Below are 72,089 nucleotides of genomic sequence, written 5' to 3' on the forward strand. Positions count from 1 at the left end.
AGAGAGAACAAAGGGATACGGAATGTGAGCATGATCTGAATGGGTGCTGTTAGGTAAGGAAGCCAAATTTTGAAGGGCAAAAGGGACAAAGATGAAATAAAGAAAAGACCTTTCCTGTAAAAATTATTGTGTAAGCCAAAGCAGAGCCTGATATACTATAGAAATGGAAAGAATGGTTGGTGGTTAAGAACACCAGCTCTGGAGAGCCGCTGACCTAAGCTTCAATTCTGGTTCTGCCACCTTTTGGTATGTAGTATGGTAACTTTGGGTGAGTAACATTACCTCCCTCTGCCTCAGTTTTCCCAGCCATAAAATCGGTATAATAATAGTACCTAATGCATAGGGCGGTCGTGAGGATTCATGTGACAATGGATGTCAAATACATGGCAGACTGTCTAACCACATGGCAGCCTCTCAATAGGCACTTGCTGGTAGCAGTGGTCGTAGCAGGGAGTGGAAGAGGACAAAGAAGTTGAAGCAGGATCTGACAAAGTGAAGCAGCTGAGTTGGAATGAAAAGGGCTCCCAGAGTATCGAGAGACGGGGAAGAGGTGGAGGAGCAGGTTAAGGAGAACTCGGAGTGCCTGGTCCAGAGTTGGATTAAATATATTACACAGAAATCAGTCACTGAGAGATCCTGGCCAGGAGAGTGAAGTGATTTTTTAAAAAAAAAAAAATACAGTATTTGAGGAAAGCTTACACTGACCCGGTGTCAGTCCGTCTTCTGCTCACTCTCTACCTGTCAGCTCACCTGTCTGCTCCAGCCCAGCCCCACCCCTTCCCCATGCTGAAGTGTCTTCCTTCTTTCCTGTCGCCAACAGAGCTCTGTAGGCTACCTCTGCTGTGACCTTGTCCTCCCAGAATGGACCCAGCATTGCTCGCGAGCACGCCAGGAATGTAGAAGCTTGGGCCCCATTCCAGACCTGCCAACTCAAAATCTTCATTTTAAGGCATCCCAAGGCAATTCCTAGCACGCTAGGATATGAGAAGCACAACATGAGAGAGTTCGGGCAACTCATGTGTGACATTTGCTTATTTGCATATCATTCTCCCTGAGGACACACATTTGTTTGTTTATTTCTAGTGGAATACCTCGCTGAGGGCCTGCTACATAGTAGGTGTTCAATAAAATGCTTGCTGGATCTGTGAAGGAATAATAAATGAACACAGTGAATGTGATCTGTTCTCACACATTTAGGAATAATTTCTAAATAAGGATTCAAATAGTTATATAGCAGAGGATGCATTCAACTTTGTCAGTGGCAGAAATATTTAAACATACAGATAATAAATTTATTTTAAGGTGCTTATTTTTAAATGCCTATTTATTTATGTCAGCCACAACTATCCCTTTACTGAGAACTCCTCTTTGGTTTTACACAGAAATTAAAATATCCCAATAGTAAGAAAATGCATATGCTTTAGGAAAAAAACCCACCAAAAATATGTATGTGTATACATATATACATAAACATATATTTAGTTAGGCCTTAAATGTTAACCAATGAATCTTTATGACAATTATTGACTTTGTAAAGCTCCCCCTAGATTAATGTGTAGTAGAATCTATGCATCTAAATTTTTTTCAATCAATGTTTTTCGTTTGTTTTTTTCCCCCCTATTTTATCTTTTCAACAAACAGACGCGGTGGTAAGAGCAGTTTGTCATTTTTAAGTCACGAGGATTAGGCTCTGACTAATTGGAAGATTTGCCCGTTATTTAAATGAAACTTGTTTGCAGTTTCATCATCCGTGTGGATCCAGCAAGGCGGCCGACTGGCCCATCAATTTGGTTGGAAAAGAATAAATGATAAGGAGACTGACAGTGTTCTCTTGAGGGAGACTCTGTCACTGTACCGTTTCTCCAGTATTAATTATCCATGTAAAAATACTTCACTGGGCTGCACCGTCATCCGCCCCACTCTAAGCCCAGCCTGCAGCCTCCTGGCCTTCCTCTCCTGCATTTGCATCCCCCGTGTCAGCAAGTGCTGTGCGCTGCTGTGTTCGCTGTCAACAACACACCAGGAACTCTCGCTCTGGGCGCCCACGACTTATTTCAGCTTTAGGCTGCCTCTGAAAGGGAGGTTAGCTCTCAGCCACATTGTAGGAAAGACGCATTTGCAATCCTGGCACCCCTTCCTGGTTAGGGTTTTAAAAGATGCTGCCAGCACTTTGTGCATGAGCTTTGAGACAGGATGTGCAGGGAGGTGTCACTGGCAGGTCGCTCAGGAGTTCAGACCACCGAAGCCACAGCAGTGACGGGAAGGGAGGGGGCAGGGAGGATGAAAGAGGAGGAGAGAGGATGAGACCCCACTGGCCATCTAAGGAAGAGTTCTAAACCATTAGCATTAAAGATTCTACCTCCCCTTCCACGTGCTGTTCAAACAGTGAAGGCAAGAGTGGATTCTAAGGACAGGCAGTACAGGGCAGGGCGGATGAGACTGGAAATGTCAGATGAGGCCTGAAGACAGAGGGTCTCCGTACTGTGGATATTAAGGGGCTATTTCTTCCTGCCCACTTGCATTGTCAAGTACGACTAGCGCTCTACATTACACCCAATTCACCAACACTGGTGCAAGCCTGCCTACCACTAAGTGATATACTACTAACAGAAGAGATTTTTTTTTTAACCCTAAACCAAAGTCATTCTCTGGATACTTCGCATAGTCACCTGTGGACAAGAGAGCATGGAGCTCCACCCTTCTGAGACGCTGCCCAGGCCCCCTCCCGCCTTGGTGCTCCGCCTGCCAAGGGGCCCTCTCCCACCTGGGGGGTTGCTCCTCCATCCTGCAATGCCCCTCTGAAGGTTGCTTCCCAGCACAAAGCACAGTGCCTGGCCCTCGACAGCCTTCGAAACAGTTTTATTTCATGAAATAATCATGGTCACCTCCTGAAACCCAGCTATAACAGATGAAAGAAAAGGTGAAGGAGTCAGTGTCATGGGTCTCTCTCTCTCTCTCTCTCTCTCTGTCTCTCTCTGGAAGGGAGAGCAGAATGGGGACAAGCAGACAGAAAGGGCAGGTCCCAATCTTGGTCCTCCTCCCCTACCCTCGCCTTCCCCCCAGGGCCCAGCTGAGGGAAGGAGGGAGACCTTTCTCTGCAGGGATCCCCTCCTCCCTGTTCCCTTGCCCCCCACCCCCATGGGGGCAGGATGTCCCCTTTCCTCCTCCTGCCTTCCTCGCAGGCACACTTGCATGTCTCCCTGGCCTGGGAGAAGCCCCAACTACAGGAGAAAAGCTTCGCAAGCTGCAGAGAAGGTTTTCAAAAAACTTTCCCTGCCTTCAGCATCTGCGCTACTGAGAGTCAGCCCCTCTGCTCTCGTAAATGTGTTTCAACTTCTATTTCTGCTAATGTTTCTTTTTCAATCTCCAGATGAGTGTGCTTTCTCGCCCAATCTCCAGTTTTCAGAATATTCACCCCAAAATGAAGTAGCATTGTCTGGCGCAGTTGGCGCATTGGTGTCTTGAGCATGTTTTTGGTGCCTGACCGTGGTATGCTTCAGAGCCTGGTCCCACACAATCCACCCCATGACCCTGAAATGCCCTGTGGTCTTGCATATACTTAACACTACTGTGTTGTGCACTTAAAAACAGTTAAGATGGTATATTTTATATTATGTGGTTTTTACCACAATAAAATTGTTCCAGTTAAATTAGAGCAGTTTCAGGTTCAAAGGAAAATTGAGTGGAAGGTACAGAGATTCCCATACATCCCCTTACCCTAGAGATACACGGTCTCCCTCATTATCGACGTCCCCCGCTAGGGCGATACGCTTGTTACAATGAATGAACCCACACTGACACATCATTATCACCCAAAGTCCATAGTCTACGTTAGGGCTTGGTGTTGTTCATTCTGTGAGCTTTGACAAAGGTATAATGACATATTTCCACCAGTGCAGTGTCATATGGGATAGTGTCACTGCCCTAAAATCCCCTGTGCTACACCTATTCATTCCTCCTGCCCACTAACCCCTGGTGACCACTAATCTTTTCTACTGTCTCCATAGTTTTGCCTTTTCTAGAATAGCATATAGTTAGAATCAGTATGTAGTCTTTTCAGATTGGCTTCTTTTACTTAGTAACATGCATTTAAATTTCCTACAAGTTTTTTCATGGCTTGATAGCTCATTTCCTCTTAGCGCTGGATAATATTCCATTGTCCAGATGTACCACCATTTTATTTATCCATTTACTTACTGAAGGATATCTTGGTTGCTTCCCAGTTTGAGCAGTTACGGAGAGATGCTATAGACATCCATGTGCAGGTTTTTATGTGGCCATACGTTTTCAACTAACTTGGGTAAATACCAAGGAGCACAATTGTTAGATCCATATGGTAAGCGTATGTTTAGTTTTGTAGGAAACTGCCAAACTGTCCTCCAAAGTGGCGGTACCGTTTTGCATTCCTGCTACCAATGAATGAGAGTTCCTGTTGCTCCACATCCTTGCTAGCATTTGGTGTTGTCTGTGTCCTGGATTTTGGCCATTCCAATAGGTGTACAGTGGTATCTCACTGTTATTTTAATCTGCAATTCCCTAATAACGTAAGATGTTGAGAATCTTTTCATATGCTTATTTTCCATCTGTATATCTTCTTTGGTGACATGTCTGTTCGGGCATTTGGCTCACTTTTTGGTTAGGTTGTTTTCTCATTGTTGAGTTTTAAAAGTTCTTTATATTTTTTGGATAATAGTCCTTTATCAGACATGTCTTTTGCAAATATTTTCTCCTAATTTGTGGCTTGTGTTCTCATTCTTTGGACAGTGTATTTTGCAGAGCAGAATTGTTTAATTTTAATGAAACCCAGCTTATCAATGCTTTCTCTCATAGATCTTGCCTCTGGCATTGTATCTAAGAAGTCATCACCACATCCAAGGTCCCCTAGAATTTCTCCTATGTTATTTTCCAGGATTTACATAATTTTGCATTTTATATTTAGGTCTATAATCCATTTTGAGTTATTTTGTGAAGAGTATAAGGTCTATGTCTGTGTCTAGATTCTTTTTTCTTTTTTTTTGCAATTGTTTAAAAGACTCTCTTGCTCTATTCTGTTGCCTTTGCTTCTTCATCAAAGATAAGTTGACTGAATTTATGTGGGTCTATTTCTAGGCTTTCTATTCTGTTCCATTAATTGATTTGTCTATTCTTTTACCAACACTAAACTGTCCTTTTTAAAATTTTTTTATTGATACATAATACATGTATATCTCTATTTTCAGGGTACATAATTTAATACATTCATATAATTTGTAAAGATCAAGTCAGTGTAATTGGGAAATTCATCACCTTAAATATTTATCTTTTCTTTATGCTTGACACATTCAAATTATTCTCTTCTAGCTGTTTTGAAATGTATAATAGATTATTGCAAACTCTAGTCACCCTACTGATCTAGGTCTTACTTCTTCTAACAAACTGCATATTTGTGCCCATTAATCAACCTCTCTTCGTGACTCCCTAACCTTCCTGGCCTCTGGTAACCACCAATCTACTCTCTACCTTTGTGAGATCCATTTGTTTAGCTCCCAGATATGAGTGAGAACATGCACTCTTTGTCTTTCTGTGCTTGGCTTATTTCACTTAACCTAATGACCTCCAGTTCATCCATGTTGCTGCAAATGACAGGATTTTATTCTTTTTGTGGCTGAATAATATTCCATTGTGTATATATACCACATTTTCTTTATCTGTTCATCCAGCCGTGGGCACTTAGGTTGATTCCACATTTTGGCTGTTGTCAATAGTGCTTCAATAAACACGGGAGTGCAGATATCTCTTTGATATACTGGTTTCCTTTCTTTTGGATATATAGGCAGGAGCAGAATTGGTAGATCATATGGTCCTTCTATTTTTAATTTTTTGAGGAACCTCCATACTGCTTGTCATAGTGGCTGTACTAGTTGCTATTCCCTTCAACAGTGGAGAAGGTTCCCCTTTCTGTACGTCCTCACCAGCATCCATTATTCCCTGTCTTTTTGATAAAAGTCATTTTAACTGGGGTGAGATAACATCTCATTGTGGTTTTGATTTGCAAGTATCTGTTGATTATGATGTTGAGCTCTTTTCATATACTTTCTGGCCTTTTTTATGTCTTCTTTAGAGAAATGTCTATTTGGATCTTTTGCCCACTTTGAAACTGGATTATTTAGTTTTGTGCTTTAGTTGCCTGTTGTTTTGAGGTCTTATACCAAAAATCTTTGCATAGGCCAATGTCCTGGCGTGTTTCTCCAATATTTTCTTCTAGTAGTTTCATAGTTTCGGGTCTTAAAGTCTTTAATCAACTTTAATTTGATTTTTGTATATGGTGAGAGATGGAGTCTAGTTTCATTCTTCTGCTTATAGTTATCCATTTTTCCTCACACCATTTATTGAAGAGACTGCCCTTTCCCCAATGTATGTTCTTGATGCCTTGGTCAAAACTGAATTGGCTGTAAATGTGTGTATTTATATCTGGGTTCTCAATTGTGTTCCATTGGTCTGTGTGTCTATTATAATTATGTCAGTACCACGCTGATTTGGTTACTATTTTGAAGTCAAGCAGTGTGATGTCTCCAACTTTGTTCTTTTTGATCAGGATTGCTTTGACTATTTGGGGTCTTTTGTGGTTCCATATAAATTTCACGATTGTTTTTTCTATTTTTGCAAAGAATGTCATTGGTATTTTGATAGAGATTACATTAATCTTTTTCAGATTGTTTCATGCTTGTCATTTATAAATGCTACTGATTTTTGTATGTTGATTTTGTATCCTGCAACTTTACTGAATTCGTTTATCAGTTCTAACAGTTTTTTGGTGGAGTCTTTATGTTTTTATAAGATCATGTCATCTGTAATCAAGGCTAATTTTACTTCTTCCTTTCCAATTTGGATGCTTTTTATTTCTGTCTCTTGCCTAACTGATCTGGACTGGATTTTAGTATTATGTTGGAAAAAGGGGTGAAAGTGGGCATCCTTGTCTTGTTCTGGATCTTAGAAAGAAGGCTTTCAATTTTTCCTTCTTCATTACGATGTTAGCTGTGGGTTTGTGATATGTAGCCTTTATTTATTTTTTTTTATTTCTTTTTTTTATTTCAGCATATTATGGGGGTACAGATGTTCAGGTTATGTATGTTGCCCTTCCCCCCCATGTAACCTTTATTATTTTGAGGTGTATGTTCCTTCTATATCCAGTTTGTTGAGGATTTTTATTATAAAAGGATGTTGAATTTTATTGACTGCTCTTTCAGTACCTGTTGAAATGATTACATGGTTTTTATTCTTGGTTCTCTTAATGTCTTGGATCATTTTTATTGATTTGAGTATGTAGAACAATCCTTGCATCCCTGAGACTAATCCCATTTGACTGTGGTGAATGATCTTTTGAATGTGTTGTTGGATTTGGTTTGCTAGTATTTTGGTGAGGACTTTCGCACCTATGTTCATCAGTGATGTTAGCCTGTAGTCTTCTATTATTGTTGTGTCCTTGTCTAGTTTTGGTATCAGAGCAATGCTGGCCACTTAGAATGGATTTGGAAGTATTCCCTTCTTTTCAATTTTTTTTGAAGAATTTAAGTAGAATGTGTATTAGTTTTTTATTAAATGTTTGATAGAATTCAATAGTGAGGCCATCAGGTCTTGAGCTTTTCTTTGATGGGAGACCTTTTATTATGACTTTGATCTCATTATTCATTATTGGTTTGTTGAGGTTTTTTTATTTCTTCATGGTTTAATCTTGGTAGGTTGTATGTATCCAGGAATTTATCCATTTCTTCCAGGTTTTCTAATTTGTTGGCATATAGTTGTTTGGAATAGTCTCTAATGATTCTTTTTATTTCTGTGGTCTCAGTTGTTATGTCTCACTTTTCACTTCTGATTTTATTTATTTAAGTCTGATCTCTTATTTTTAGACAGTCTAATTAAAGATTTGTCAGTTTTGTCTTTTTCTTTTTGAAAAACCAACTTTTTGTTTCATTGATATTTTGTGGTTTTTTTTTTTATTTTACTCTCAATTTCATTTATTTCTGCTCTAATATTTATTATTTAGTTTCTTCTACTACTTTTGGGTTTGGTTTGTTCTTGCTTTCCTAGTTCTTTGAGGTACATTGTTAGGTGGCTTACTCGAAGTCTTCCTATTTTTTTGATATAGGTGTTTATTGCTATAAACTTCCTTCTTAGTATTGTTTTTACTGTATCCCATAGATTTTGGTGTGTTGTATTTCCATTTTCATTTGTTTCAAAAATTTTTAAATTTCCTTCTTAATTTATATATTGACCCATTTGTCAGTCAGGAGCATGTTGTTTAATTTCCATGTGTTTGTGTATTTTCCAACGTTCCTCTTGTTATTGATTTCTAGTTTTATTACATTGTGGTCAGAAAAAATACTTGATATGATTTGTACTTTTTTGAATTTGTTGATACTTATTTTGTGGCCTAAGATATGGTCTATTCTGGAGAATGTTCCAAGTGCTGATGAAAAGAATGTGTATGCTGTAGCAGTTGGGTAAAATGTTCTATAAATGTCAGTTAGGCCTATTTGGTCCAGTGTGTAGTTTAATTCCAATATTTCCTTGGTGATTTGCTGTCTGGATGATCTGTCCATTCCTGAGAGTGGAGTGTTGGCATCCCCTACTATTATTGTATTGCAGTCTGTCTCTCCCTTTAGATCTATTAATGTTTGCTTTATATACTTGGGAGCTCTGGTGTTGGATACCTAGATATTGATAATTGTAATATCCTCTTGCTGAATTAATCCCTTTATCATTATATAGTTACCTACTTTGTCTCCTTTTACAGTGCTTAATTTGTAGTCTATTTTATCTGATATAAGTAGAGCTACTTCTGCTCTTTTTTGGTTTCCAGTTGAATGGAATATCTTTTTCCACTCCTTAACTTTCAGTCTATGTGTCTTTATAGGTGAAGTGGATTGACTGTAGGAGGCATATAGTCGGGTCTTCTTTCTTTACACATTTAGACACTCTATGCCTTTTTTATTTTATTTATTTATTTATTTATTGAGACAGAGTCTCACTCTGTTGCCCAGGCTAGAGTGCCATGGCATCAGCCTAGCTCACAGCAACCTCAAACTCCTGGGCTCAAGCAATCCTTCTGCCTCAGCCTTCCTATTAGCTGGGACTACAGGCATGTACCACCATGCCTGGCTAATTTTTCTATTTTTAGTTGCCAGGCTAATTTTTTTTTTCTATTTTTAGTAGAGACAGGGTCTCACTCTTGCTCAGGCTGGTCTCAAACTCCTGACTTCAGCGACCCTCCCACCTCAGCCTCCCAGAGTGCTAGGATTACAGGTGTGAGCCAGCATGCCCAGCCACTCTACCCCTTTTAACTGGAAACTTGAGTCTATTTACATTCAGCGTCATTACTGATAAGTAAGAACTTACTACTGCTATTTTGTTGCTTGTTTTCTTGTTATTTTGTAACGCCTCTCTTCCTTTCTTCCTTTCATACTATCTTCCTTTGTGGTTAATTGATTTTCTCTAGTAGTATGTTTTAATTCATTGCTTTTTATTTTTAGTGAATCTATTATAGGTTTTTGCATTGTGGTTACCATGAGGCTTACAAAAAATATCTTATAGATATAACAAGTTATTTTAAAGAAATGAAACTTATTTTAGATCACAAAGAGAGAATAAAAACAAAGAAAAACTGAAAAAAACTCTACACTTTAACTTCATCCCACATTTCGACTTTATGTTGCCTCAATTTACATATTTTCGTATTCCCTATCTCTTAACAGGTTGCTGTAGCTATTACTATTTTTGATAGATTGTCTTTTGGGCTTCATACTGGACTTAAGTCAACACAAGCCTTGATCCTCTGGCTTGCCATGTCACCAAGTTCCCTGAGTCCCTGAATCATTTTCATTGCTTTTTCTTTACTTCTCCATTGCTACAATATCCTTTTTATACCAAAGAGATAAGAATTAAAAATGATATTCTAAATGAGACTCTGCTAGTCCTTTTATATAATAGTGGAATAATTCTCTTTGACTCAAATTCAATACACTCTATTCACACCTCTCAAGGCTGTTGGTACATTGTTGTATTGCTTTATCATTGTGGTTTCAAGAACCATCTATTGTCACATAGGATCCACAGACTGCTGGAGGTTTATAGGTTATGACCCATTTGCTTTTTGCCTCTCACTTCATCTTGTCACTATTGTCTGAAATTGCACACTAATAACATGTATTTAATAAGTACTTCATTCAATATCATAAGTTTTCCATAATAATTAGGTCCAATACTGAAGTCAAAGCCTCTTCCACTCCAAGGATAGAGCAGGAACAAAAACTGACGTTTTTTGAACATCAACCATGCCAAACACTCTATATACATGATCACCATAACCCAACGAGGTAGATACTAATGTTATTAGTATTAGTACTTTATTATTTCCATTCCATAGATAACAGACTCAAAAAAGGAAAATAACTTGACCCAAAGCCACTGCTAGTATCAGACCAAGGGCTGGAATTCAAGTCGGTCTGACACTAAGGGCCACACTCTTCCCCTGGACCACACTGCCAGCAAGCACAGGACAGGTGACATTTTTCTCTTGTGCCTGGGAGAAATTGAGACCCAAAAGAATATAAATAATAAGTCAAAGAGGCAGTGCATTATATCAGAAAGAGCACTGTAGTAAGAATAAGAAACGTTGAGCTCTAGAATCATCCCTTCTCTCAAGCTTCTGTAAGCCATAAGCTTCTAGAGATCATAAACCGAGTTTAATTTTCCCATTGCTCTGTGATCTTGAGCAAGTCGCAGAACATCTCTGGGCTTCAGACCCATCATCTGTAAAATGAGGCACTTGGTGGAGGCAACCTCTTAGCTCCCCTTGAGCATTCATCTTGTTTAGCTCCAAACCAGGGGTTCTGGGGAAAGGGGGGGTCCTCTTTGTCCCATTAGTTCCTATGTATGTTATGTGCTTCACGTTCAGTACAGAATACTTTCAATTTCATGTTAATTTATTTTTATTCTATTTTCCTAGATTTCTTGGTTTTCCCCATAGTGAAGGACATAGAGCAAAACAAAGAACAAGAAAGCTCACTTCTGCCTCTGGGTCAAATTCCCATGGGGGTGGGGCCAAACCGCACTTTGTACCGCTGCGTCAGCAACAGGAGGACACTGGGGAGGGGCCACTGGTCCAATTCCTGCAGCTCAGCTAGTCACCTCTGACCAAGCACAGCAGTTACCATGGCAACCATTGCACTGTGCTCCACGGAGGCCACGGGTCACAACTGCAGATGCCAACACCAGCAGACACACGCTCTTCTCCACTCCCCAGCACGCTCTGACTCAGCAGCACTGTCCACGTACCCGGCAACAGGCTACCAAAAGCAATTAGAGTGAGATCAAAAGTAGATCCGAGTGGGCAGCTTCTATCCCCATATTTCTATCATACCTATGATAAGCATTGCACACACAGCGGAGACCTCTTTCAGATGATGGAAGAGAACCCAAAGATGCTCCCCAGCACACCCCATGGCAAATATATCTGCCCAAAAAAGAAAATTACAAGTGTCAGCATTTTCTCACTGAGCTACGAATTAAGAAGTATCTTGCAGTTTGAAGATGAAGGCCTAACCTTTGCAGACCTGCCAGTGCCTTCGGTGTGTATACAAATAACCAGGAGATATTGCTAAAATGCTGATTCTGGTTCAAGGATCTGGGTTAGGGCCTGAGAGCCTGGATTTCTTACAAGCTCCCTGGTAATGCTGATGCCCTGGTCCATGTCACCCAAAGCTTTGAGTAGCAAAGCCTTGGATCACACTGGCTCCTACTGCATATAAAGCTGACCCTGCCCAATCTCTGACATTTATCATTTCAATAAGGAATCAGAGTAAATATTATCTGGTTCAAAGTACACATTTCTACAGGGCAGAGGCTGCTTTGAAAAAACATAATAGCTACAATTTATTGAGGACTTGCTCTTTGCCAGTGTACACACACACACACACACACACACACCCCACACACTCCACACACCAGCCTTGTTACTTAATCAAAATTTAAAGAGAGGGAATTGAGGCTCAGACCTGTCCCGTGACTTACCCAGAGTCACACTGTCAGTAAGTGATCAGACCAGGATTCACACCTGTCTGTCTCCAAACCATGTGATTTCCTCCCACCATACTGTGTCCCTGCACATCCACGTAGCACACGGCAGCACCTGAATGGGTCTCGGTGCACACTGTTTCCCCAGAGCAACGGTCTTATCATGAGTTTGTGTGTCCCCCACACTGATTGGCTTCATCGCAACCACCTCCACAACACCCCTGCTGGCCAGGAAGGGAGCAGGGAGAACAGATGCTCTCCTGTGCCCCATGACTAGGGGCTGAGCACCCCACCCCCACTGGGGAATTCTAACAGAGCAGGCGCCAATGCCACCTGAGAAGTCCCATAGCTACAAAGAAAATAAAATACGTAGGAATGTACTTAACCAAGGAGGTGAAAGGTCTCTACAAGGAGGACTACAAAACACTTATGAAAGAAATCATAGATGCCACAAACAAATGGAAGAACATCCCATGCTCCTGGATTGGTAGAATTAACATTGTTAAAATGTCCATACTGCCCAAAGTGACTTACAGATTCAATGCAATTCCCATCAAAGTACCAATATCACATTTTGCATAATCCTAAACTTCATTTGGGACCAAAAAAGAGCCTCAATAGCCAAAGCAGTCTTAAGCAAAATATACTATAAGGCTACTGTAATCAAAACAGCATGGTACTGGTATAAAAGTACAGATATACACCAATGGAACAGAATAGAGAACCCAGAAATAAAACCATATAGCTACAAACAAATGATCCTTGACAAAGTAGACAAAACATGCACTGGGGAAAGGAGACTCTATTCAATAAATGGTGCTGGGAAAATTTGTTACCCACATGCAGAAGAATGAAACAAGACCTCCCAATCTCTTGCCTTATACAAAAATTACTTCAAGGTGGAATAAAGACTTAAATATAAGGCATGAAACCATAAAAATTCTAGAAGAAAACATAGGAAAAACTCTCTAGACAATCAGCCTAGGCAAAGAATTTATGACTAACACCCCAAAGGTAAATACAGCAACAACAAAAATAAATAAATGGGACTTAATTATAAAGCTTCTACACAGCAAAGGAAATAATCAACAGAGTAAACAGACAACCTACACAATAGGAGAAAATATTCACAAACTATACATCTGATAAATGGCTAATATCCAGAATCTACAAGGAACTCAAATAAATCAGCAAGAGAAAAACAACCCCATCAAAAAGTGGGCAAAAGACATAACAGAATTTTTTCAGAAGAAGACAGACAAATAAATGGCCAACAAACATATGAAAAAATGTTCAACATTTTTCATAAGGGAAATGCAAGTTAAAACCACAATAAGATTCTACCTTACCCCTGTCAGAGTGATCATTATTAACAAGTCAAAAAACAATAGATGCTGATGTGGATGCAGAGAAAAAGGAATTGCTTATACACTCTTGGTGGGACTGCAAATTAGTACAACCTCTATGGAAAATAGCATGGAGATTCCTCAGAGAAATAAAAGTAGACCTACCATTGAATCCAGAAATCCCACTACTGGGTATCTACCCAAAAGAAAAGAAGTCATTTTATCAAAAAGACACCTATACTCAAATGTCTATCACAACACAATTCGGTTGCAAAGATATGGAATCAACCTAAGTGCCCATAGATTCATGAGTATATAAAGAAAAAGTGAGAGAGATAGATACACACACACCACGTAGTACTACTTAGCCATAAAAAGGAATGAAATAATGTCTTTTGCAACAACTTGGATGGAACTGGAGACCATCCTAAGTGAAGTATCTCAGAAATGGAAAAACAAACCCCACATGTTCTCACTAATAAGTGGGAGCTAAATGATGGGTACACAAGGGCACAAAGAGATGTAAAGGACATTGGAAACCAAGAAAGAGGGATCGTTGGGGGATGAGGGGTAAAAACTTACCTGTTGAGTACAGTGAACACTATCCTGGTGATGGACACACAAAAAGCCCTGACTTCAGCATTATATAATACAGTGAATGAATCCATGTTACAAAATTATTTTTACCCCCTTAATATTTTGAAACTAAAAAAAAAAAAAAGAAAAAAAAATTTAACCTCTCTCAGCATTAGGGTTTTCTTTGTTTGATTTTTCTTCTTAGTGTTGGGATTTCTGACACCCACTTCAAAAGTTTTATTATATATCTATGGCAGTTTTATAATCCCAGACACATCATGGGCACTCAGTGAGGACTAGTTCCTTCCTTCTGCCATCGCACTGGGCATGGTTTGAAAGTAAGAAATTCAAGGCCAATGAAGGAGTAGAAAGAAAGGAAGCAACAGCAAGACAGAGCTGAAGCAGAAACTACATTCAGTGCTGCTTATGAGAGCAAGATGACCAGACTGGGAAAGGTCAGAGGAAGACATAGAGCAGACATGTAGACAGCAGTCATGTGACCCAACCATGCCTGGCGACCAGGAAGCAGAACAAGGAAGCAGAGACTGAGCCAGCCAGATACAACAACCGGATTCTCCCTGGAGGTGAGTTGTACCAATGAGGTTGTTGGAGCAGTCATTTCTCCCTCCCTCCCTTCTTTTCTTCCCTCCCTTATAATTTTACATACACAATCTCCTTTAAAAGTCCAAACCTGGTATGGCACATTTTAAAAGAGCATGTTGAAGGGCATATGGGATTCTTGCTGCACCCTAACACCTTCCAGTGGTCCTCAAATAAACTCCTCAGTGTTCAATCTTTACCTATTAATTCTAGGAAATTATAAAGTTTGCATTCCTCACTCTCACTTACATAGAACACATGCATAAAAGTAACATTTTGTTTTATACAAATGGGTTTCACCTAAATAAACATAGAAAGAGGAGGGGACTTTTCCATCACTTTTCGGCATGAGCCAGTACCGATTTCTCTACTTACTCAGACAATGACAGATTCTTCTAGATGACCACCAAACCTATTTCCTCTCAGTGATAACTCCCAGTCTCTCTTACAATTGAATGGGGCCACGTGACAAAATTCCAGATGACAGAACGTGGGTCAAAACGGTGGATGCCAATTTAGGCCTGGCCCGTGAAACATCCCACACAACTCTCTGTTCAATTCTGAATGAGGCCAAGTGACCTGAAGCCACCAATAGCAGAACTGCAAAAATGAAGCAGTCTGAGTCCCCGATCTGATGATTGGCATAGGTAGCCACTGACCCACATAGACTGTGACATGAGCAAAAAACAAACTTCTGTTAGGCTAAGCCCTGAGAGGTGGGGTGTCTGTCATGGCCACTAGTGTGACTTATTCTAAGACAGCAACGTAAGCTCTTGACCAGCGTTCACCATTGAATAATGCCAGTGCCTGCCGTCCACACTCCTGCTCAACTGCAGGCACTGAGGATCTTCTGTCTTCATGGAAGTTCAGCCCAGCAGCCCCACTTCAGCTACCTCTGGCTAATAAAGAGCCTTTCTATCCACGTTTATTGTTCAGACGCCAAGAAGTGACTGACAGCGAGGGTGGTCCACTGCCTCACTGCCCCAGTGGTCACAAATTTCTCTGCATCCTCATTGTTCTGCCCCTTGTATCCCAACACAGAGCTCCACATCAGAACCACCAACCTGGGCACTCTAGCAAGCATCTGCCTATTAGTTAGGACTATGGAAAATGGGAAGTAGAGGAGGGAAGGGGAGCATTGCACTGTAAGGCATGATCTACGTTTGTTGTTGCTAAGCTTCACAATGCATTTTCATTTAGTTTTTTGGACCATCTAGCATCTAAGACTAATCTGCCATTCTCTCACTCTATCACAGGCTTCTGATCCTACATGCCAGGATGTTTCAGTATTACTCAAGAGCAGGAATTCCCAAACTTCAATGTGTGTACACACATTTCATGGGAAGCTTTTTAATATGAACATTTTGAGTCAATAAATCTAGTGTACACCCAAGTTTCTGCATTTCTAACAAGCTTCCTGGCAACGTTCATGAGGCTGATCTGTGAGTAGCAAGGCTCTGGAGGGGAAAAGTGTCGATAAAATGGAACATATTATACTCCTGAATTCCATCTTTTGCATCTTTGCCTCCTATGTCCTCAAATAAAGGGAATCCCACCAGATTACACATTATTGCCTTGTCGTGAATCCATTCCCACATGGGAGGCTTCCGCTCCTGTCATCCTCTACTGATACATCAGAGTGGTGCCTAATACTGCCACACCCAAGCAGAAGCGCCCAAGAAGTTTCCTCTCCTATCTGTTGTGCTTGTCATAGCAGGTGAGAGATGAGAAGGAGGAAGGTCACTTCCCAGAACCATGGCAGAGAGCATCTGTATTTCTCTTTCAGGAGCCTCAGAGCCAATTCTGAGATCTAGAATCCTCAAATCACGGTGATGGGAAGGAGACTGGAGATCACCTTAGAAATCATCTAGTCCTGTAGTTTTTGAACTTTACTTTAGTTGTAGAATTCTTTCTTCCAACACAGGCTACATGAAGCTCAAAGTGAAAAGAAATAAAAAATAAGAAGTCTCAGGTTAAAGAAAGACGAAGCTTTGAGACTCAGGCTTTTTAACAGAAACTAAAGGGTTGCGCACACCTTGCATCTTGTTAGTGGCAGTAGCAGGATAAAAACACAGACGTCTTTGCTGCCTTTGCCTTAACTTCCACTATTCCCATTAATTTAGGGCAGTTTCCAAGGACATGGGGTAGTGTAGTGGGAAAGGCCATAGGATTCATGGTCAGGTAGACATGGATTTCAGTCCTGACTTTGCCACTTATGTCCTGTGGGACCTTGGACAGGTCACTTATCCTCTTTGTACTTCTGTTTTTTCACCAGTAAAGTGGAATTAATTCCTGCATTGTGGGGTTGTTCCTCTGTTACAAAGTCAGGCACATAAATAAAAGGACCCCAAAATTGGTGGTTCTGATTTATTGTCCACATATGAATACACTCAACTGTAAAAATTATTTCCAATTTGGAAAAGTTTCACTCAATTGCCTTAGATCCCACCCATGCTAAGGAAAACCCAACCCCCAGATACGGAGTGTGGACACTGTCTCACCACTTTCTGACTTTACTCATTCACCCAAACCCACGGACCAGGATGATGAAGAAAGCCCCATTCTGCCCACATGAGATGAGACATATTTTACATCTATAGGGGACCCCTACACATGGACTGAAGGGGCTAAGACCCCAGGCCACACTGTCTCCATAAACACCCTTGAGATATACACATTAGGGATCACTGATGTCCCTAATTAATGAAAGCCCAGTTCAAGCCAGCTGTAGAGGGTGTCCATCTGGGCCAGGGAAGGGGGTTTTCTACAAGGCATCGGCCGACTATTACTACGAGAATCATACTGAAGAGAAAATGACATTATTGCTCTGCTCTTTGTGCTTTATAAGAATTATATTGAGGCCATTGTATAGTTTGTTTAAGCACACTTTTGGGGAGAGGCTCCAGTGTAAAGGAATTGGCGATTGGGGACAAGTGCCAATTACACACTTACGTCATACCTTACAACGTAGGCAACTGCAAATGTCGTAGAAATACATAACAGATATGGGCTTGAAGTCTGATTCCTGTAGAAATAGCTAGATATTGAAGATGGAAATCGAATGTGGTATAAGGGAAGAACAACAGACCTTCTTTTGGGTTATCAGTCATTTTCTTCTAAAGGCCAGCAACCTGCATGGGATTCAACACCGTTTTCCCACATGTTTGAGGTCTGAGCGCTAAGGCCATATGAGCTGCTGGGAATGCCCATGGGAAGATGCAGATTCCAGCGCCACTGCAGACCTACTGAGTCAGGATCTGAGACAGGCAGCCAGGAACCTGCAAGTCAAACAAACTTGCAAGGAATTCCTATGTCAATACACAGACTTTTGAAATCTACTTTGCGCAGGGGTAATGATTATTTACTCTTTAATGAAGATGAGTTTCCCATGATTGCCATTGCTTTGATTTGGTAGCTGGGTGTTTCTGGGGAGGGCTGGCTGGGGTGGGCTGTTCAGGTAGCCAGAGATGCTCTGGAAGGGGGAGAAGGGTGCTGCGTGGCAGAAGAGTGAAGAAGTGAGAGTGGGAGGAGGTGAAGGCTCACTGTGAGCAACCTCCAGAGCCCCTGCTGCGGTTCCTCCCTGCCCAGTGGTGCCACTCCAGGGAAATCCTGCCTCATTGATTCCCTCCCCAATGCCGCTGCTGTCCCTTCCCTCATCCTCCCCGTGGGTGTCAGGTGCCCTCCTAACTTCGTAGAAATCCCAACTCCTTAACCTGCAGATTAGGGACATCAGTTCAATTCTTCATTTCTTGTTAAGTGCTAGGGATTTTTCTTTTCCTCCATGACAATGCCAGCCCTCTTGCAGTCCTCACTGGATGCACATCTCATCACTAGGTGTTTCTCACATCTGGACTGTTCTCCTGCATGGACCCCACATCATTCTACATCTGTGGTTATTAACCTTGGCTGCACATCTGAAGCGTCTACAGAGTTTTTAAAAATAACAATTCCTGGATCCCAACTCCAGGGGTTCTGATTTAATTGGTCAGGAGTGCACCCTGGACATGAGCATTTTTCAAAGCTTCTCAGGTGAATAGTGCACCCAAAGTTAAGAGTCACGTCTCTAGACCCAATAACTGCTAAACTTCAAAGAAACATATGTGGTCAATGCTTCCCAACACTGACCACACATTAGAATCACCAGGGAACGCTGAAAAATTACCAAGCCCTGGCCTCCACCCCAGACCAAATAAATTGGAATCACTGAAGTACCAACCATGTGTCAGTATCTTGCAAAACCTCCCAGGTGATTCTAACCTGCAGCTAGGATTGAAAACCGCTGGTGTAGACCAAAGGTGTTGCCAGAAGCAATCACAGGAGGAAAAAAGACCGAATGTTGCCCTGTGGGTGAAAGCAAAGAAATAAGGAAAATATTCTCCACTTACATGGCCACAACAATGACATTCTTCTTTTCAGACTCTGGTTCGACTTCATCTATTTGCCTACCTTTTCCAACTGTTAATTGGTTACCTGCCCGCCAATATTTGTGCGTAGGCCCTAGGAGTTTATAGTCAATGAAGTATCCCACCTGCAGACTTAAACAGGGCTATTATCTGACGCGAAGTTGGCACGATTGCTTCTGTACTGCAAAATGATTTTATCTGCTGGTCTTTCAGTCTATCCATTAGAGAGAGAGGAAAGACCAGAAAACTTGGAGCAAGTTAACAAGCCTGGATGCAGGAATTTGAGGTTTCCGAGCACCCACTGACTACTGTTAGTCTTTTCCTAACGTTTGGGATCATTGCTAACTCTTCTCAACATACTTTTTCTTTCATCATGGATATTTAGGACTATTTGGAAATGTCTTGAACTAGTTTATTTGCCTGTTTATCACATGAACCAAGGGGAGAAGTTTAGTAATGTATTCTGTTTTTAAAGGGGAAACATCTGGCACTAAAAACTGAGGTACACAGATTAAGAAATAAAGCTCAGGGAGTGATATGATTACTCAAGACTATGCAATAAGACTTTTAAAAAGCCAGAATAATTAAAATGGTCTACAATTTTGTAATTTCTAGACTCAGTGGTTATCCCTTTTGTTCTTATATTTATTTTTGTTCACATTTCCTGAGTTAAACACGAGACAGCTCATTCTTCATTTATTATAACACTAGGATTTAGTTTATAGTCTTGTAATCTCCCTTGATTTCCCTCTCTCTGCTCTCTTCCCATTGCCTTATGTTCACTTTACCACTTACTCAGTTCCTGTCCATAGGTTCGGTGATGGGGGGAAGAGGAGTTCTGGAACTCTTAGCCCCTTTTCTATGGAACAACCATTCCGATGGAGTCTTGATGTTGAGGGGAGTAGAAAATATTAATCTAGTTTGGAGAGTGATCTGTACAATTTGAATAGGATTAGTTCCAAGCTATGTTAGCATTATAGACATTTTTTGAGTGTCTCCCTCAAATCAATCCCTCTTTTTCACCAGCATCGTGTTCACTGGGCAACATGTCCTTCCAGCTTTGTTCAACCTGGGGCAGAATAGCTGAATCTGAACAAAGAATTACATAAACAAGCCATCTTTGCAGGAAGCGGTCTGTCCATGAGATGTGGTGACAGGGAAAGTCAGATCGTAAACAGACCTATGTATTAAACCTATTGCCAAACTTTCCTTACTGGGAAGTAAGAAGTAATGGGATTTTCTTTAACACGCTCCCCTATGGAATAAGAAGAATTACTAATAGCCGTGATCCTGGCCTCTCCACTACAGGAACTTCTTGCAAATAGCTGTGAGCAATAGTAAAAAAAGGAATCCACGCAGAAGCTATGCAAAAATATTATAATAGCAAAGAAGGAGCAAAGAATCAGAAAAAAATGACAGAAAATACCAGGGGAAAAAGTTGCCTAAGAACAAACTTTTAAATTTTTTTTAATTTAAAAACATTTTAAAGGTTTTGATTTAATTTTCTATGTATAAAATCTCATATAAATATTTTTGAATGTTTCAAAATTCACTGACAGTGAATGCAAAGTCTTTCAGACATCTATTCTAAGAAACTCTTCCACCCAGTGGAACGTTTTGATCCGCTCCAGCAGGGCACTAAATTCTACTTGGTGCAACCTCGGAGGAAGAAGAAAGTCATCATATTTAAATTTCAGAATATCATCAGTGGAAATATCTGCTTAAAAATGCTTCTCTCTTCCTGTAGAGGGATTGTAAACTTAAATTTTCCATTATGGAAAATGGTGCATTTTCATACTTACTGCAGTTTCTTTTTCTTCCTCTCCAAGAAGGAAGGGAGTTATGAGAGAATTGAAAACCAGTAGAGAATGGCATCTGTTAGTAAGCCAGGCATGATGTGGTTCAACACACAATTCTTTAAACTGTTCAAGTCCATCTCATGTGCCACTCTGCTGCTGCAACCAGACCTCAAATGCAGCCAACTCCAAGGCAAGCAGGAGGCTGACAGGGGAAGATCCAGGCTAGGAGTTTCTGACAACTCCATGCCTACATTAAGCTGTTGCTAATCACATTTTCAAATGAAGGAGAGAGAAAGCACATTGATCCTTAAAAGTTGTTTTCATTAAAAATTTTGCTCTCGATGCATCATTATTAAACCTGATCTTTGGAAATACTGTCATCTCCATAGAATTTTATTTCTGCAAATAAGGTTTGGAAATTCATGGGTATGAAAGTAGTGAGCTTGAATAGATATCTGAGACAGGGATCTTAGCATCCCTAATTACAGGTTCTATTATTTAGCCAGTGAATAAACCAATTCAAATCATTTCAACAAACATTTATTGAGATTGTGCAATATGAAGAGATCTATGATTTTATAAAGCTAAATATACAAATAATGGCAAATATTATTCTCTATTAAGCTAGTTAAAAACTAGAAGAGACTCTAATGAACCCAGAAAACCCCTCTTTTTAAAGAGGGGGGAGAGGCAGAGAGAGAGAGAGAGAAATATTTCAGTTTTTGCAAAATGACAGAAACAGTTCTGCTATAATGCAACATATGGATTCCTAAATATCACTGCACTATGCAAAAGCACAAAATAAAAACCTCAGGACCTATAGAGAAATTGGGGTTAAGGGCACAACACTCAAAAACTTTTTCAGGGGATTATTAAAATTTGGTATATGTATACAATGGAATATTACTCAATCATAAGAAACGACAGTGATCTAGAATCTCTTATACTTTCCTGGATTAAATTTAAGCCCATTATCCAAAGTGGGGCACCACAAGATCGGAAGAATGGGCTCCACTTGCACTCGCCATCAAATTGGTACTAACTGCTCAACACTAGGGTGATCACATGGTAGTAATACTCTCCAGGGATTGGGGGATGGGGGGGTAAACCCGCAACTAAAGGACACGGGGAGCATTGTGGGGGGAAGGGCATGCCTCTAACCCTTGCTTGGGTGAGGCAAAGACATAAAGTGTAACCATAATGTTTGTACCCTCATAATACCCTGAAATAAAAAAAAAAAAAAAAATTTCAGGGACGTATTAAAAAAAACATTTAAAAATAGGAATCTAAGAAAAACAGTCGTGCATATGTTACACACGCCTGTAGTCCCAACTACTTGGGAGGCTGAGGTGGGAGAATCACTTGAGCCCAGAAGTTCAAATTCATCTTGGGCAACACAGCAAGACCCCATCTCTAAAAAAATTTTTTTTAATTTTTTTTAAAAGTTAAGAAATCATATATACTATGGTAAATATGGATTTTACCTTTAAAAAGATCCGATGTTTGCTGGTGGACGTGAGCATCCCAAGGTAGTCTACATGTGAGCTTTTGTGAAGTGGTGGAAGGAAGGTTGTCTGAATAGGAGGGAAGTTGTGACACCTTCCACCACATACACGAGCGTGCCGAGGTGTGGCACATCACACGTTTGGTGGAAGCAGGTAGCTGGCAGATATCTGAGGTGTGTGCATTTTGTGTTCCCTCCAAGGCTTGATTCAGCTGGATGCAGTTTTCTGGATTTACCTAGTGTCTCTCAAAATTGCACATAAGCCAACACCAAATTCACATTGTGTTCAGATTGTTCCCTAACATATCAGTTGAGCTACTGGAACAAATTCAGTTTCAAAATAAGTGTTATAGGAGAACTGACTTTATGTACATGTTCATATTCTAGTCTTTTGCAAAGTAATGCTCTTCCTCATCTACTACAAAGTTTATCTGATTATTTTTATCTAAGCAATTCAAAAAAATTCCAAAAAATCATTCGTGATTTTAAAATAAGAACAGTAATAACACAAATTGCTAAAACTGGGTAATAGCCCCAGCCCCTGCAGTGGGTTTAGCATCCCTCCTGCTTTTTCAAGCTAAAGGCAACATGACTTAGAGCTGGCCTGTGGATCCAGGAGCCAGGACCCTCAGCCCCGACCTTTTGTCTCTGACAATGAGCTACCTGACTACCTTGTAGAGCACTTCCATGTAAAAGCATCACGTATTGGGGGTGAGTACTCAACATAGATACCATCCTGCAATTCATCTTCCCTTCATTCTCTTGTCACTCTTCCTTTCACAGCCTTGAGACAAAAATCATCCTTTGCCTTTATGTATTGGTTTAATGTTGGCCATCTCACATCTAATACATGGTGGCATTTTGGCATAAGAAGCACAACAAGCCGTTAAAGCAGATCCTTTAATATTTATGCAGGAGCGTAACTTTCCCCTATTACCTTAATTATTTACCCTGAGTAAGTACACACTAAGTTACAGGCTAATGGGTGGCATATTTTTTAATAAGAACTCATATCCCAATAAAGCATTATGACTGTCTGGTAGTGGTGATTCCTCGGGGCACTAGGAGTGAGTCCGTTCTCTACAGGAGCCAAGCTTTCCTGGGTTACATCAGAAAGACAAGTAGAAGGCAGAACCCAAAGCACCATGGCTACAGCATAGTCTGCACACATTTCTTTCCCAAAGAACGCGGGTCCCCCAAAGAAAGGATGGCACCGAGCACAAACACCATTTTGACTCTGAAACCCAGGGCATTTGCCTTGAGAAAACTCCACCAACTTCTCTTTATATGTGTTGGCTTAATTTTGCTTGGCTGTACATAAATTATTCTATGGGGTTTAATTCCTACAAAAGAGAATATAATCCAACCTTCTGCTATAAATGTAGCTACAATTTCACTCCTGTGCCAAGCAGCAGGGAGAGAAATCAAACAGTTGGCCCCTAGTGAATTAATCTATATGCCCCAGTTTCCTAACACTAAGCACGCCTCAGACAATAGACTGGGTTTTAACTCTTTCTCGTCAAGTCTTCATCATAAGCAGTCAGATTGCATTCTTCTTCTCACTTCTCACCCCATTACTCACAAAGAATATCTTTTCCCATGAAACCTGAGCTAACAGTCTCGGCAACCAACGCCGGAGTTAGCAGTAAAAAGTCGGGCCTCCCTTTCAGAAGCACATTAGCATACAAAATATTTCTATAGGAAGAAAAAAAATCCTTCCATTGCAGGAGCTGCACACTCCATTGTCTTAAATGTTGCTGTTCTCAGTCGGAATGTTCACCCACTTCTACTTCGAGATAATGCATGTTCAGATCCTGGTAACCTTTTATAGCGATTGTGTAGGAAGGAAACGTTAAACCTACGTTCCAATTAGATTCGACGGAAACGGGAGGGGGGTCTTTTAGACAGAAAGTGAGACAAATGGGGGAAACAATTACCATGCACTTTGCAAGGACCGATAGTTTCCGTAAAGCTCGCCTGGTAAAGGATAAAGGCCAACACTAGCCTGCACTGTGATGTTGGAGGAAAACTGGGTAAAGGAATCCCAATTAAAGGGAACCAGGAGTCATTTCACAATGTCCTGAATTTATCGCATCCCGCCCAGTGGTCAGTTAGGCAGGCAAATGAACAGTTAAAAGGCTCCACTGAACCATAATCCCCAATCGTTATACTTAAATGGCTCCTCTCAATATGAAGGAGGCTCTTCAATAACCATAGATCTAATTTCTGTTAATTTTATGTAACTCTAACAGAGTCATTAACATTCGTGGAACCCACTCTGCACGCAGCCCCTCCCCCCTTCATTTCTCCTACGAGCGTATCTCTTGAAAATTTAATTACCACCAGTGGAATTCCTGCACCAACCAAAGGCTTTTGCAATCAAATCAATAGTTGATGAAAGAGTGGTCTGAAAAAGCCATGTTAAATGCATTATCCTCCTTCCATTTCCACATCATGCGTGTGGCTCCTTTCATGATGTTACAATTGGAGACCCTCAAAATAACATCACTTTCAGAGAGTTAAAACGTCTAAGTGTTATCCAGAGATTGTGATTATATATTTATAAAGACTACCCTATATGCCTCTTCTAGATTTATTAAGTGCTCTAAGGATCTGTTTGGCTTATACCAACTACCACAGACTGATGTGAGAAATCGGGAGGAAATACTCACGTGCAAATAACTGGCCAGGTAGGGAAATGTTTGTGGGTATCACGACTGCTACAAGGAGAGAGGCCAATCTTACGTGTTACTTAGAAAAAGAAATAAGTCATCTCCCCCCAACACACACACACTTTTCTACCCCCCAGCGTCGGCTCTAATGGAAGAGCCCAAATGCTGTGCTGTCTCTCTTTGTGCTTTTCCACCTATGAAGTGTCTCCAGCACAAAATAACGTGGCTTTGGGGAGAAAGAGATGCTTCGGTGTTGTTGCATCCTTTGCTGCTATGGATGAAATGGGCTTTGGTGCTTTAATTAGAGGACTATTGTCGCAGCAGAGATGGTTCTGTAAAGAAAGCATTTTACGCAGGCCACCTGTAGTGTACCTCATGGCATTTTGGAATACTCCCCATGTATGAGCATTTTTTAAGCATCTGACACACATATATGTATTAATGGTTACTTGGTTCTCCAACAGGGCAGTCAGGGAGCATTGCAGACAGTGCAATGCACAGTTGTACTGTGTACATTACTAGACTACGAGAGGCCAGGCTGGAGAGGCGAATCTAGATGCATTCTCTGGATAAACAAGCAGAGTCCTCGCCTAAATGGCTGACAGGCTAAATGGATAAGTGAAAATCCTGATATAATAGATAGCTGCAGTCCACAACCTCCAGGCTGTGGCCTGGTGCACATTAGCATCGTGGACTGTTAGCACATTAACTGCCCTGTGATTTGTATTTAACTCACACCACTTTTGAGCCCAGGGCCTCGTGAAGCATGTGTAACTCATGTCTCTTCACCTTGGGAGTGGTGTGAACAATTTTTCAAGTTGTGCATAACTCAAGCACAGAAAACAATAAAAAATAACAAATTTGTCATTAAATTATAAAGGATTGTTTTGTGTTCAAAGTTTTTATTCTATTTTCGTAATAAAACACCATGGCCCTAAGGAAAAAAATTTTTTTTCTAGTGTGGCGGTCAATGTTTTAGGAACCCGCCCACACATCAGCACCTGAGTTCCTTCCCCCTGCCCCCCACCCCAACTTCCATGGAAAAATTGTCTTCCATGAAACTTGGGAACCAGACCCTACAGCAGGAGATGAGCAGTGGGCCAGCAAGTGAAGCTTCATCTGTATTTACAGCCGCTCCCCATCCCTTGCATCACAGCGTAAGCTCCGTCTCCCCATCTCCATCCCCTAAATCCATGGAAAAATTGTCTTTCATGAAACTGGTCCCTGGTGCCAAAAAGTTTGGGGACTGCTAAACAGGACCAGGTGTACAAACACAGTTCAGGTCCTCTCATCTAACTGATATGGGCTGCAGTCACACTTTGTCTGGAAAATTCAGGAAAATTTTCCTGCTAAATTGTCCAGATAATTACTTCGCTCTTCCATTTTACTTTGACTTAGAAACTTAGTCACAAGATAAATAACAGGTCGTACAGGGCAGAAGCTTATTTGCTTATTTATAATGCTCGCCTATCAACAACAGACTCCCATGTGCCTTGTACTGTCCTCGGAAAGTTTCATTCTAAAGAAAACGTTGAAACTAGGACTCTAGAAAGGGAAATGTAACCAAAAAGCAAAGCCTCAGAAAGTAGTGTGGTTCAGTGATCAGGTGCCCAGACTTTAGAATGAGAATGTTCTGGGTTTTAGACTCTGCCGGACCACTAAATAGGTGTGTGCCCTTGGGGAAATTATTTAAATTTTCCATGTTTCCTTTTTCTAATCAGAATAATTGGGGTTTCATAGTCCCTATCTATTAATATAATCGTTCCTATCAACCTATGTTGTTAAGAATAAATGAGACAATGTGAATAAATCACTTTGCACAGAGCCTGGCGCACAGAATGTTCAATAAACGTCAGCGATGATATTAGTAATATAAGCATTGATAGTGATGCTGTTAAATGATGTTTGAAGCTACAAGTCAGCAGCTTAGGGGGTAGAAATGGGGATATGACTTTTAGAAAATAGGGATATGTAAACGTTTTGTGTATTTGCTGGTGCAGAAAAAAATAGAAGGAAAAAGTAACAATTATGTCAGAGGCAGAAGTTCTGGCCAAATCAGAGGAACAAGGAATGTTTTTGACAGCTGTCTTGGGCCAATTAGGACTTCTGTTTCAGATGACACATTCACATGCTTATCTGCAAAGTAGCCCCATTTTCCATTCTCCTGTGTGTTCACTTTTGCAGACGCATGGACAAGCAGATAAAAAGTTGAATGCAATTGCCAAAGGGGCTGCTCATCACTGTCTCTCTGGCTGTACTGTCTTCACTAAGGGACCTTCCAAGGGCCATTGTATTCATGTGGGGACAAGAATAACAGATTATAAATATTTGAGGACTATCCAGCAAAAGTACAAGGGATTATCTATTATCCTTTGTGCAGCCAAACCTAAGTGAAAGTTAGTTATGGAATTTAAGATAAAGTTGAATTTCCCTGAAACATAAGAGAACATAATTTGTAGCCCCGTCAGTTGTGGCAAAAAAAATACACATAATCTCCAAAAGGAGAAAATAAATGATAAATTGTCAGCACCTAGCAGGGCACCACATACTAAGTAAGTGATCAGTTTAGATTGGCAATATATAGCACCTCCCTATTTGCAGTATATATTCATCAAAAATTTCTCAGGAAGAAAAAAGGTTTGCAATTGCAAGATGTCATTAGTTGTACATTTTGTCTTATTATTTAGAAATAGACATTTCACTGCCTAAAGTGAAATGTCCACATAAAACACATTTATAAAGCACTTCATTTACAAGTTACTCTATGTCTATTTATCACTCTGAACTTCCTCATCACTCAGCAAAAACTGCAAGAGCATTTTTTAACTCCATTTTACAGGTGAAGAAATTGAACCTAAAGAAATTAAGTGACTGACTGTAGACCACGTGATTTGGAAAGCACAGGGCCAAGATTTGAATCCAGGTCTTCCAACTTCTGTCCACTCCTCAGCACCCATTGACCTCATCATATATTCTCATGGAGGCATTGTTCCAGGAGCAGTGAAAATCAAAGCTGAGTATGAGTGAACAAAACTGTCCCCTCAGAGCAGCTGGAGAGGTTAGTCCAAGTCTAGAAAGCCAAAAGGCAGGGTCAGGTGTGGTGGCTCACACTTGTAATCCTAGCACTCTGGGAGGCTGAGGTGGGAGGATAGCTTGAGCTCAGGAGTTCAAGACCAGCCTAAGCAAGAGCGAGATCCTGTCTCTACCAAAAATAGAAAATTTAGCCGCCAGGCATGGTGGTGTGCACCTGTAGTCTGAGCTACTTGGGAGGCTGAGGCAGGAGGATGGCTTGAGCCCAGGAGTTGGAGGTTGCAGTGAGCTATGATGATGCGACTGAACTCTACCCAGGCGACAGAGTGAAACTGTCTCAAAAAAAAAAAAAAAAAATCCACAAGGCAAAGCTTCTGAAGCAAGAGCACATGGCACAATGGCAGCATGTCGCATGGACTGGCACCAGCTCTCAGTGTTGGAAGGGAGCAGGGAACATGAGCCCAGAGGAGCCAAAGATGCCATACTGAGGAGTCTGGGATTTATCCCAGAGGCAATTGAGAGCCATCAAAGGGTTTTGAACTGGGGAATGATGCAGATAATGATGCAAGATAAGTCTGGCCCAGGTTGGAGCCTGGATCTCAGGAACTAGGAGGACTGCAGAGGAGCTGGGGGCAGGATGACAAATGCAAACAGCTCCTTGGCAACATCGTCTATGACAGCTCAGGGTTAGCTTTGGCTTATGTTTTCCCATAATGTGGACAACTCACTCTTCCACTGGATTGTGAATTCTTTGCAGGAGCTCATGTTTTATTCATCTGCATGTCCCTGTGAATTATACATTGCAAAACTGCCTATAGGGCTTCCCCGCCTGGATAGTTCAACAGCACCCCAACCTCAGCGGGAGCAAAACCGAATGTATCACTGTGCACCCAGACACCACTTCTCTTCCAGCTTTCTCTCTCCTGGTAAATATGGCAATGCCATCCCCAATCCTGTGTGCATCCTAAGAACCTTCCTCTCCCTCATCCCCACCTCTTGTTCAACTCATTCCTATATGATTCCTTCTCCTTTCACATCCCTGACAGCTTCCCTTCTTCACTTATTGTGGTTTGCACCAAATCCTTGTTTGCAAACCTACCCCTTTTGAGTCTGTCCTCAACACTACTATCAGAGGCACCATTATAAAACAAAAATATGCTTGATTATGTCACTGACATGCTTAAAACCCTTCATTGGCCCACCACTGCCTAAGGTCCAAGCTCTTCATCATCACACACCTGCAAAGCTCTCCATGAACTGGCCCCTCATCTCCAGCTGATCCAATCAAACGACCAGCCTAGGAGACTTCACACTCACCCTGCACCTTGGTCCCACCCACACCCATTATCTGTCTGGACATCTCCAAATCATATCCTGTCTACCATCTTCTCTTCTGAGAAAGCTTCATTCATTCACACAGTCTCCATCATTTGCCAGGCCCTCAAAGGAGAAGTCATCTCTCTTACCTTTTGTGAAACCATTCTATCCATTGTTTACTGCCACAAGAATTCTTATCACAAGGTATTAAAGGTAATTATTTTCATCCTATTTAAGGGCAGGAGTGCTGCCTAATTCAATTCCCTCTTCAGTACCCTGTACTTAGTAAGTAATAGGTACTCTTTAAACATTATATAAATCTGTGTACATGTATTTTTAAAGACAAAATGATTGAATAAAAAAAATGTGTGAATGCTGGAAGATTTTTCCTTCTCTATCCTAAACTGCATGAATTCAGTAAGCTTACCTATAGAATCTGACAAGAGACATTTGAGAGATATATGAATACATATATACCAACATATAGGGGTATGTGTGTGTGTGTGTGTCCTGGTAAATTACAATCAATTTCATTATGATATGGTTACATTTTATGCACAAAATGAAGCTTGACACCTGACAGTTGTGTATGGATATGTGTGTAGTTACTGAGCTCATGATTATGATATAAATCTCTACATTCCTTTAAATAAGCTAGAAGAAACTTAACTTACACTGGGTTAATTTCTCTTTTCTACCTCAAAACTTTAGCCTCTACATCTTGAAAGCAGACAGAGACTTCTTTGGTGAATGACTAGTGAGTGGATTAATGGCTTACCAACCCAGATGCCCAGTTTACCAGGATCAACTCTATGTGCTGAGGCTGTTGAATGACTGATGGTTATTAAGTCTATCATGGTGACTCTCAAAGTCTTTTATTTTTCCCCCTCAGAATTTCAAATTAGAGATTTTTGTGAGTTACCTTGACATATTCAAAATAAAATACAACTGCACGTTCTTGAATAATACAATGCCTGGCATGGCACAGAGGAGACATTTGGTAAATATTTGTTATTGTTGAATAACTCCTCCTTGCTTGATTATACAATCCCTAAGGGAAGGAAGAGAGCCTTGTTAACAGTGCAGTCCCCATGGAGTCAACCACTTTGCTCAATGTTTAATAAGTGGGTGCTCCTGGGCACCCGAACTTGTGCAAGACAGACACATTCTTCAAGTGGTATTTGTGTTGGTTCCATTACCTTAAAAATCGAATTCATTGGTCTCCGCAGGGACCAATCACTATTAAATCGAGCATCTAGTTGACTATTCCAGGTGCAAACCAAGCATACACATGCGAAAGCTAGCTTCCATCTGGCACTAGAGACCTAAATGTGAAATCCGAAGTATTGTCTAAGGAGAAGTCAGCCTCAAAATCAAGGAATAGAAATTGTGATCCATAAATGTTATTTCTCCATCTGCGACAGTGATAAGTCACAAATAAGTAAAGTGAAGAATATTATCATGGTTAACTGTTTCAGATCACCATCTGCAAAAAGAACATAACAGAATGGAAATTGCTTTTATAAAGTATTCAATACGATTTAAACATCTCATGATATGCAACGGGGCCCTCCGAAATGTGCAGATGCTACTAAATACAGCACACTCTATGAAAAAGGCATGTAAAACACACTCGCCAATTGAATTATATTGCAGGGCATAAAGGGCTAAATACATAAACAAACTCCCATTTACTTTAGTCTGTGGGTATTTTTCCTTGTAAATTTCAGATATGAAACATGAAAGACAAGAATAATATAATACTTTTATTTTTTAGTCAATAATATGCTTTCGAGGCACCCAAAGTTATACCACAAAATACACCATGGAGTGTACCCATTCCTCGGTTAACAAGAATAAGATTTACTATTCACATTTATATTGTTTTTGTCTAATACCACAGCCTTGGAAATTGTTTACTGAAGAACCACATGGGAAAGATGCACAGAGGCTGAAAATAATTACAGGCATTCATTTGTGAGAACTATTTTTAAAATTAAGAAATAATGATTAAATGCAGAGAAATTGTTTTAATCTGAATGTAGCAATTAACATTTGTAAAAATCTTTATATTTTGCACAGAATTTTCACTTTTTCAATATCCTCTAAAAAAGGATCTTATCGATAAGTAAGGTAAGTCTTATTTTGTAGGCTAATTGTACGCACAAGGAAACTCAGGATCCTAAGAATAAGAGCTTTCCCAAGGACGCCAAGGAACAAGACCCCACACCAAAATGCTCCAAGTCCAATGTCCCCTCCACACCTGTGTTTGTGGGCACCTCCCAGGACTTCCTCAGGACACACCTAGGGGAGGAAGCAGGAGCTGGACAGGACCTCCAGGTCCCCAAGCTCTGAGGATGTATCTCTTTTATGTATCATTCACTTGAAAACAAAATCTTTCACTAAAAAAAGTGGTTTTCTTAAGCTTCAAAACTTATACACTGAATTATGCATCTAAGTAGGTTTAGGATTAAGAATACAGAGCAGGAAATTCATGTGCTGAAATGGTAAGGAAGGCAGGGAAGGTAAAATCCAGCATAGAGACTCCTCAGCCAAGACCAGGTGTGAGAGCAGGAGTGTGAACCAACTCAACAAAACCAGGGCTCACTGCCACTGTCTGCCGAGAGGCCCTAGCCTCAGAACCCACTTCCACGGCCCCCTCTCTGCGGTGGTCTACTCTTCCAGCCAGGCACACAGCAGGCCCATCAACCCCATCTCACAGGAAAATGCTTTGCCCAATCCCCTGTCAATCAAATAGAATTGGTTTGCTTTAAGCGTGGTTAGAAACTAACTCACAAAGCCAATGGCATCTTTTTGTAAAGATAGCTGGAAGATAATTTTTCGAAGTTGTAGGCATTTTTGCTTAAGGCCTAGCCCAGCTAAGACACTTGCTCACAGACACATAGAGTTCAGTAAAAAGTCATAAAAATGGAGCCACCCTATGGTGACACACCAAACACAGAAGAATTTGCCAGAGAGCCCACTCTATGGAAAATATTTTATTTATACACATACGTTGTCTTTGTTGTGGACGGCAAACGGGTATAGGGGCCAGTGAGGAGAATAAATACCGAGTACGAGGCAGAGTGACAGCAGCGGAGATGCTGTGTTGAGAAGACAGAATTTACAGGGCAATCTGATGTAGAAACATCAGTGACAATGCCAAGTTCAGAAGCAGGTGGGGCCATTAGCAAAGGTGGGCTGTCAGGTGGGTAAGATCATGGGTCAGGGATGGGAGGAGGGAGTGGAATATAAGGTCTCTGTGTGACACACTGTGGGGACGTTGGCAGGCACCACAGTTGCCTGGTTGAGAGGGTAGTGTGCGCCCCGAAGGAAGAAAGAGTCCAGATGCTGGTGGCACTCAGAGTGGGTTTCCAAGCCTGGAAATAGGGGACATAGCCTGGAAACCTCAAGATGAGTAGAAAAGATGATCAAGGTGGTTGAGCAACACTGAGACTCAGGAGTCAGAATCCTAGCTCTGCCATTTTCCATCCGGTAAACTGGGTCCATCATTTAACTTCGCTGTCCCTCAGCAGCCTCCTCCGTGAAATGGAAACAACAGTAGCCTCTACTATACAGGGTGTGGTCCCTGTCAACTGTGTCAGTATATGGAACACACTTAGAACAGGGTCTGGTGGATACGCAGTGCTACAGAAAGAGGCATTCGTGACAATAGTGATGGGCAAATGCTATTCTAATAATGTAAATAGATGTTTACATTTGGGGAAGAAGAGGAAAGAAAAAGGGTAAAATAAGGACCAAAATGAAACCCAGAGGAAACCAAAGAGGGGAGAACCTATAAAATAAGTTGTCATGGAAACAAAGAGCTAAGAGGGTTTTAAGCTGGAGAGGTTAATTAACAATATGAAACCCTAGAGTAAGGTCAAGGGAAATCATACCAGAGAAAACAGTCCTAGATCTGGGAAGTTGGAGGTCACTGATTGATCTTCCAGAAAACAGTTACAATGGAAGATTGGAAGCAGAAGCCAGGGCTTCCGGGCTGGAGTGAGGAGTACAGGATAAGAAATGGGAAGCGGAGGCTATTCCCTCAGGAATTTTAAAGATAAAAAGCAGGGGAATTAAGAGAGCTGCTAATGTGATAGCAGACTATAGGGAAGATTTGTTTTAAGGTTGGAAAATCTTAATTTATCAAAAGACAGAGAAGAAGAGGCCCATGGAAACAGACAGAAGTTGCAATAAGTTAAAAGCATAGAAAACTGATGCAGCCAGATGCGTGAGGAGGCACAAGGGGGTTTAGTTTGTGGCACAGGTAGAGGAGTGTGGGAGAGAGAGGGGCCACGTCTGTCCTGGAGACAGGAAAGAAGGAAAGGGCCGGAACATACCGACAAGTATTGAAGTGGAGAGGAGGCCCGTTGAGGGAGCTGGATTCGAATGGGAACATTCGTCCTGTTAAAGTTGAGTCAGGGCCATTTTCCACGAATACTTGATGGGTATTGGGCTGGGGGTTTGAGAAAAATAGAGTTTAATGTTTTAAAAACACTCCTAGTTTCTGGATGATGTATCAAATAATGCATAGGAGACTCGATTATCACATTTTTGTGACCATCTTCAACTCTTGGTAGCAGAGAAGCCAGAAGTCGTTGAAAGTTGGCAAGTGAGGTGTGGCTGAAAGTCCGGCACACAGGGGCACCAGGACACGAGGAGGGCATGGTGGAGATGCCTGACCAGGCTGGGCAGGGGACTGTGAAGCCAGGAGAGCCTGCAGGGACCAGAAGAGCAGGGGAAGCACCATACTGAAGGTTGTGTTAAGAATAAAATATACAAAAGTAGTATGCGGATAGTGAGTGATTAGGAAGGTGGTTCTGGGTGGAAAGAGAGGTGGGGCAGGATCACAGAACTGGAGGCCCTAGAAGTCAAGAACTGCCGGTTAGGGATGACCCCTTGGCTGGGGGGATGAGCCACGGAGTAGTTCCAAGAAGAACGTGTCCCTGGAACAGCAGGCCAACCCAGCTGTCCCCGACTCCTGCTTGTAGGTTTCAGGAAAACTGTAGAATGTGCTGAGAATGCAACATCCTGAGATAAGGAGGAAAGGTCTGGAACAGCCCAGGCTCTGTTCTCATCCCTCCTAGAACAGGATGTCCTGTGATGCTTCAGCCCAGCAATCCCAGGTGCCCCCAGGATACATCAAGAAAACTCATAGAGGAGTGCTTTCAGAGTCCCTCAGCTGTGCGGCACACACAGACAAGATTCCACCTGCCAGCGGCAGCTTCCCCGAACCTTGGGGGACTGGCTTGCCACAGATCCCAGGCTTCTGTCGTCCCCTGCCTATCTGTGAGTATTCAAGTTGCTTCATTTAATTTGCTGTGTATGTGCTATGTCTCACCAGACTGGTGCAGGTGTTAGAAATTGCAGGTGGCAACTGGTGTGCGGTGAACCTAATTCACAGTGGTGGGTGCCAAGGAGTGGTCAGGGATGTTCTGTTTTATCCAAGAGGGAAACCCTACTGACTCTTTTCCTATTTATGATTTTTTTTTCCAGTTTCAGTCCAGAAACCAAAATTAAAAGGTAAAGGGTGGGTTCATAGAAGACAATTCCCATGTTTTATCATTTGTGTCTTTTTTATTGTTGTTATTATCCCTTTATTGTCATTTTAAAGACAACCTTGAGAGAAATGGGGTTCAAGTGCATGGGCTCAGAGCCCATCTCAAACTGCAGCCATACCTTCTGATTTCCAGAGCAGAGCTCATCAGTGCTGCCTGGGCCACTCCGCCAACAAAAATAGCTCTAGTCCAGGGCTGTCTAAAACAAGAGAGGCTGAAAACTTTTTTCCTGAGCTTGCCAAACTCATGTGCTTACATGACTTTCAAAATAGTTGTGCTCTAGCCTGGGATGCTCTTCCTACTCTTGTCTACTTAGAAAAGTCTAATTTACCCCCCAAGTCTCAGTTAAAAAATTACTTGTTCTGTGAAGCTTCTATGGATTCCCCCAGATAGCAAGAACCACAGGAACAGTGTTTGACGTAGTTCCTGATATGTACCCCTTAGACTGCAAGCCTGCCCCCTCCCTGAACGCCATCTACCACCAAAGTCAAGCCAACAAAGCTTAGCTCCGCACCCTATCTGTTTTGTGCTGCTGTAAAAGAATTCCGCAGACTGGGTAATTTATAAATAATGGAAGTTCACTTGACTCATGGTTCTAGAGGCGGGAAGTTTAAGGTTGAGGGGCCACATCTGGGGATGGCCTCCTTGTTGTGTCATAACACGGGGGAGCCCAGCAGTAGAGGAAGACCACGAGGCCAGGAGAACAGAGGCCACGAGTCCATCAGTCCGTCATCATCCTCAGTGAGCAGGTGGGCAGAGGATATTGCATGCAGAGTCTGGGGACATAACGGAAAACCAAGGGACAAGCAAACATGCCTATGAGGCATTTCTCTTCCCCACCACCACGAGACCACAACGAGCCAACCCTCACAACCACATGCTCATGTCATTTCAGAATAGGTCCCAATGAGGGGGAAGAAAACTAAAAGATTAAACATATATTTTTAAAAGGAATTAAGTTACCTGCAAGAGGTGATTTATGCCAGAAGAGACTGAGATGCATTAGCTATTAATATTTACATTAAATTTAGTAACTACATTTATGAGCTAGATTGAGATAGCTACCTAGCTAGTTGAAGCCAGTGCACACAGATGCGCAGGCACACAACACAGAGCAAGTTGCATGAGGAGCACAGAAAAGACCATTAAAGAACACAGAAAGGCTAAATTCCACCCTTTAAATATTGTACATTTATGATCCCGTTATACAAAGCCCTCTCCATATTGTAATTGTTTATTGGCCCATCTATTTCCCATATTGAGGTTTTGAGAGTCAAGACATTGTATTTTCATCTTCCAATTCTAGCGTAGTCCCTGGCATACAATAGGGCCCTAATAAATATTTGCAGAATAAAGGAATGGGTTAGCAAGGCAGTGTGAGAGTGACCACTGAGCGCTCCTGGCATGTGTGACAGCAAAGCAGACTCAGGAATGCAACCGGGAAAATCTACCTCTGCCTTGGCTTTGATGAGCCTTAGCTCTGAGTTTTCTTAGTACCTGTTCTCCTTTGCTTATTTTTCCCTTCTTGCTCCACCAAAGCATTGAAAAGAAAGAAAAATAGGAGAGTTGGCTTAACGAGCTCTTTAAAATATATCTGAGCAGCCCCTCTCCACATCCAGATGGGATTCGATGTTGCCCTGCAGGTGAAGGAATGCCGAGGCAGGTGAGCCGCGTGGGGAAGTGAACACAAACACACTCTCTCTTTCTCTCTCACACACACACACACACACACACTCACACACACACTCTCTTTCTCACACACTCACACCAGAAGAGACTGAGATACAACGACAAGTTATCCATTCATATCTATATTTTAATAACTATACAGATATAAATATATGTATATACATGCTGAAAAAATATATAAGGCAGGTACAAGCGAGTCTATCTGCAACCCAGTTAAGTCAGTTCACCATATATTCTACCCAGCCTTGCTCCATAATAGAGAACAATGAGAAACATTGCTAAGTATTCTTAGCAATAAGTTTAGAATTATTCTTTGCAATTGCTTATGGGAGTTCCCTGATGAATTTTGACCAAATTCTGTTAAAAAGAATCTTTTAAAATAAGACCAGAGAGTCTCTGCAGGAATTGGAAGGAAGGGAGGGAGGGAGGAGGGAGAGAGGGAGGGAGGGAGGAAGGATTCACCTGACCCGGACTGCTATCAATTACTCAGCACCATTTTCTCCACCTATCATCCCGTGGTGCAGAGCTGGGCGCCTAAAATCTACATTTGCCAGAATCCCGGACCAGGAGAAGCACTCACATGTGATTTGGAAGGCAGAAGAGAAGCAGTCATTGTGGTAGTGCTCCTGGGACAGTGAGGGGCAAATGAGGGCTTTGGCAGACATGGGATTTTTTTGGTGAGCCCCTGGGTGCTGGAGGCAGCTATATCTGATAGTTTCCTGGAGACCTTGCCACCACCTGCCCCTCTAAAAACTAAGATTCCCCTGTATTAAATCTCTGTCTTCTTGAAATGCCTGGGCTTGTTTCTATTTCTCTGAACATCCCTGATGCTATGGAATTTAACAGTACATCTTATGCTACTGTGGAAGAGAGAACACATCTTGAGGAAATGCTGCCACAGGATTACAAACCCGTCCCTTCCTCTCCCACAACTAATCCATCAGCGAATCCTTTTGCCTTGTCTTACAAGTGAGTTTGCGTAGCCACCTCCTCATCCCCTGGTGATCACTCCACCGTGGGGCACCCCCAGCCTCACCCAGTCCCCGTCATCCAGCCTCACTGCTTCTCCTTCGTCTCCGACATGGCTCTCATGGTCAAAGGTCTTCATGGCTATTTCCTTCCACCTCAGAACTAAAGTTCTCCGGCCATCCAGGCCCTCCGGAGCCTGTCTGTCTCCTACCACCCTATGACACTTCCCTAGGGCAGTCATATCTCTAGCCAGACTCTCCGTCCTGTCACCAACACACCAGGTGCATTCACCTAGCCTCCTTCATCCAGATGTTCCCCTCCCCGAGAACCCAACACACTTTCAGAGACAGCTCCTGTCTCAGCTCCTCCGTGAAGACTTCTCTAACCGCACAAAATTTCATCAGTACCTTGCTCCTCAGGACTAAAATATTTAAGCGTAGCGGAGACTGCCTGCCAAGTCCAGCCCAAACTGCTGACCCAGAAACTTGGGGGCTAAATACATGGCTGTTGTTTTCAACTACAGTCGGCCCTCTGTATCCACAGCTTCTGCCCCCGTGGAGTCAACCAACTATGGGTAGAAAATATTTCTTATAAAAAATTGTGTCTCTACTGAATATATACAGACCTTTTTCCCTTGTCATTATTCACAAACAATACAGTATAACAGTTACTCAGATAGCATTTACACTGTATTCAGTATTAGAAATAATCTGGAGATGATTTAAAGTACACAGGAGGATGTGCATAGGTTGTATGCAAATTCTACATCATTTCATACCATGGATTTTGGTATCCAAGGAGGGGGTTCTGGAACCAATCCTCCACCAAGGCTGAGGGACAACTGCACTACATTTTGGGAAGGTTTCTCAACAGACGCTAATGGGTAAATGCTGCTCCAACTGCTAAACATTCTTCTCCAGTGATCTTTTTCACACTATCAAAGCACACCCTGCTCTGCCTGGCTGCCCTGACATCACGGTCCCAGCAGCCTGTCACTCTCTCCGTTCTAGTCATTTTGGTTTTCTGCTATTCCCCAAACAAGCCATGCTTGTTCCCACTTGGAGACATTGCCACGTGTTGTTCCCTCCATCAGGAAAGCTCTTTTCTTAGAACCTCGGATGACTCCTTCCCTCCTGCACATAAATCTCTTCCCAAACGTCACTACCTTGGGCTAACTCTCCCCACAGCACCCTCTCCCTCGGCCTCCGTCCCCTTACTCTGCTTTATTTTTCATTATTTTTGTGATACTTCTATTATATATGCATTTGTTCGCTGGGTTTTTTTCCACCACCCTAAAAGTGAAGGTTTCTGAGGGCAGGGACCCCAGGACCTCACTGACCCTGTATCGCTAGTGTTGAAACCTGTGCCGAACACACAGCAGTGGCTCAGGAAAGATTCAAGGATTGAAAACATGAATGATTCTGTATCAACTGTCAGGGAATGTTTGGGATATACTGAGTCTCATATTCTAGAACTTAAGTTAGGCCGTATGACTAGAAAGCTTTCTGTATCTAAAAACAGGTTGCCAATAATGAGTGAATAAAATCAAAATTTCAACATTGTTTTTCTTCTGATATGGCATTATAGTCATTTTGATGTGACATTGACATAGCTCTTGTTATGCTGTTTCCTTTTTATAACACAATTTGCATAATTTAAGGACAACTCCATAAGATTTACACGATTGAAGGCAATGCCAGAAAATGTTATTTCAAGAGTCTTATGATTTTCGATCCTCGCCAACTCTATGTAATTTTGTTGTGACTTGTGGTAAAGGCATAAGGTAGAATGTGTAGTCCACCCTAGGAAGAGGACCAGGAGCAAATGTTTAAACACTCAGACAAGGACTGGCTGCCCCAACAGTCAGCGATACTCAGGACGTCACAGAATTGAAGGTAGCCCAGCCTTTGCTAGCTATACCCTGTTTGAACTAGCCGCTTAAAGATCTAAAATCCTCTTATAATGGCTCTTTTTAAAAGCCAAATACATAAATTCTTATCTTTCTGAAGCTAAGAATACCCATACAAAATGATGTTGAAATGTGTTTAGCTCAAGTAAAATAAGCAAATATAATCTCAAATAACAAACAAATGACAAGAATGGGTTTGGGGGAACATAGCGGCTTAGAAACTTGTATCAATTCTAACTATGAAAGAGGCCCAGTCCTAACAGCATGTTCCGTAGACAAATAATGTCATTATTTATGACCTTTTTCAACATGCTATGAATAAGAAACAAGTATAGAAACAGTTTATTAAATAAATAAAAATACAGTCAACAATAGTCAAATGTCGCCTAGTTATAATAGGACTAGCACTCACTTACGTTATAATAGAAGATCAATAATTTATCTGAACATTAATAAAACATAGGAGTTTTGCAGAATTAAGAAAGCACTGTTTAATTGTTCCATGAGTGCAACAGCAACTCACGCTATTAATAAATAACCATTCCCTCCCTTCACACTGAGGTGTCCAGCAGGCACAGGAAAGACACTGTTGCCGCAGACACCCTCACATGGGGTAAGGCTATGAGGGCATGAAGGACTCAGAGCACAAGCCCCTTTATCCACTACTGCCATTAATTTCTCTGTGAGTCAAGGGCCTATTACAATAATATTCACTTTTTTTGTTGAGACAGAGTCTCACTCCCTCACCTCACTGCAACCTCAAACTCCTGGGCTCAAGCAATCCTCCTGCCTCTGCCTCCCGAGTAGTTGGGACTACAGGCACATACTATGATGCCTGGCTAATTTTTTCTATTTTTAGTAGAAACGGAGGTCTCACTCTTGTTCACGCTGGTCTTGAACTCCTGGCCTCACGCAATCCTCCGGCTTCGGCCTCCCAGAGTGCTAGGATTACAGGCGTGAGCCACCACACCTGGCATATTCACTTTATTGTTGGGCATTAAAATGGTCTGAATATGACAAATAGAACTGGTTGGATGCCATGAAAAGAAGCCAGATCTTAAGAGAAATAAGCCGAGGGTCATGGAAGGATCAAGGCTTTGTGGGTTAAAAGACATTACAATCTTAGGGCCCCTCTTTAAGTAAAAGAACACAAAATTAAAAATATAGAATTGTTCTGGAAGTATATTTTATATATAACTAAGAAAAGAAATCTCAACAAATGACACAATTTAAGTTGGCAAATTCAACACAGTGCTAGCATAAAAATCCAACAAAACCATAATATTTTTATTAACTAAATAACTAGCATACATCCCTAATACTTTTCTTCATTTTTTTTTTTTTTTTTTTTGCTGGATGTTCTCTGAGCATCATTTTATAAGACAAAAACGTTTTAACACATTCTATACAGAGAATAAAAAAATAGTTTAGTCTTTCCTCTAGCATGGTTGAGAGAAAGATGCATTAGCAAATATATCCCTGATGAGAGAGAACATCCATTTTGACCAGGTGTGGACAAGAACCAAACCTTCTCCTTACAATGCTATACATTGGCTGAAATTTTCACAAACTGGCCTTTGGCTCCATATACCTCAAGCCTCGTGTCTCCAGCACACAATCCCGGGTTGGGCGAGGGCGTGCACTCCTGCTGCAAGACAGCACGGCCGTGCCCCTCACGGCGCGGTGCCTGCATGCTGTTTCTGTACTCAGAAGCTGGCAATGCGCAACCATACATGGAAGTGACTGCAAATCACACAAGCACATCCCGCCAAATCCAAAGTCAACATACTGCCATCTCTCCTTCCTTTCAAAATTGTTCAGGGCCACTCCTATACGGCCCAAGACATGTGGGAGGAGAAAGTAGAGCACAGAGACTCTGTTTCAATTGACTGAGATTAAAATGTCTTCTTTGTGCAAGTTCTAAAAAGCAAATATCCATGTGCATACATGTCTGGGGCCTCTCCCAGGGCCTTGGAAGGGTCCCTTGCAAAGCGACAGGCCTGACTGGTTAGGCTTGGGCAGTTTCACAGTAAATCTGCGTCATTCAGATGATGAAGATTAAAGAAGGAATCCCAGAACTGAGACAGAAAATTGGCCGAAGGGAAGAGGCAGAGTGAGTCAGCACAGCACCCCTCTTCCTGCCTGCACCACAACCCGCCTCACGAGCTGCCTGGAAGATTAAGAGTCGCATCGCAGACAGAAAGCACCAGATAAAGACCACTGCAAAGAGAAGCAAAAGCAGCAAAGAGAAAATATGTGAAATCATGTTACAGGACCATTCCAGTAGGTAAAATGGTCAAATATCAGCAATTTTATATGAATTAAGCCAATAATTATTGTCCAGATTTAATGAATGCTACTATGTTCTAGGGAACTGTAATTCCCAGAGACGTTATTAGTTTATATATATAAAATATATATACACACAAACATACATATATATACGGCAGATAAGAAGGGAGTGGGGGAAGTTACGGTTAAGCACATTTAGGAAACGCTAAGTTAAACATAGAGAAATGAATTTGCTGCAAGAATTCTCTGAGACTATAATGTACTCACAAGGTACATTTTGAATCTTTAAGAGCTAGACACAGTATGTTGTGTTTTCCAAACATTGTTTATTTGATGGTAAAACTGTCTTTTCTGGCACAGGATATGGATCAGCGTTCAGAAGAGCACATTTGAGGAAACGCTGCCTTAGAAAATCCTTTCTATATATCTGGCACAAGATTACACTTTAGTAAACTTAAGGTGGATGATCACAAATTCTAACTCTAGGACTTCCAAATTAGTATGACTTCATTTTGTTAAATAGTAATGCCCAGAGCTCAGCTTCAAATGCTTTTGAGATCGGGACCGTGGAATGTCATAAGAAAAGCACTAGACTAAAAGGAGAATTTACATGGTCCTCATACTTTGGGGGCCTTGGTTTCGTTGGCCAACAGGGTAGAGTGGTTAAGGTTCCTTGTGGCAGAGTAGAACCAGAACTAATGGAAAGACAGGACTCGGAGCAGCAGAAGACACTAAGGACAGGCAGGTAGGGAAGGACCCTGTCAACACTGGTGCCTTTAAAACAAATCATTTCAGAAGCCATAAAACTGAAAGCACAAGATTTCTCCCCTCTTTCCTCTGGTTTGTAACAGCATAGCCACAACCAATAGGCAGATTTCTTTGCAAAGGAATTAATCTGTTTTAAGGGACGTTTATAACCAAGCCTTAGGCAAGGGCAAAAGCAGAATTGGAGAAGAGAGAAGAGGTACTGCCAGGAAGGGTGGAGGATGTCAAGTCCATGAGGAGCGAAGCAGCCAAGAAATAAAGCGATGTTGGTAAAACCGCTCACATCTATGGGAACCAACGGCAAACTACACAAAGTACCCCAACGAGGTAGGCGTTTACTCACTCACACCACAGTGGCAGGGGCTCTATGGTAGTAAAACGTCAATAACCTTAAAACTCTTCATCTCTTTTTTCACTTGTTATTTATTTATCATTTCTGCCCTGCTCACATCCTCAAGGAGGGGAGTTGTCTTTCATTACTAGATGATACGGAAAAATTCAAGGTAACAGACAGATCAAAACCAATTAAGACGCAGGCATTTGGGTTTCATTAGTCACTGCAACTGAGCACTCCAATAGGCTTGCTAGTAAAAGGAAGTATCCAAGTTCATCGAGAAGAGATTAATTTTCCAGGTATTATATTTCAAGAAGACTATATTGCTGGCTGTTTATACAAAATGTGATAGATAAGTAAAATCTTCACCTTTAATGTTGGTCCCTCCCTACACCTTTCATCTCTCCTTCAGCTCAACTCTGCACCAAGGCCTCTTACAAAGGTTGCCAGGGCCTGGTGTTCACTTTCCCATTCTGCAGAATCTTCAGAAAACAGTTGCACCTTCCTCCTTCTGAAAGGTGAAACTCTGGACTTGGGGTGCCTTCCCCTTGGGGGAGCAGTGGGCCTGGATTCTGAGGTGTGGGCAGGTAGGGAGCAGAAGCTTCAGGCTGGCTGTGGTTGCGGCTCTGAGAGCAACTGAGGTTTTTGGGTCCCCCAGAGAGACTCAGTAGAAGAGAAAGCAGTCTTGGATTTAGGCTCGATTGCTTTCTTGTGCTGTATCTCTCAGGAACTTAACGCTGTTAGGTTTTGGGATGTGTACATTCTGCTAAAGTCACAGAAATATTCTTAATATCAATGCTCCCCAAATAACACCACACCAAAAAACAGCTACACGAAGAACTTTAGATTATCATCATCACAACTTCTATGGCATTCTACAGTTGTCTTTCTTCAATTCGACCCTTCTCCGGAGCTTATCATTACATCACCTCAATTTGGAAATATTTAAAAAACTATGATAAAATGCATATATGTTAGCTTGCATTGTGGGTTTTTGTTTTGTTTTGTTTTGTTTTTCCTCAAGATCTACTCCTTGCAGGGAAAGATTTTAGAGACACTAGAGGAATGAACGGGCAAAATTTTCTTTGGACTGTCCCCTTCAAATTAAAACTCAGTTGACCTTTTGGCAAATTCTTACTTATTTTTCGAGTTGATGTCCCTGACAAGAGCCTCAGTATTAATAAGTCACAGAGTCAATTAAAGAGGCATCTCTCCAGATGATTTGAATTGGCATGACAGTTAATATCATGTCAGAGTTCTGATGGAAGAAAAAGAAAAGAGAACTCTCTGAGTCTTTGATGCCAGATGCAGAACTTAAGTCCTTCTGAGAAAACAAGAGAAGCCTGGTTCTCACCTTTATGAAATGGCAGCCCAGAACCACACCCCGTGAGGTCCCAGAATGGCCTGGAGCAGGGATTCTCAACCCCGGCATTATTGACATTTGGGGCCAGATAATTCCTCGGCTGGGGGGGTGGGAGGACACCTGTCTTGTGCATAGTGGGATATGGGAAGCTTGGCACCCTACGAGATGCCCACTATGTGTCAGTAGCACCCTGCCCAGTTGTGAAAAGCAAAAATGCCAAATGTCCCCTGGAGGTAGAGAGAAGAACAACCCTAGTTGAGAACTGCTGGCTCAGAGGTAGGGCCAAAGCCTTTTATAAAAACTGGATTTTAAATCTGCTCAAGTACTCAGATTTTGGATTGCAACCCCCAGATTCCTGGCCAAAGAAGAAAAGAAAATATCTTGGTCTGCAAATTTTTTAAGGTTAAATTTTACTGGTTGGGCACCTCAAAAATTTTAAAATCCCAATATGGTCCCAGGAGAATCTCAGATTTTTCAATAGCTCTCAGTTCTGATGAGCCCACCGGGATGTGAGCTGCCAGAGGTAGCCTCCAAGAACCACAAAAATAGTCTTTGACATTTTACCCAGAATTCTCACATTCATTATCTTATTTAAGTCTGAATGAGTTGTTCATTTAGAACATCCCAGTTAGGATGAAGTCCAGATCATACCTGAGAAATCTTGGCCAACCACATTGATTTTAGTTTTCATATAGTAGATACCAATCCTTTCTGACGGTAAATAGGCAATAGGCTCATGAGTGATCTATGGGCATTCCGATAGGGGATAGTAATATTTTGCCATCAATATAGAAGTGGATGTGTGTATTCCTAGTTCCTGTGACAGACAGAGAAAAATCCAAGTGATCTAATTGTTGCATCGTTCCTTAAATACACATTTAATAGAAGAATGACATTGATTTACACCACTTACATTAGATCTTGATCTGACAAAACACATTTCTTCCCCACTTAGATTCTGACAATAAAATTGTGAGTTGGACCTTGAGGAACACTAATAGCTTGGGATATATGCTGAGGTTTAACAGATCGACCCGTAAAAAAATTCCTGTCTACATATTAAAGACCAACGAAATAACAATGAGCTTTGAGAAAAGTTTTGTGTTGCTCCTAATCACTTTATCAGCAGCCTTAAAGTATAGCAGCAATCAGTATTAAACTAGTTCTGCATAAAATCTAAACCATTTTAGGATTAGATTAAGTAAAAGGCTACAATTTACATAAATGTCCCACAGAGTGCTGACTCTATAATTTATGAGCAATTTTCATTTCCCCATCCTATCCTGATGGAATAACACCTGAAGAGTTAATTTAGCAAAGATTGAGGCCCATTCCTCATGGGAGGCTCTAAGCCCTGTGGGACAGAAAGAAATAACCTCCTTGGACACTTTTAAGGTGAATGAAGGGCTTTTAACATGCAGTTGGTTTACTGCATCCCAGATAATAAAAGGACAGAAATATGTGACACTCAGCAGAGAAGTCCAGTGTAATTAGTCACCTGATAGTCCACAAAGATTTATACTCCTGAAATTACAGAATCCATTGCTTGGGTGGCAATGTCCCCAAATCTACACTTAGTATTGTTTTTGACAAGCAAACTCAAAGACTCCTCCCCAAATCTATTATAACCTGATTTTTGGAAGGGATAAGTTGCTTATGAAAACATTTGAACTTAATAAGTTTATGTATGACTCATCTGGGCTTCGTTTGCGGTGTTATCTTGATAACACAACCAGGCTGCATGGTTTACTGGCAGGCTTTATCTGGCAAGGAGACAGCCAGGCTCATGTGCTGCCCAGAAATGGAGCCTTCTAGGCCAGCGATTCTGAAGGTGGGTCTGAACACACACTGTATCAGAATCATCTGAGGACCTGCTAAGAACGCAGATTCCAGGTCCCCACCCCAGATCTACTGCGTCTGAATCTTGGGGAGAGGAGTCCCTGGAATCTGGATTATAACAAGCATCAAGGTTGACTCTTAAGCACACTAGAGTTTGACTCTCAAAAGGTGATATGTGAAATTTGAGGAAAACTGGTCCCATCTTTAATTTGCTTGTGTCCATACCCTCAGCTATTTGATTTAAGATGGGACCAGTTTTTGGTTGCCTGTTTGGTCAGTCATGGCAACTACACGCCGGATTTGGTTTAAGACAAAGGTGCTAAATTGAAGACCCAGAGGTCTTTAGCCCCCTTCCTGGTCCCCACTCTCAACCACAACCACCCTTATTTAAGGCACTATTTTAAATCCAATGCACACGCACACATACACACACACCCCCAGAAAAGACAATAAAAATGTGTACTGGCTCTCTTCATGGATGGACCTGAGCTGTGACTTTTCTAGAGCTGTTAAACAAGTGTTGCATTTACCAGAGACAGTCAGAGACTTGCCTCTTCTTTTCTCCACATTCCAAGAGCAATAATTATTTCATTTTGAAAGAGGCTCTCCATCCCTCCACGAAAGGCTTACAGAAAATACTCACCATACCTTCTTGAGTTAGCACTGCTCTCATGCATCGACTTACAAATGCTGATAAATAAATAGCAGCTTCTCTTTTCTCTTTCTTATTGGCCATCCTGCAATCTACAGTTATTGTTACCAAACAGCAAGATATATAACAAAAAATAGGAAAAACCTTTGTGAAAAGAAAATATGTGCAAGGAATGAAAAGAGCTTAACATCTCCTTATTACTAAACCTTCACATCATATCAACATAACATAATGTCATTTGATTAAAGAAGGACAACACATTCTTCTAGTAAAAGAATAAGACCTGAGAAATATCTATTTAAAGCAGTCATATTAAACCAGATCTTTTTAGAGACAGAAATGTAATAGATCTAAATCTTCCTCCTAATTTCAGCCAATTGGCAAATTATTAAGTGTCCACTTTCTATTATTCAAATTAAATACCATCTCTGACTCAGGGATGTCAACACTAAGACTGTGTTGTTGTAGAATATCAAAGTCTTCCAAAAACTTTGTGAGGTTAAAAATTAGAACCCCACCCTATGCCACAGCTCATTGGTATATGGTCATGGCTATGAAATGCAGCAGAGCAGTGCTCCCTATGGGTCTATGGATGAGCGTAGGGGTGGAGCCCACAGCACAAGGCAATCTGTCCCCAGGAGGCCTCTGCCAGGCCCAGCACAGTTAGCAACTCTCACAGAATGATACGAGATCTTCATCTTACGAAACTCCGTAAAAGAGAAATTGTGTGGTCAAATTCATTAGGAGAACACAATCAACTACAGACTCAAAGATATTGTCATACCAGATGCAGCATTCCTCTAACTTACCTGACCCCCGAACGCTTTCCTTATCACATCTATTCACGTCCCATGGACCTACGGTTCTGCAGTGCACACTGTTGTGTGATTCTGCCAGCACCTAGGTCCTAGCACAGCATGTTTCCAAGGAGTCTGGGGATCCCTCGGGCAACACAGCTTTGGTTGAGTCTCCAGACCATGAAGAGCTTGTGCTGGGTGGTGTGGGGAGACTCAGGGAAGTATCGACAGGCTTCCAAGCATCCCAAGTCCACTGGGTAGTAAAAGCAGGAGAGGCAGTAAGGTGGACATAGTCACGACATAAAACAGAATATAATAAGAAATACATGAGTGATATAGATGTACTTTTTTATAGGAAGACAGGCAGGTGAATTTACAGTGGACCTTGTGGCCACAGAAAGTGACACAGAGTGGCTAGAACCGGTACCGAGCTGCACCAATGAGTAGGGTGTAGGCAGACATCAAAGTAGAACTGTATCTAGGATTTATTAACTGGAATATTTTGGGGTTATAGGGAAAGGAAAGAGCAAATTTGAATGCTGAGCTTTCAAACCCAGAAAGTGGACAAATAGTGACTGTCCCAACAGAATACTAAAGCCAGAACAGAAGACTCAAGCACAGCAGTCCCTCAGTATCTACGGGGGCTGGTTCCAAGGCCCCTCTCAGATACCAAAATCATCTCATGCTCGAGTCCCTTACATAAAATGGTGTCGTATTTGCATATAACCCATGCAGTCCTCTGTATACGTTAACTCATTTCTAGATTACTTATGATATCCTAACACAATGCCTACACATCACTTCATTCATGTGGATTCAAACGTAGTACTCAGCGCACGGCAAATTCAAGTTTTGCTTTTTGGGACTTTGTGAATTTTTTTTTTTCCAAATATTTTTCAACCATGGTTGGTTGAAGTTGAATCTACGGATGCAGAATTCATGGATACAGAGAGCCAACTGTCCCAACTGTACTGTCTTGGTTGTGTTTTGATGAATTTGAAGAAAAGCAGTACATTTATAACCACTGCTTTCATCCGTCAGCATCCATTCACACATCTTTTTAAAAAACAATGGCCAAATATTAAAGCTATGCCATGTGGTAGAATTCATTCACCTCTGAAGCTACTAGCAGAGGCTCTCTCTTCCCATGTTGGCACAGGAAAAGAAGAAATAGGAGTCCTTTGTAGATTCTAGCTGAGCTCCTGTCTGTCAGTCCAATCCCAACAAAGGCAGAGCAAACAGATGAGAAAATGCAGGGCCCTGGTTGTATCATGGGAGCCCCTGGGTCAAACCATACCTGAAGCTACTTATTCTGGATCCTTCAGCTAATAAACTTTATCATTTAAGACAGTTTAATCTGTGAGGTTTTTTTTTTTTAATCACTGCAGCAAACACACACAAAAATCTTAATTGACAAAGTATCCAAATGTTATATACTGATAGGTCGGATTGATGACATGAATTTGGGAAACCAGCTCAAAAAGGTGACAGATGAAGCCAGGGAAGCAAAGTGGCCCAGGGAGAAAGGAGTGAGAGAGAAAAGAAAACAACTAAGGATGAGATCATATAAATCATCACACATAAGGAAAACTTAAGGAGTAGATGAGTCCAAAGGGTGACTGAGAGTTAGAGAGGTAAGAGAAAGCCTAAGAAAGTAAAGTATCAAAATCCACAGGACATGGGTAAAGAGTTAAGCTTTCTAATTTTTTCTCATAAAAAGTTCCTTGGTCTAAATAACAATTACTATTATCAATTGAGCACTTGTTACATGTCAGACAGTGTTCTGGGCGCCATGTATTTAACAAATCATCCAATCTCTCACCATTACTGTGAGGTGGGTACTATCATTACCATTTTACAGAGGAGGAAGCTGAAGCACACGAGCCTAATGAACTTGCCTATAGTCACGCAGCTAGTAAATGGCAGAACTAGAATTTGACCCTGGTATTCTGCCTCTAGCATTCACTTTTTTTTTTTTTTTTTGAGACAGAGTCTCACTCCGTGGCCTGAGCTAGAGTGCCACGGGGTCACAGCAACCTCAAACCACTGGGCTCAAGCAATCCTCCTGCCTCAGCCTCCCGAGTAGCTGGGACTACAGGCGCACACTACAACACCTGGCTAATTTTTCTATTTTTAGCAGAGATGGCGGTCTCACTCTTGCTCAGGCTGGTCTCCAACTCCTGGCCTCAAGCTTCCCAGAGTGCTAGGATTACAGGCATGAGCAACCATCCCTGGCCAGCATTCACTTTCTTAACCAGTATTCTCTATACTTCTCAACACTCAGCATCTTTCTGGAGCTGCTGCTTTTGTAAGTAGGTCTAAGATGGCAGGTAAGAATTCATTTAATCAAAAATTCGCCTCCCATGTTCAGTTTGACGTGCATGTCTGAAATATTTATATATGTTGTATAAGTATTGTTCTCTTTGTGTGATGCTCTATTAAAATGTAAATAGACTAGGGACAGATAGCTTATTGAGTCATTTACATCTTAGCATGAATTAGTTTGATAAAACCCTTTCTTATATCAGTGGAGCAAGCTGGCACCACATAGATGTGCTAAGTGTGTGAAATGCTACAAATAGAACACCTGAGAAGAGAGAGGATTGAGAACAAACATTTCCCCTCCACAATTCACTTGTGAATCAAGACTTTTTTCCCTCCTATCCAGCTTCTACCACCTGAAGCACAAGACTACACGCCTCGCTGAACACAGGTTAAAAGATCATCATGGAGGTTGTTTTCACCATTTGTGAGCCCAGCTCCACAAGATGCTTACAGAAGCACAGTCTTTGGTGTTTATTTTAAATGGATATCTGTCTCACCTGGGATGAGGGGTTCTAGTAATATCACAAATTAGTACAGCCATTATGGAAAAGAGCAAGGAGTTTCCTCAGAAAACTAAAAGTAGAATTACCATGTGATCCAGCAATTCCACTTGGGAGCATTTTACCCAAACCGTTAGGACTCAGTTTGTGGAAGAGACGTCTGCACCCCCACGTTCACTGCAGCACTATTCGTAACGGCCAAGTTACAGAGTCAACCTAAGTGTCCCTCAACAGATGAATGACGAAAATGTGCAATATATACACGATGGAATATTATTCAATCTTAAAAAAGAATGAAATTCTGTCATTTGTGACAGCATGGATAGAACTGGAGATCATCATGCTAACTGAAATAAATCAGGCACAGAAAGACAAATATCACATGTTCTCACAGGTGGAACCTAAACAACTGGACCCACAGAAGCAGAGAGCAGAAGGGTGGGTGCAGAGGCTGGGGGAGAAGCGAAGGTGACGCTCAAAGGGGACAAAGCCTCAGTTAGACACGGGGAGCATAATTTTTTTTAACACCTATTGTATAATGTGGTGAATACAGTTAATAATAGGGTAGTGTACAATTTAAAATTGCTAAAAGTAAATTTCAAATGTTCTCACCACAGAAAAATGCTGAGTATTTGAGATGATGGATGTGTTAATTATCTTGATTTAATTATTCCACCTTGTATGCATAAATTATAATATCACTTTGTACCTCATGAATTTATATAATTGTAAACTGTCAATTTATGATAAATAAAAGTTCTAAAATAAAGAAAAAATTAAAAATAAAAACTTCGGGGCAGACTTCCCACGTAAAAGACCAAAGGAGGAAAATACATAGGAAAGTAAATACTAATAGATTTTACTACTTTAAAAACCTTGAGATGTCAACATAAACCATGAGCTAAGGTTTTGTTTTTAATAAAAGCAAAGAACAAACTAGAAAGAAATATTTTCAACCTACATTCCTGGAACTCCTATCTACCTGGTCTACACCTGACTAACTCCTCTTCCTCCAACATCTCCTCACTCATCACCGTCTCAGGGAAGCCTTCTAGGATCAACCCACCCAAACAGTCTACTCTGCAACCCCCTTGTTGCAGGTTTTCATCGTTTATTTCACATCCACTTTCCTGCCTGCTCCTTATACCCACAAGGGCAAGGACAGGGACTGTCTCATTCACCACCAGCTCTTACCCCCAGACTTGGGTGTGAATCTGGCTCTCATGAATAAATGAAAGGAAAGGGTTGCAGCTCTAAAATGTACGAACATTCTTACAAATCAACAACAAACAAGCAAACATGCCAATAGAAAAATATTTATAAAAATAAATGTTAAATAAAGCAATACATTCTCCCATCTCTTTAAATTCAAAAAAGAAAATAAAATCAAAGGAAAACAAACACATATAATCCCTAGGTATGGGGAATGATCACCCTCATAGACTGCTACACCCTGCCTCTAAGTATATTGACATCTTGAAAATGTGCCTGCCCTTTAGCGCAGCAATTCTGCTTTTAGGAATATATGCTAAGAATATACACAAATATATACAAATATTTATCTATAAATGATCAGAGCAGCATCATGTATAATAGCAAAGAGAAATCTAAATAAGCAATAATAGAGGGTTGGTTAAATTATGCACATTAGTAAAATGAAATGATATGCAGCATTTTTAGTGAACATTTATTGGACCCTTACACGGGCCAGACACTGCACTAAGTACTTAACATGCACTGTCTGATTTAATCCCCAGCACACTTTATGAAGTGGGTATTACTATTACGGCCATTTGCCACGGGAGGAAATTGTGATTTAGAGAGATGAGGCAACTTGCTCAAGGTTACACAGTAGGAAAGGGCAGAACCAGAGGTGTCCCCGAGGCCACAGAGCCATCTGCCCCATGTTAAAGGTCCCAAGTGTACATTTAGTGGCATGGAAGGGCATTCCTGTGTTACTGAGATGTTAACCAGAGACAGATCACCAGACAGTATACAATATAATCCCCTTTTTGTAAAGCACATATTATATAAAACTACATGTATTTTTGTTTATGTGCACACACTCATATCCATGTGTTTGTCTTTGCACAAGAACTAGAAGAATTTACATTTAAGATTGTCTCAGGGAGACAGGGTCATGAGTAAAAAAAGAATGATTTTTTTTTTTTTTTTTTTTTTGCTTACCTCAGTGTTCACAGTTTTAGGTAGCTCATGTAATACTTAAAAACAAAAATTTTTAAGTTGAACTCAAAGTAGCCTTGAACTTCAGAGGACCTTATACCTTATCCAATCTAATATTCTTACTAGCAAGAAGACCAAAGCCCAGAGAAAGCAAGTGAGCACCTTATGGTCCCTTGGCTAAATAACACCAGAGCCAGGATTGGGGTCAGCTTATCACCAGCCCCGGGCACTCCGCACTGCCGTCGCCCCAGGAGGACACCTAACTGTGCTCATCCACACAGTGCAGAACGACAGAACCTGAACACGAGCTCGTTTTCCTGTGAACAGCTCACCTGGCCTCACTATGACAAGCCTTCTGAGTGCTACCCTGGTGCCCTGCAAAACAACACACACCCTGAGAGACAAAAGGCCCAGAGGGAAACAAGCCACAGTCAGATTGTCAGATGGCTTCCAAAAAGCCTGGATCACTTTTCTAAACCAGTGGCTCTTCACGGAGATGTGTGTCCGCATCCCCTGGCAACTTTTTCCAAAGACGAGGCCCCCACGGGGCTTCTGACTCACTGGGTGTAGGGAGGGCCTACATCAGAATATTCCGAAAAACATTTCCATGTGATACTAATGTACATACCAATTAAGGAACACTGGTCTATATAAAACTTCAAGTGTCAGCATCCTTAACTGGGAACTAGACACAGTTGTTTTCATCCAAATTTAAAACTCTTTCTGTCTGCTGTTAGGAAGAACAGACGCATCCCTCTCTGCTAGAAGCCTTGACGTGGCTCTGAATTCCTTTTTGGTTGTCGTTTCTGATCCCAAGGAGACGAATGTTGTGAAGGGCAGAAGGGCACTGGCACGCTCCCCAGATCCAACCAAACCCTCACTAGGGCACTCGGAACCCAAGTCTGATCAGGAGTGAATGGGCACAGGGAAGACCTGAAACCTGCCTGAGAACCAGTGCTGGGGACCCAGGCATCGCCCCAAGGGAGGACTGACCAGCGTGGGCCCTCCAAGCGCCCACAGGGCCAGGACAGACGTCAGGGCTCCCGAAGGAGCTCAGAGCACTCAACTCGGTCTCCGCGTCCATAACCACGGGCAGTGAAAGTGATTCTGAAGCAAACCTTCTCCAGAAGCAAGATGAGGTTGGTCCTCTCTCATTCCTCTTAAACTTGAAGGAAGAATTGTGATGTCTTCAGGGATTTTTTTTTCCTAGCTGCCTCTTCCTATCAGAAAGGATGGATGGCACAGGAATGTTTACACATTTTAAGACGGAGATGAGAGAAGGGACACTGGAGGCACCGTCCAGATGGCCCCCCAGCCATCGCCGTGAAAGCATCCTTCTCACTGAAGGAGCAAGGGCAAAAATACAGAAGATGGCCCCATTTGAAAGAGAACATAAAACTTTTACCGTGAAACAGGATGCAAAGGTAGAAAGCAGAAGGAAAGGAACACATGAAAATTAAAATGCACTTGTGAAATTGTGAAATACATTACGCTGTATTGCCAGTGATTGTAGTGACTGCTCATTTAGGAATGTTTTTCTTTAAAAAGAAAAATAGAACAGCTTTTTCTTAGTTGAATAATAATAGAATTTTAAATGTTTGATTGTGTTTCTTGCTTTTTAACATTATTTATATTTGTTATCTGTATATATTAATACACAAGTAGATTTTAAATAAATCCTACCTGGGAACCATTTTTAGAAATTTTCATTTTATTAATGTTACCATATTTAACTAGACTATTGAACTCGGTAAAATTTAGACATACATTATGATTGTAAAGAACATTACAGCTAAAAACACAAATTAAAATAATTAGTGTCTTGTTTGAAATTATATCCGGTTCCTCTAACACAGGAAGTGATAGTGGTTTCCTCAGTTCAAAGAATGTGCTCCCTTGCTCAGTAACAAACACAACTTGGATGACATTTTTACATTCTGAGTAACTTCACAGTACCCAGAACTGCTGTGGGTGGGGATACCCTAAACCAACTTAGTGCAGTATAAAGAATGCAACCTCGACCCCAGGTGTGGGCTCAGCTTCCAGTGCATTTCCAGCCTCGAGGCTGCATGAGTGCATGTCCCCGGGTCTACACAACTTCCACAGAACAGCACGAGCAAGTCCCTTGGGCAGAAACCTAACCTCTCCTCCCCTTCCCCCTCTGATGAAATCTCCATTGACATCCAAGGAAGTTCAAACCCAAGCATCTCAGCCTTTCTCTGACTCAAGGCTTCTATTTCACAGCTAGAAAGCATTCGCCCCAGGGATTACATTAAGCCAGCAAAATACTGTGGAAAGAACACTAGCCATAGAGGCAGAAGGCAAAGGCTCAAGTCACAGTGAAGTCTCTTACTTGCATTTGTGATACGAATTCTCTCTGAGCCATAATCTCTCCCCTGTAGGAGGGGTAACACCAGCTCAGCATCCTTCATGAGGCTGGGTGGAAGGCAAATTTATGTTGAAGCACTTGGTACACTGCACGGTGCCTACACACACAGGGGATGGGTGGCTAAATGAAGACAGACATCAGCTCTGCAGGGTACCCATGTTCCCTGTGGTCACAGCCTTGCCTGCCGTGCAGTGTGCCTCCTGCTTGAGCAAGCAGGCCCAGCCACAGGCTTCTCGGCAGGCCCTGAGAGAAGCCTGAGAAGGCTGAGAAGGCTGGTTTCCTGGCCGCCCGCCTGGAGGACTTGCGAGCTTCCCTTTTGTGCCAAAGACTTTGCGGACCCCCAGGCAGCATACACTGAGGTTTCCTCTCCCTAAAATCGGCCAGTTAGTGGTGCTCCTGTTTTATGGATTTTCATTCATTATAATTTTTGTTTCTGCAGCGGGGTTGGGTTTAGTCAAAAGGAGGGCTCTGCAACAACAGAGTTAAACAAATAGCGCCAGGCCTGATATTTTTAGATACGTTCAAATTCTAAGCACAGTGTGAGGGCCTGGAAAACTCAGGCCATTTCCTATGGCTGGGCGAACACTGATAAGAGCTTTATCCAATTTATAAGGCAAGAGAAGGAAATAATCATGTGTGATGGAATTGGACAAATAATCCAGTGCCAAACAATTATGAAATATAACATAATTACAGAGTGCTGTGCCAAGGTCCTGGCGGTACCAGATTTTCCCCTTTCATGAATCAACGATAATCTAGAATTTTGATGTTCCCAGGCCTCACGAGTAACCAAAAACCGTAGGCGATGGAAAATCAGGACGAAGCCCACATACACACCTGTGGACAGCACGCTGCCCTTTCTTTATACTTTTGTGAACTGATTTCACGTGCTCCATGGACACACCCCTGCATTCCCCGCAGAGGAGAAAGCACTTCAGTGAATTCCAGCCCCTCCCCCCAAATTCAATGCTGTATTATCAGGGAGAAACTCATATTCCAGTTATGATTTCTCAGAGAGAAGAGGAAGAAGTTTCATTCTAGAATCCACACGGCAGCAACGGATGAAATTCCCCAAGGGATTTTCAGTTCTCCACCGGGAAGTTGCCCCTCCTCGGCCCTCCCCCACTCTGCATCCTTCGCTCTTCAGAACAGGTTGGTGCCCCCCAACTTCAGAGTTTTGTAACTGAAAACCAAATTTCTTCCCTCTTGTGATGTCTGCTGACGGGATGAGGCCCTAACTGCAAAGGTCAAAGGTTAGGTGAGCATTTAAGGCTGAACATTGAATTCTTCATTTCACCAGTTGTAGTCTGGATTGTGGTTTGGGAAAACAAAGGAAGGCTGAGAACAACGGGAAGGAAATGGAGGAAGGGGGTTAGAGAAGGCCTACCCCTCCCAAGCTGGGGAACAGACCCACCCTGCCTCCTCACCTAACCCTGGATCCTCAATTTTAAGAACACCACAGGCCACTAAGCCAAACTGAAAACAGCAGGGGTTATGGGGATAAACTGCTGCTCAAGGAGACCTTCATTCATCTCACCTCTCACCTCTCCTGTTTCCTACCAATAACTCAGGAAGACTCAGGGACATACCTGTCATCTTTTCAGCCTCCTCCTCAAAATAGAGCTGCTCTTTTCCTGGGAGTCACTGGCACCCTAGTGTCAGGTGACTTTCCAGGTCCCCAGAGGAGGGAGCGAGACATTGGGAGAAACGGCTCAGTGGCCCTAGATCTGAGGTGCTGGCTCCTGTCCAAGACAGTTCTTCATTCTCCCCTCGAGCTTCTTCCCAACAAGCCCTCCCCTCCAAGTGGGTACACCACGCGCTCGACTGCAGGGGTCTCATTTCACCCACATGTCCCTGAGGGGGAAGAATGAGCTCTGAGCAGGCAGCTGTGCTCACCACCACCTCCTCCCCACCAGGGCAGCCCGCACAGGGCTGGATGCACCGAATGTTCTCCACACTGCTCCAGGGAGACTGAGATTGAAGCCTCTTCATGTTCTCCCGCTCTCTCTCTCTCTCTCTCTCTCTCTCACACACACACTCACACACACACACACCCACACACACACTTCTGCTTAAATGTCTTCAGAACAGAACTTCCTTTCGTTTTTAGGGAAAAGCTCAAATTTTTAAATGGCTGCAAAGCCCGTTGTGATGTGACCTCTCCCTTTAACCCCCACTCCACTCCACCCCTTCCAACTTGTTTAGGGCTCTTGAGAGACCAAGCTCTTTCTCGTCTCACATCTTCGCACATTTTGTCCTCTTCCTCTGTCTCTTCCACCTCCTCCTCCACTCTGCAAAGAGCCAGTTTCTTATCATCCTTCAGGTGTCACTTTAATACTGTCTCCCCAAGGAGGCCTTTCCTGACAAGCCCATCTACATCGGAGTTCCCACATACAGACCTACACAGCGTCATAATTTTCTGGCACAGCAGCTTGTGGCTTCCAGCTTCATGACTCTCACCAGAATGTGCAACCACCAATTTCTTTTTTCACTGTTATATCGTCCAGTTGAGCAGCTTACTGTTATTTCCACAATGGCAGAGGCTATGATGCACTCACCCGGCATCAGCACCATGTGTATGGTAGGTTCCTGAAATCATGATATTATCCTAAGATATTATCATAGTTTATACTTCTCTTTGAGCTTTCAGACAGTCCAAAGAGAGAATTACTGTGCTGTATTTACAGAAGAGTGAAGAAATGACCAGCGTGAATCAGGGGACTCTGTATTGCAAAGTCCTAGAGACAAATGTGGATGGATACAGTGGACAAGCCCACAGAGTAGCTCCGGAAAGCGCAGACAAGTCTGGGCTTGATCTGACTCCACACCTGAGGGGAACAGTGACCTACACCACAGCATACCCAGGGGTCGATACTGAGTCAAAGCCACGCCACATGGAGTAGAGAAGGCTTCTGAGCCTGAATTGGTGAAGAGCAAGACAAGGTAATGTCTTCTACCACAGGAGGAATTATCAGATCCAAAAGAAAGAAGATGTCTGTTATTGTCCCTGTGGGCAAAATTGGGTCCAAGCTTCAAGGAATTGGATTCTGCCTCAATATAGAAACAAATATATTAATACCTCTAACTGTCCAACGATGAAACTGATTACTTCCTGAGGTAGTGAAGTCTCTGTGGCTACAGGTGATAAGCAGGGGACAGAACAAGGTTGTTGGGGAGATAATGTCTGTATCCAGCAGGAGACTGGGGCTCTATGATTCCTTTCCACAGCGAGACTCAGAGCGCAATGGAGACCCATCAAAAGTTTTGAGCCAAGGCTAATGTGATTTTTTTAAAATAATGTCTTGTCTTAGAAGTATCCGTGAAAGGTTTTGTAAACTAAATAGTTTTCGGTACCAAATGAAAGAATTAGAGGCACCCTGAGATATCATAAGGCCAGGATGGAGAATTATTACTCCAAATGAAATCTGATTTGACACAAAGCTGCCTAAGAAAATAGTGCTTGGAAGATTTGTAATAGCTATCAAAGACTCCAAGACAAGTACTTTCTTTATGACTAACATCTTTAATGATAAGTAGATAAAGCCTTCTGCCTCAGAAATTTTAGAACATATTTCAATAAGAATGACCCCTCACCTACACCTTCTATGTGGGATACTCAGTTATGGCCATGTTCAAAAGATCAAAAACTTGTGGGATGTCTGATGTTTACATATATTCCAACTAGCAGTTAAAGAGATTTCTGCACTGTAAGTCATTAAAATAAGGCTCTCTTATACCATATTAAAGCTTCTAAAGGGGCCGTAAGCTATCTATGCTACATGTGGTACAGTTGGTACAAAACCCTTACTTAAAAATTTCAAAGATACCAGCTTCCTTTTGGGTTCACCATCACCTGAGAGTTCTTTACCTGTCAGTTGTGCAGGAAAAGGCAATGTTTCCACAAAGTCTGTAAGGGCCAGTCCTTCAGGTATGCAGCCTGGGGCAAGGGTCAATGCATCTGCTCTATCTTCTTCCTTTTCTTTTGCTATATAACTAGAAGAAGGGCCTCTGGAGTGAAGATGTCACCTGTGAAACCCTGAGTGGTATTTCAGACATGTGCCAGACATTCCAACTGCTGGAACCAACTGGGCTTTGCTCAGGGGTGGCAGTGGGTACAATTTCAACTTGCCCGAGATACACAGGCCGCACACCCATGGCAGCTAGTGCCTCCTCCATGCATGATGGAACCTGCACCTGTTGCCAACTGACTTAATTCTCTTTTATCATTCAAAGAAAAAGCAACAAACATGTTTCCCACCACTTGCTGTTAAAGAGACTGCTTTGCCTTCTATAGAAGAAGGGGTAGTGAGGGAGGGCAAGGATGGTAACAGATGTGAATAGTCTACACAGCTTCCTCTGGTCTGGCCGTGACCAGGTCAGTCAAACCCACAGTAAATGGTAAGTTCAAGTTTATGATGCTAACCAAGGCCATCACTAGTAAAACTCTAACCTCACTGACTGAATACTGAAATGTGTGTTAACACTTTCGCAAGAGCTATAAAGTGAGAATGGAATATAAAAGGAAAGCTCAAGCTTTTTGCATTTTCTTTTCATGTTTCTGTCAGCAAAGATATATTTTTAAAACTTAATAGACGGTGACACCAGATTTATTTAGTCTGAGGAACGGCCAGCCTTTAAGTACATGACGTAATCCTGTCCAAACAATAGCACAAGTGCCTCAGTTGTCTGAGGCAACAGATTTTGGAAAACAGCAAGAGGACTTTAGGTTAAATGTCAGAAAATATTCTTGTTCATACGACATCATAGCCACCGAAACAGGATCGAACTAAATCTTTGTGGCAAAGCCAATATGCAAATCGCAGCTGGCGATTTCTGTTTAGAACTTTGGTTTGGGAGGTTTCACAGCTTGGTCTCCAAAGCCCTGATTCAAAACCACAACGTTCAGCAAGTCGGTGAGATTTCACGCTTTCATCTGAAACCCAAGCCAACAAATGCATCTCTTGATGCAATTCGGGATCTTAGAATCTTCACTAAAGAACCGAGCTGAACCATGGACTCAATCTCAAAGCCTTGCTCCTACCCAGAGGACACAGGTTCCACTTAAAGGTTCAATAAAAAGATGAGAGGTGGAGAAATGCTCTCTGGAAGCGCACATTAGTTGCTACATTTAAACCCCTACCACAGTATCCAAATGCGATTGAGGTTTCAGAAGGAAACCTACATGGTTTGAAATGTAGCAATTATTGGTCTATTAATATAGGATGTTATTCGCTGTCAAGTACTTTCTCTAAAAGCAGGGTGGGGGGAGTTCTTACTGCAAAGGTAGGTTGCAGGGTTTTTTTTCAAGTAGAAAAAAATTAAGACATTTGCTGGGGCACAATCTCATAACGTCTCAAATGGAAACACTTTCTGCTGCACAGGAAACAAAAGCTGGCAAAACAACAGCCATGTCAGTATCTCTCTCCTATCATGTCAAGCTCGGAAGTCAAAAGAGAATCGTTCAAATCCTGGGATTAGTGAGGGACAGAGAAAGAAAATGTAGGGGAGGGAAAAAATTTTTTTACAAAAGATTTTCGCTGCAACGACCTTCAGACTGGAAAAGGCGGCGATGTCCCGGCCCCGCCACGAAGTGGAACGTAGCCGCATGTCCTGGGAGGCAAAGGCCGCCAGCAGGTGCCCCCACCGCGGCTGGCCCAGCTTTCCCCGTTGTTCGCGCGCACCGGGCTCCCGTCGCTACAGGGAAATTCATCCCAGCGAGGCGCGCTTAGGCCTTTCCTAGTGGCCTTGGAGAGCGCTGCGGAGGCCCGGGAGCACGGTGGGTGAGGCCCGGGGCTCCCCAGTCCCCCCACCGCTGGCTGGGCAGGGGCCCGGAAACAGGGCCCCACCGCCGAGCTCTTCACTTTAAGAGATGGCAGCTCAAAGGCGTCCTGGGGGGAGGAGCCAGCTTAAAAGGGGGTAGAGACCTCCACCTGTGGTTAAGCAAAGACAAGAGAGGGCTGGTTAATTCCTCAGGTGCCCCAAATCACAACAGATCTCCGAAAGGATGAACAGCATGACAGAGAGAGAAAAGGGGACAGGATGTTGATCAGGAAGGATTTCTGCAGACCCTGGGGTTGGGGGAGCGCATACTAACCAGGGAAGGTAATTCTGCAAAATTGGAACACACAGGCACTCTGTCTGTAGGCAACAGACAAAGGGCACAAGCTAGGAAATTGAAGAGAGATTTGTCCCCTGTCTCTCAGCCTACTGACCCACTTTCCTTGGGCTACATCTCCCCCAGATCCATGCCCCTCCTTGAATCTTCCTGTTTGCCAAGAGGGAAAAAAGACTAGGCCTGGGGATCATAATGTAGGTGGAATAAGCAATGTGGGTCTGTTTGACAGTTTTTAGAGAGCTAGAAGTCTCTCTTTCTCTCCCCCCCAAAAAAATCCTTTCTGAGCCGCCCCTCACTCCCATTGTACATACACAGTACACCTAAAGATATCTCCTCCAAGTCCCTGTCAAGAAACCTGAAATTCCACATGTTGTCGCTTATTCTGTTTAAAACACTGAAAACACCTGCACCTAAAAAAAATGTTAATGTGCCATTCTGGGATGATTCGCCTTTGATCCGCTCTTTGGGGTTAAAACTGTGGTACGAAGTATTTGCTCAGATTCCAGTCAGTCATGTGAATGAGGTAGGTAAAGGCTAAGTAAATTAAATGAATATGGAAAGAGAGTTCTGGAATACCCCAGGATGAGGAAGCTGCACACATACACACATGCACTTTCATACATGTAAATTATCCATGATTTTGCCTCCAATTGGCCTTAGTCAATTGCCAGAAATATGTGACTATTTAATACTAACAATTTTGTTACATCCATGCTGTGGGCTATAAAGAAACACAAGTCACATGACCATTGGCCAGCACAGTGGCCTCTGCCCTGCAGATGGCCATGGACGCAGGGAGTTGCAGTGGTACCAGCAAGTACTGTGCATCGAGTACATACAGCTTCCAGTCTTGATTCCCACACCCTCTGACACGACTGTCCAAATTCAAGTTCTGGCTGTCCCTCGTAGCAGCTATACAACCCCGGGCAGATTATCTGAACTCCCTGCTCTGTTGTCTCCTCTGTGGTGAGAACAGTAGCATCACACAATCCATGAAAGCATTTACATGGTGCCTGGCACGTGCTCAATGAAAATGAACTATTATTACTTTGATGATTTTGGCCCATTTTCCTGCTTTGAGCCTCAGACTCTTCATCTGTCACATTGAGATGATCATATCTACTTTTACAGGAATGCTGTGCAGGTTGCAGGAAATAGGACGTAGAGTAAGGAAGCACTTCACAGATGATAGCAGCAGTGGCGATAAGGAGGGTGAGGATGATCTTGATGTTAATGATGTTCAAGCCCAGCCAGAAAATTCACAAGCATCAGCCCCAGCCCACTTGCCCACTTGAAAAGGTGAGCACCATTCACCCCTGCCTACCCGGGGTGGTGGTGATGTTTGTCTCACCGGACTGCATCTCTTTTGCCAAATCAGTTTTAAGCCACGGTAACAAAGATCAAGTGATCTGGTCTGAAACTACATAGGACATAACCCATGTTCAAGGAATGTCAGATATTTAATTGCTGCTTTCCTTTTTCTCTTTTCTCTAAGCTCCAAGGTGAGGTGGAATCGCGGAGAATTGACTCCTCTGCCCGCATTTGTTCATTACAGCTGTTGCTAGGAAGTGATTATGTAAATGGCCCCGTTCCTCGAGCTCCATTATGCTTTCTTCTCCTTATTGTGAGACGGAATTAAGTGCTAGCCCTGTACCCAGTTTTTATTAGAGTCTTTTTATACTCTTTTCTATTTTTCTCTCCCCCTTTATCAGTAACTGTAGAAGTTAATCTTTTTATAGTTTAAAGACTTTAAAGAAGATGTAGTCTTGAGCATCTTAGTGGGGGAGGGGGACAAGATTTCAAAGTGGATTGAGCCTCTCCCTCTTCATTGTGTCAATATTTAGTACCTGGCGTCTTTAATTTTCAAAATTCAAATTAAAACATCATCATGCTCCTATAAGCTTCACTACCTCTAATAATCAGAGAACAAGTTTCGACTTGACACATGGATAATGTAGTGCGAAGCCACATTCATTACCATCCCTTCCATTGGATTAGGTAATTGAGTCTAATAAAGATAAAAAGCTTCCAAAAGAAAAGGAAAAAAAATAAACACTAATACTAAAAGTAAACAACAAATTAATTAAATACCACAAAACCAATCTGGAAATATAGGACTAGGTGGTTGTTTTCTTTTTTGCCGCATTCCAAAAGATATTTGTTACACGTTCCAAAGTGCAGAGTCAATATCATTTTTACCCCCTGAAGGTCTACCACACATGTATGAAGATTTCAAAACCAGCCCAGCAGGCTTTCCAACAAATGGAAAGTGAAGCTGCACATTTCCTTTCAGGTACCTGTTTCTAAATCATTGATTTTTGTAGAAATGTCACACTATACCGAAGAGAAGTCTCTCTTTCTCAATAAGCATACAGCCAGCTTCCCAGAAAAATGCCAACATTTTCAGTTAAGACAGAAAGCTGCAGAAAAGCCCACGAAATTCAACTCACTCTCCCACCTTATGCACACAATATCCGGCAACTTCAATTACACACCAGCCTTCATCCTTGCACTTCAGGGGGAGTTTTAAGCCTAAAACAAGCAGTGAATTGGCCTTACCCCGCTGAAAATTTGTGGGAAGAACAGTGGGAACCAACTACTTACTCTTTAGTTTCAATGCACCGAGGGAAAAGGGTTAGACTTATTGCTTGAGGTAATAAGGCCAACCCTGTAAGGGGTAAAAAGACTGCAGGTTTACGCCTGTAGTTTTATTTTTTCATGACACTTTAACCTTCAGGCCAAATCTTCAAAGACTAGAACCAGTGCTCTAAGAATAGACACATGTTCAAATTCAGTGTCCCGACTAGAACTGTATACTTTTAACCTAACTTTCTGCCATTAAAAAAAAAAGAGAGAGATGATGGCTGGAATCTACTTTTAAATAGTAAAGCACAAAGGGCAAAAGTGAATAGAGGAACAAGAATGGGGAACTCTAGATAAATGAGTAAAGGGTATGTGAAAATTCATTATGACTATTCTCACTGTTAATGCTTTTGTGTTTGAGAATTTTCACAATGAAATATTTAATGGAGCTCCTCTTTCTCAAAGAAGATTTGGAATCACTAGACCAGGGTGAGAACAATGACTCAGGCATTTATCTAGTGGAGGGAGAAAGAAATAGCCCCACCCACTAGAGCTCAAATAGTCCTGAGGCTCTCAGACATCAGGGTAAAGATGTTCAATGTCTTTTGGTTAAGAAGACCGCACTTCTTGGGAAACATGTTGGTGGATTGTGACTTCTCCCCACTGGAGGCTGAGCTCAATGTGCTTATTGACCTGATATCACTTGCAGGGAAAAAAAATGGGGGAAGACCATTTATTACAGCTAACTGTAGCACAAAGTTTGATGCAGAGCAAATAAAACAGGCCGTAGGGGTGGAGACAGGTGGTAAGTTAACAAATGTACTAAAGTGTTAGAGGCACCATGTAGGGGTACAGAGAAGAGAGGGGTCTTTCTACCTGAGGGATCAGAAAAGGTTTCTTAAAAGAGGTGACTTTTCAGCACCTTTCTGTACACACTGCTGCACCTGTCACAATACCTGGTACATTGTAGGCTATCAGTAAGTACTTATTGAATGTTACTGAACACTTTTGCCACTCCTTCCTCAAAAACTGTGTGTGGCTTAACTCTGCATACAAAATGAAATCCAAATTCTTCACCCAGATATTCGGGCCCCTCATAGCCAGACCACATCCTCCTTTCCAACCTCTCCAGTCTTATCTCCTACGATCCTGTCTCTGCCTCCAGTCCCATCCCAGTGAGCCCATTTCTCCTGTTTTCCATTATTGGATCTTTGCACCCAAATAAAATCATCCATAATCAGTTCCACAGAGGGAAGGCTGTCCTACTGGAGAAAGATCTCTTAATCAGTTTTTAAGAATTCACATGTAGAGTTTACATTATGTCCTCCAGACCCAAAACATTATACTGTCTTGGTTTGTATTCCTCCAGAAGCGAATGATAATACAAAGATCTGAGTACAAGTAGATGATTGGGAGGTGCCCATGAACTTGTAGGTGAAGAGGACAGATGAGACAGAGAAGGAAAGAAGCCAATAAGGAGTGTGTTGTGAAGCAAGTTACAACTGCAGGCAACTGAACTTCATCCCACTGGGAACTCAGAGACAGTCCATAGAACTCATGCTGAGAGTGATCTCTCCCAAGGGGTGAAGCAGCTGTAACACCTTATCTGCCAACTCCTGTCGGGCACTGGTTGGGAGCTTAAAGGAGGCGAGAGTCATATTAATTCCCCCCACACCTGTCCTCCTCCCCATGCATGGCCTCACAGCTCTGGTAGCCAGAGAAAACCTTCCGGCTATGAGTTGTAAGTATGGGAGTTGGAAGCTGGGCCAGCATGCCTGGAGATTGTAAGACTGTAGGCATATGAACAGTTTATTCTGATGCACACCCCCAGGTTTATACATATATATAAATCTGTGAAGTTATGTTTATTAAAACTCTGAAAAGGAAAAAAAAGTACCAAGATAATCTTAGCAGTTGATGAAGTTCATCTTTGCATATTGTCTTTCTACAGCAGGAGTCAGCCAACTAAAATCCACAGGCCAAACCTGGCTCTCTACCCTTTTTTGTAAATAGAGTTTTATTGGAACACGGCCACGCCCATTTGTTTACCATTGCTGCTTGCATGCTACATGTCAGAGTAGAGCAGTTGCAACAGAAATCATATGGCCTGCAAAGCCAAAAATATTTACCATCTGACCCTTTGCACAGAACACCATTGTTCCCTGTTGGCCTTTTTTTCCTGGACCCATATGCAAGACTGAGTTCAAAAGCAATCTCCTTTAACTTCCTCTGGTGGGTCCTTCTACTCTTAAATGAAATGGCTTCCTATCTGTGTGACCCTCATGCTAATATCCATTTCTCATTAAGTGTCTTACTACACTGCTTTATGAATGTTCACTTTCAGATCACCACCACCACAAGAACTGAGCTTTATTCCTATTTAGATCTCTATTGTCTAGATAGTCAATAAATGCATATTTAAATAAAATGAATTCATTTGGGGAATTTGATTTCAGTTAGTCACTAATCTATTGTTTAAGTTTCAGAAAGTGCAGAGGACTTGCTCAAGGTCACATAACTGGCCAGCATCAGACCCAGGTAGGTCCTGAGTTGCCAGTCCAGGGTTTTCAGTTATATACGGGTGTGATCAAGCCACTTACTACCTCTGCAATGCATGTGCCACATTTAACACACAAGCATTTTGAGGAGAGCAACTCAAGGTTATAACCTTAATCCACACATCCTCTTATTGGCCATGCCCTCAATACCTGGTGACCGCTTCTCTGTATGTGCCCCAGAGTGGCCATGGTCTACATCTCTGAAAATTTTCCTCTACATACTAACCCATTGCTCCCAAGATCAAACCTCAAAAGTCTCTCACAGTTATGGCTCCATGACCTGTTATCTTTCAAAACCACCTGAGGTGTCAGTAATAAATCTTTCACCTTCTGAAAAGGTAAATCAAAGCTTTGGACATCACTAGCAAAAATGGCTTTTCACTATTTCTGCCTCATAACCACGAGTGTTCCGATGTACCTTTCAGAGCTGCTGAAATAGTAAACAATAACAGAACATCTTTACTGCCTGATAACTAGAAGCAACTTACCTTCATCAAAATAAATCTCAGCAGATTTTAACACCCTTGGAAAGAACTGGAGAGGACAAAAGGGAAAACAGACCTTAGTGGAATGGTATTGTATTTATCTCCTTTATTTATGTCCTACTTTTTTAACAACAGGTATCTCACACACTAAATGTAGGTGAAATCTGCATGCAAACATTTAAGGAAATTTATTACCTATTTAGCAATTTTTTTTTTTTTTTTTATGTAAGCCAGAAAAAAATTAAGCTAAACTATAGACTAAAGCCTTGCCACAAACTCTCTTATTGGCCCAATCCCTTCAGGGGCCCATTTAAAGAATCAAATGTTCAGGAATTTTTTTAAATAACCAGGTTCTAGTGGATTTTAATGGGTATTTTTCCCTCTTCAAAAAAGATAAAGCTTAATTTTCAAGACTTACAAAAATAGCTGTTCCTCCACCCTTCATGTCAGATACCACCTTGAAAAAATTTGGCAACAATCTGTGTCAAATATTTATATTCAAAGCAATGCTTTGCATCCTATAGACATTTTAAAAACGCTTTTCTACTTGTCATTGCATATCTTTAAAATAATCCTGTATGGTAGAACACAGTGGGGAGAAAAAAGTTGGGAAGGTAATCTAGCTCCATTTACAGAGGGAAAATAGTTCATGATGGGTAAAGTGAACAGTACTATCTTCATTTTTCAAATAAGAATGGCATAGCCCCGAGAATGTTAAGTAGCTTTCCCAAATTCACAATGAGCACAGAAAAATAACTAAAATCCAGGCCTTCGGCCTTCCGGTGTAAGTTTCTTTCTTTGGTGTTAGCTGACATCTGTGTCTAATAATGCTAACTTCTCTTAATTATACTCTGTATGCATTAAATACATTTTAATTAAAATGGATACAGTCACAATAGAGATCTTAAGGTTATAACAAAAACTACAAAATGAAATGACTGAGTGGCATTTATATGAGAAGTCCTCTGCTTTTCAACAGCTTGTCCCCAAAACTTGGGGCCCAGACTTTGCAGGGACAGCGTGCGAGAGACCAATGTGAAGAGGAAGGCAGCAGGTTGGAGAGAATTACATGATAAAGGTCAGCCTCCTCTCCAGCGTGGTTTCTTAAGTGGTATTTTCGCCACCCCTCATTGAGGATAGGCTGAGATCATTTAAAGACCCACCAATAACACTGCTTAACCTGAAACAAAAAATTTACAGAAAAATATAACCTCCAAATGTACTTCAAATCATTCAATCAAGAGCCACTATATGGACAATGCATACGCTAATATTTTAAGACAAATGTTTGGAGAAATTTATTCATCCTATGAGAAAATTACAATATTCCAGTGGGAACTTTTCTTCCTATCTCTCTCTTTCTCTCTCTTTGGAAAAAGATTTTTATTTGTGGGATTGAAAACAAGAAAAGCTATCCATGCATTAATAAGGGTAGATAGAACCCACTGTTGCTCACTCAGCCACAAAGAGTAGCCCCTGAGAAAATGATCCATTCAAATAATAATCTCTTAAAATGATATTTGACTATTATACACACGATGTGGTTTGGGCTGAATTTAATTTCCATCTAAATTTAAAATATAGGAGACATCTAAAGCCATTATTTCATCTGGAGTTGAATGAAGTAAGTCATTTGGAAGTACAGTTTAATTTTTTAAAGTCATAGCATAACTTGGAGAGGTTTCGTCAGTCGGCTTCTACTTTGGAAATACACAAGAGCATGCTTAAGTGTAAAGTGCTATATTACAAAAAGGAGCAAAATTAAGTAGTCGGATGTATTTGCTACATTAAGGCAAAATGAAAACTACTGTGATCAGAACAGTTTGAGAAAAATGGATGTAAAATACTTTCTGTTTAAATTACAGCAACAGCTACAATTAAAAGAACACTTTGCTACTCGTGCTGGATAGCAGGCAGATGGTTTTCATCTGCAGTTTGGTGCTTTTTGTTTTTTTAGTGTGAGTCGGTAGCTTCAAAGCAGGGCCAGTCCTGCAGCCCTGCCCGGACCGGTCCATCCCCAGTCCTCCTGACCCGCCCTCCTAAGAGGCAGGGGCTCTGCCCGGCTCCTAAAAAAGGTGCAGGAAGGCCGAGGCTCTGGAAATCTAATCATGCCTGTGTGGCCCCAAAGAACCAGACACCAGAATGAACACGTCAGTCAAATTCAGTTTGCGCTCTGTTATCAATTGCAAACAGCTACATTGGCTTCTCCAAGGTGGAGAAATTTTAACCCACCAATATGGAGAATGGCAAATGTAAGTCTTTTTTTTTTTTTTTAATTCTTAATTAGTTTTTTTAAAGAAATACCTATTTTTTGCAAAGTATCAATAAAAATCAATCGAGACTGAAAAATGGAAGTGGAGACTGAAAATCCACTCTGTCCTGTGCCCCTGGTTGGAGTTGGTCGTATCCCACAGAGGTTCCTGTGGATTTTCACATACGAGATGAGATCGTACCCAGCGTACCCTCTCATGCATCACACACCCTGGTGCCCTTTTGCTGACCAAGAGCCTCAGGACACACATGTAAAGCCTCTAGAATTTCTGAGGAAGGTGGCAGGCCGTGAGCGAGTATGTGAGCAGAACTAACAAGTCTAGCATTTCCTCTGAGCTGGAAATAAGCCTCATTTTCATTCGTTGCACCCTCACCTTTATCTCACCTACTAAAGCCCACCAGTAAATAGGAAATTGGAGAGGAACTTTTACTTGATCCTATAGGTAGGTCTAGACAGGGTGTCCCAAGTTGGTCTGATAATATAAATTACCTGAGCAATTATCTAAAATAGAAAATCAGGGTCTCTCCTCTGGAGACTTGGGCTTTTTACATCTTAGACGGGGCTATTTGATCCATATTTTTACCAAGTGCTTAAGCTGGTTCCTATAATCAGGTCGTTTGGTAAACTGTGCTCTCTGAAAGAAAGCAAATTCAGGATTCACTAGACCTGAAGAAAAAACAGGGAAAGGGTACTGTTTTGAGTCTAGAAGTGACTCAGAGGAGAAGAAAAATGTCATAAAGAAGTAGACAAGATCTAAGAAATATCCTGCCTCACTCTATTTTCGTTTCTGTGTAGACCAGGGAAAAGGGGACACCCATTATTCTACTTTTTTTAGATTTCTTATAAGTTCCCTGTTTGTCACCTTATATTATAGCTATCTATCTCTCTGTAGTTATTAGCAAAACCATTTTTAAATTCCCAAAAATGGGTAGTCTGAATACTTAAGGGTAGGAGACAGTGTTTCCTCTTTTGTGGTCAACCTAGAATAAGGAGGTGGCCTGAGTTATGAGGCCAACGGCAAGAAAAGAAATGTAGGTGGGGGTTCCAGAAACGCTTCTGGGAATTTGTGCACTGACGGAAGTTCTGGAAAGTTCTTGTGACAGGAGCACAGTAGAGAGGAATACGCCATGGAAGCAGCTTCTCTTTGCGGTTTGTTACGATGGGAAAGTGACTCAAAGTCCCAAGAATCTTGCAGTCTTCCTGACTTTCCTGGGCCTCTCAGCGAAGGCAGAGCATGCGTGGTGAGCAGCCACGGCAAAGCAGCGTTTCTGAAGGACTTGACGCATCTCCACCCCAGAAGGTGCCAAGTGTCTGGGGTCCCTACAGTCACACCAACAGTCGCTGGGTGTTTCACGTAAGCTTCAGTAAATGAAGAGCCGTCTTTCTTATTTATGTAGGTGACTCCACATGCCCCCTTTCAAGCTTGAGGATCTAGGATATATTTCATTTTATGATAAAAATGAATATCTGTTCATTTTAGCAGTTGTCACTGCAAAGAAATATTTCAAACGCCTTTATAGTGAATGATCACACTGTACGGCACAGTCAAATTGATATTTGAAGTTCCCGGAATAGTGAGCAATTAATACTGAGTGTACCACAGATCACTGGGCCCAGACTGAAGATGGCATCCTTCTTCCTCACACCAAGAAGCGAATCTGTGCTCCAGACGTGTAAGAGAAACACGCTATCGGGCCCAGGCTGTGACTGCGTCACTTAGCAATGTACCATTGAACACATTAGTACGACTGCCCAGAGACAGAACAGTCAGCACAGGAGAGGTGAGACAGAGTCAAGACACCTTTTCCTCTATTTAGGGCAGTGTTTAGGGAACATGAGCTGGCCTATGACATACTGCGAGCTGCCCCAGAATCCACGTTGTAATAGGGTTCAACTTTAGAGAAAAGATTGTGTGCTTTTTTTGGAATCCTGTTGAAGGGCTCATTTCACATTCACTTGTCATGTGGTTTTTGAATTTTTAAATAGGTCAGCTTTTAAATAGAGTTCACTGTCTATCTAGAAATTCTGCCTTCCCCTGTGTCTATTCTAGCTACACCTAGCCCAGGACCAGCAAAATTACAAACACGGCTACAGCAAAGTGGGATTATTTTATTTTAAATAATAATTGCTCAAAATGACAATTTGTAACTTGGAAGTCAATCATTACTGGCTTATGACCTTAGTTGACATAATGGTGATTTAATAAATGTCCTGAAGGAAAAAATACTCACTTCCCAAGGGCTTACCCTACTCCCATGAAGTAACCCCTACCTTTTAATAATCTGGTTAGATACTTGTGGTTAATTGTAATGAATAATCAAAGAACTATCTCCTCTCAATGACAAGACATAATTATTGTGAATTCCAACACTGAAAAATAAAGTGCATCAGACAAATAAGGTGAAGATACATCATAAAGTATCATAGTTACACAGTTCATATAAACTTTCATTTTGAAAAAGCAATGGTTTTTAGTATATGAAATAGATTTATTTATAGAATATCAAACATTAAAATTGAGAAAACCATTATAATAAATATTGATATGATACTAATCATATCGCTTTTTTCTATGTTTTCCATCATTAAGGAAAATTACCATCATTTTAACATGTCTGTTTAATCATTTTACCTTAACTGGAATATAATGAATATAACATGATGTAACACATATTTTTAAAAACTTTACATAATAGTATTAAAAGAATGCTATATTTCTTTACATGCTATTTAAGTGGTTGATATATTTTAAGGTATATTTAGTCTTTGCAATTACAAAGTAATACATGCTCATCAAAGAAGTACTAGAAAAAAACAGAAAAGAATGAAGAAGAAAATAAGAATCTCCCATAATCATCACCCAGAGGGAATCACTATTGACATTTTGTACCAGGTGACCCATGAATATGAATAAGAAAAAAATACATCTTTATATTCTCACTGAAATTTTGCATTTCCTTTCATATCAATGTAGACAATAAACCACATTAGTATTAGCAGAGAGGGAACCTTGACAGAAATGGAGACTTAAAAAAAGAACCAAATGGAATTTCTGAAACTAAAAAATATGATATACAAAATGAAAATATCACTGGAAAGGCTTAGAGCAAATTGAGCACTGAAGAAGATCAGTGAACTTGCAGCCAGGTCACATAGAAACTACAAACCACAGTAATAGTAGCAATGCCTGTGACCTTATCATCAATACAA

Source organism: Propithecus coquereli, unplaced genomic scaffold (assembly GCF_000956105.1).
Source record: "Propithecus coquereli isolate 6110/MARCELLA unplaced genomic scaffold, Pcoq_1.0 Scaffold25, whole genome shotgun sequence".
Classification (NCBI taxonomy): Eukaryota; Metazoa; Chordata; class Mammalia; order Primates; family Indriidae; genus Propithecus; species Propithecus coquereli.